Raw genomic sequence first — 72,089 nt, 5'->3', positions numbered from 1 at the left:
ATGCATAGTTATGTCGTTATTGACGGAATGTCTTTGTTGCCCCGAATTTACTCTCTTTGATGGTAGTATTGAATTGGGTGAATGCATTAGTGACAATATCGATTTCAGAACAGTTTGTCTGAACCCGGTTGTTCTTGAAACAAGCTGTATAAGTTTTCCGAGGGAGAGCTCCAGACGTACTAACTGACAGCCATGTTCACATTTAGTTGAATTATACAATATACTTTTAATTTTGTTCACTGTTGAAGGCCATACCGTGACTTATATAGCTGCTTAAGTCCACTTCATTTGGGTAAGTGTCTCCCAAGTAAACAAACCACAACTTCTTATTTAATCAAATGACTTATCTTTTTGCGAAAGTTTGGTATGCAAAAGTGCAAAGTTATAAATGGGTGTCTTGCAATATCGAAGTGATAATCTATTTGTCAGATCTCTTATATCTTTTGACGAAATCAAACCATCATGGTATATTCTGCATTTGTATAGACCGAAGTGTACTAAATGATATTTATATTATACATGTTAAATGAATGAACAAATATTAAACCTATCTTTTTATTGTTTTCCGCCCATGTCTGCTCATCGCCAGAAATAAAGTTTGTCGCACGAAAAAATGGTATTAATTCCAGAGTCAAAATTTAAAGAACTTATTTTCCATGTTTTCTGGTATTGTACGAAAGAGAATTGACCTAACAAAAGAATTGCTATCTTGGGCTGTTAGTAACACATGTAGAGCAGTGGGTCGTTGTTGGACATATAAATCTTAGAAAGTGTATCATCTGTTAAATTTGCAGGTCACTGAAAGGGGAAGTCCCATACGGAAGTAGGTGTTGAGGAAGATTTTTTTTTATCCAGTGACACATATTACATGCGTATTCTTGAACGTTTGATACATCATTTACTCTCAAATTGCAAAAACGAAAACTTCCAATTGTATTTATAGTATTTGTATTTTTATCCATCTAATGAGTTAACTAAAGCCTTTTTCAACTGATTTGTATAGTTCGTTCTTCTTCTTCTTCTTTTGGTATAAAATAGTCTATCGAATTCGTTGATTACATACTGTTGGCATACGTGGACTAGTCTATTTATAAAACTTTTACCCCAATTTACACAAAATGTATGTTTCTTTCTTATGTTCAATGTATACATGTATATAATTTGAATTGCGCTATAGTTCCGTAACTTTCTATCCAGGCGTATAAACGAATCGTCGGCAAATGCGTACATTTTCTAAAATCAATATTTCTGGTATGTTCCAATCTGTCCTTTACTATTGACAACGAGTTTATATAACATTTTCCTAAATTAACCCTTGGAAAAAATATGTAAATAGATTTTTATTTCTTCAAATCTTTTTTTTAAGTATTATTTATATTTTTATATTAAAATAATATTCTTTACACCAGAAATGTTATTTATAAACAAGCGTATGAGTTAAGTAATGACTAGTATATTATATCACTTTCGGACACGCAAGACAGAGATGTATATTATAAACCTGATAGTTCAAAATGGAAAGTTATAAGTTATCGGCCGTGTACACCGATCAATACCTACAGAAGTGAAACGATGCATGAACTTGCAAGCCCGACAGGAAATCGCTTGAATACCTGGACGTGTCACCTCACACCCCTCACAATACCTTTGGGAGTAATACCTTAAGCCATGCTGGTGATCAGATGAGGGAAGATCCGAATTTATTTGAATAAAGTTTATTTCTTTAAAGAATTATGAACGAATTACATTTTCGAAAACAATTTTCACGGAACACTTATTTATGATCTGAACTTTGACTTTTTAATTAATTCCAATATTAACAGTTTAAAAATAACAGACTATGGTTTTTAAAAAAAAAATAAGAACATTTTCCGTATCAAGTTAGTTAGTCAGATAAAACAACCGTACGATTGACAAGATATCGACACGCAATTACGACTACATCGGTTACTGTAGTTTTGGTCCTTTGTGGTTTATAGACATATCGTGATTTTTGATCGTAGAAGATGACAAAATGGCGGAACGCAGAGAATTGATACTCAAAATTTAAAATCGATGGTGATCTCTTATCTAGCGGAATAAAACTTTAATATCTATAAATTTGAGAATTTTTATACAGAATGGACATAATATCAATTTTTGATTTTTTTGCGAAGTTTCCCTACCCACCTAACACACAGCTAATTTCTTTCTTAAATGAAAGAATAATGATTTAACTTTGATTTTTGCCCGGTCGTCACAAAATCGTACGGTGCAGTTTTTGTAAAATTGACGTTTATTTCAGAAATTAGTTGAAAATTGTAAAAATACGACATGTTTTTCAAGCAAAAGAAATTAGTCGTATCTCTTCTTTTAGACAGAATAATTAAGTGAATTAGATTCTTAAAATAATGAAAAACAATATTTACAACTATAACTCCGCATGCTTTTGAATTCCTTCTAAATATTTGACATTTTGGACGAACATTTTCATAATACTGACCTTTTCGGATCTACAATTAAATTTTTTATTAAATGCTTTTGAACTCGATCCGTTTTAGAACACACCAAATCACTCATCAGTTATCGTTTTTTCATTCAAGATCAAGACTTTATCTCAACATTTCTTAAAATCACGAATTTCTGTAATTTTATGATGTTGGGTAACATCACTATAGTTTCCGGAATCCCTTATCTATTTCGTTATCGTTTTTGTACTGAATATATTAGTCGATTTCCGTGTACTTAATAGTGCTATTAGAGTACGATAAATCATATTTAAACGGTTATATTTCTATCTTGAACTTCAGTGGAGCTTAAATAGATATAAAATCGTCCGAAAATAAGATCAAATCAAAGTAAAACATAGTTTTTGAGTTCTGTAGAATTCACCCATTTCTAAATAAGGAATCGTATCGGAAAATTGTAGAAAATCTTCCGAGTCCTGTCAAATTTCAACAGTCAAGTTCACAATGACACCCTTCCAATGCCAAAGAGCAAAAACTATCCCTTGATTGACAACAGATGCATAGTCTGTCATGTATTTACTACATAGAAACTATGTAGTTAAACACTTAAATGAAGATACAGTTGTATTGCCGCAGTGGGAAAACAAAAAGGTGAAGTTTACAGACTGGTCGATGAAGATGAAAAAAATTGAAAACATCCCATTTGAAAATACAAAATATCATAAGAGTTGCTATGAATATTTCAAAAGTAAGTACAACCTATCAGCTTCTGTTTTGTCTGTACAAAGACTTTGTACTACATGTACCAATTCTACCGACCAGTCTCTTCTCATATATATATCAACGTGGACAGTAGATCTACAACTCATTCTGATTTGTCTGTTTGTATATTTGGCAAATGTATAAAGCCTATAAGCAAGTTACGCAACTTCATAAGGTATCCTCTGAGTAGCAAACTCAAGCTGTATTGAGTGTTAATACATATATCTCCTACAATATATATTAAAAGAAGATGTTGTATGATTGCCAATGAGACAACTATCCACAAAAGACCAAAATGACACAAACATTAACAACTATAGGTCACCGTACGGCCTTCAACAATGAGTAAAGCCCATACAGCATAGTCAGCTATAAAAGGTCCCGATAAGACAATGTAAAACAATTCAAACGAGAAAACTAACGGCCTTATTTATGTAAAAAAAATGAACGAAAAACAAATATGTAACACATAAACAAACGACAACCACTGAAATACAGGCTCCTGACTTGGGACAGGCACATACATAAATAATGTGGCGGGGTTAACATGTTAACGGGATCCAAACCCTCCCCCTAACCTGGGACAGTGGTATAACAGTACAACATAAGAACGAACTATAAAAATCAGTTGAAAAAGGCTTAACTCATCAGATGGACAAAAATACAAGTGGACGTAATGATCTGATTTACAAAATAACTCATGATAATTTTACTATTAAATCTGTATACCATCGAGCTTGCATCGCTAAATATTAGCAACAAAATTTGAAGTGAGAAAGTAAAGAGCTATTTTATTCTGAACATAAAACAGCTTTTACTAACATTTCGACGATTAAAGATGACGTGCCTGTACACAAGGAAGCATTCTGGTTAACAACTTTAATTACTTAATTTATGCCGAGAATCGCCGCCGAGAAAACTAAATAACATATTATCAGCTTCAACAAATACTAAAAATATATGGTCAATTTATAGTTACAATGTACATGTATACAGCCTCAACAAGACCAATGTACATCCAATATTGTATACAGCAGCTCTATAATTTTGTCTTATTCTTTTTAGCTCTTTTTCATTTAGATTTATCATTACAAATGCACCGTATTTGTGGACACACCTTTGATAACTATTAACAAGTTTGACTGATCAACAGATAAGAAAAATTGAAAATGGGGCATACATTCTACATGGCATTATTTTTCTTCTGGGGGTCAAAATTTTATCCAAGACAATGTCAACCAAACTACAGAAACAATAAAAGTTCTCTGCATGACTTTGGTTGGTTAAAAGGCAATATCGGTCCGGTATGATGTTATCCAACTTTCTACAAGATTTGATCTGTTCACGCTGGGGGGGGGGGGGGGGGTTGAGATTGCAAAAACATGTTTAACCCCGCCGCAATTTTGCGCCTGTCCCAAGTTTTTGTTATAATTTCTTGAGTATATTTCAAAGCTTAGTATGACGTCCATTATCATTTCAAACTAGTACATTTTTGTTTAGGAGCCAGCTGAAGAACGCCTCCGGGTTTGGGAGTTTCTTGCTGCATTGATGACCCATTGGTGGTCGTCGGCCGTTGTCTGCTTTTTGAACGGGTTGGTGTCTCTTTGACAAATCCCTCATGTCCATTTCCAATTTTTAATTCAATCTGTATATACATGTAGTAGATCTTGCGTCCGCTTTGAGCAAAACCTCTGCTGTACTGGTATATGCCCATGCCAAGGAAGTTGTCTTTGTATGGATATTTTGACCGGTAAGAATGATGAGATTACAAGTTAAAATGAAGCTATAATATTCCGATATCGCAATATTCAGACACCTTAATGGTCCTACATCCCATTGGTCCGACGTTTCGATCATTTAGGTTATACGCTAACGGGATTTTAACATAAGAAAGCCAAATAAAAGGTTCAATATTAGGATAACCTTGTCCTCTGTTTGAAGCGGTGAAACAAGATATAAAAAAGTAATACGTAGTGCCAAAGTAGCCCGAAGGTCATCAATAGCGTAATTTAAAATAAGTACAAACTCCTTTGTCAAGTGTTGTTTGATTAATAAGATATCTCAAGATACACGGCGGCCGACTAAAGTAAAATCAAACACAGTTTAACGTACAATGAGTGGTCATATTTTCCTTGTGATGTTTTATATTAAAATTGTCAATTTGTTGATATAAATATACTAGTAGCACTTTACTCATTTTAGTAATGTTAGTTAGTACTCTTGTCATATCTGATTTAGTGATGTAAATGAAATTGCTGTATGATCCAGACTCAACATATTGCACTACAATAATAAAAAAAAATCCGCCCTATGGTTGTCTGATCTTGAAGCGGTTGGTAAGCTTTCAAACTAACAGGAGACCATACGCTTCCTCAATTTTAATGTACAGCTCATCATGGGACTTTCTAAACAATTAAAAATACGTCATATGTTATATTTCCCCCTTGCTTCAAATATTTTGTTTCGAATTATTTATATCAAAGTTGCAGATATATGTTTGTAGATACGTGCAATCAAATGATATGGAGGTATTATAAGATTTAGATAATGCAAGGGCGACTACAGATACATTTGTGTGACTTAATGGTTGATTTTCAAAGACTCCGAGAGAAAACGTTACGTAACATGCGTTACCGTTAAAATCAACCAAAATTAATTAATACTATGATAGAAATATATTTTCCCAACAGTAATACAGCATTCCTATAAAATTGTTTCATTTTTGTATTTGTTTTGACTCGATTTTTCTACTGGAAGTATCCGTGAATTGAAATTGCACCCATGACCTTTGACCTCGATTTAAAAACAAATGCACCATAATTTCTTTTGACGACCGGGATATTTAGAAAGTACACATTCTTAGCTTTCCAGTGATATATAATTTAGCCGTGTGTTAGGTAGGTGCATTAAAAATGTGAATTTGGCTCTCATATCACTCGCCTATACCTTCAGAAGATTAACTAACACAGTTCATTATAATGGAAACTCGCATTTCACTTTTATTGTCAGGACTGTCAATTCGCCGTTTCAAAATATGGTGCAATCTGGGAAACATTTTCAAAAGTGTGCACATAAACGTTGTGATTGGTTTAAAAAGTTATAAACAATGAACATTTAACCGATAATTTGGGGTACAAAAAATGAAATTACCCATAATCCATAATCCGTTAGATTCTGAAACGACCAAGTACCGTCTTCCACAGTTCATATGATATCAACTTTACGACAAGTTTCATATACAAAAGACTTTATCCTATCTCATAAGTTCTTGCTAGCTAACACATCTTTTTCTTCAATGCTTTCTTTGACATTATACTTAGATCTTTAATATCTTCATTTGCCTTATTTTTAAGATAAACTAGCTTTTCAGATAATATTCCCTATTTGTCCTTCTATTTTTTGCAAGTTATTTTGAGTTCAATGTTTGTATTCTATAAATCCTTTTTAGCTCACCTGGCCCGAAGAGCCTCTAGTTTAAGATAAATTAATGTTTTTCTTCATTTGATTGAAAAAGTTCGAAATCTTTTTTTAAAAGTTTCTCAATAGCTGAATTTTTTGTTCGTACATTGGTAGCAGGTGTATTTTTAAGGACACAGGGTTTACATGCACATGTTCTTTAGTTCACTGGTTATGTTAGTTTTCGAATCACTTTTTAATGTCAATAAGTTAGAAAGGGATTGTAAAAGTTTGATCAGCGACTCCTAAAATGAATAAGTTATTTTTAAAATTTATCTGCCCTGTTGTAAATACTTAATCTGCGTCAAATTTGAAATTTGATAGTTACACAGGTTTAAATTGCGCGCAGTTTTAATGCTGAAGATTTCTGATAAACACTTGATTTGAGCTGAGATGTGAGTTTACAAGTAACTTTTTTATTTCTCAAATTAACTATTACAAAAACGATAACTAAATTCGTAGTACCACAATTTCTCGTTTTTAAATCTAGACATAAGGCAATCTTGTATAAGAAATCATCATTGTCCACTCCCTTTGATTATGGGTAATTGTTTTCAGAAATAACAAATTGTGTTTGCACTGTTTTATTGTAAATCTCTAGATCTGTTTTGTCAGTTCAAACCACATTTTTGTTCCATTTCACCCTCTTTTATATAATAACTACTGTTGGATGTGATGAAATAAGTTAGCATGGGGTTTGTATAATTTTTAATCAATCTCTTCGAGTGGAATTAATTTTCCTGTATTAGCTTTTTGTTATATTTTTGTAAATATTCTTTTGTTCTAAACTTATATCAAATACCATCACTGTCTGGTATACACATGTTTAAATATTTTTGTTATACTTATTTTATATTTGTACCAATACGATAAAGTTTAACGAAGAAGAGGCTTAAAACACAGAACAGTTATCTCCATTAAAGTACCAAATATTAAGATGAATTCTATTTTAATAAATATTTTGACTCATAATACTCCAAATGAAAAAAATGTCTCGGAAACTGTTACAGTGTCTTTGGAAACTTAAGGTGGCTCGGGCCTATTCGAAGTTTCTATCAGAAGTGCCGTATTTTTGTTTATTTTATTCTTTAAAGAAAATGAATCAAATTGGTCGAAAAAAATAGGTAGTCACGGACCATTTAAGATCAAAATTTTACTTTTAAACAGGTATGTAAATGGGACCATTTTTCAATGAAATGATAGGGAAAATACAGGTGTTGACATATTTTTATCGGAATATCAAAAAACGTTCTATGACAATTTGTCCAAAACTGTTATATGAAAAGCTGGAATATAGCTTCAAAGAATGAGCCAATAAAAAACATAGTTCACCGATAAGGAAAAAAATTATTTTGCCTTAAAACCCAATATTTTGGCGGGAAAATGGTGAAAATGGGTAAAATGGCATCTTGACCCTTTAACAAATACGGATAATAACGAAAATATTCTATAAGTCACATAACTACAATGATTTAACATTTCTAATCAATCAAAATAATAAAAAAAAAAAAATACATCGAATTTACGACAAATACTTTTGTAATTCATGCGTGAAATTATGCGCAGTCGAATAGTCCCGAGCCACCTTAACAATATGACGTCAAAGGTATACTCCCGAAGTCAAATATAAACAGTTTATGTATTTTACTAAACATTTGCGGAAACTAGGTCTATACCTAGAATTACACTTAAGACTATTACAGGTTGCAAAACAAGGGGCCATCACAAAATACAAAAACAAACTAACACAACGGATACAAAATAGCAAATGGTGTCTTCTAAAATATATTCGCGTTTATGGATTTACCATCAGGACCGCATGATACATATATTTTTATGAAGCCCAGATGGTCGTGTGGTCTAGCGCGCCGGTTAAAGTGCAGGCGATTTGGTGTCACGATATCTCAGTAGCATGGGTTCGAATCCCGGCGAGAGAAGAACAACAAATTTGCGAAAGTAAATTTACAGATCTAATATTGTTGGTTTGATGTTTAGACGAGTTGTCTATACAGAACGTACACAGCCATTATCACAATCACTGCGGGTGATCCGATGGATAAATCTGTTGTAGAGTTGTCACTGGTTTAGACGTACTTATAAATATAATTATTTTTGTGACTGTATCTTACATTAATTTGTAGGATCCTTTACTTTAGACTATTTAGCTGATCTGTTAAAATAACATCTTCATGCCTTATACATCATGTACTGTAGTACGACGCTAGATTAAAACTGACGTGGAAAGGTAACTACCGGCCACCAAAAGCTCCGTTTTTATGAAGCCCAGGTGGTCATGTGGTCTAGCGCGCTGGTTACAGTGCAGGCAATTTGGTGTCATGATATCTCAGTAGCATGGGTTCAAATCCCGGCGAGGGAAGAACAAAAAATTTTCAAAAGCAAATTTACAGATCTAACATTTATTGATAAATCTGTTGTAGAGTTGTCACTGGTTCAGACGTACTTATAAATATATTTATTTCTGTGATTGTATCTTATATTAATTTGTAGGATCCTTTACTATAGATAATTTAGCTGATCTGTAAAAATAACACCTTCATGCCTTATATATCATGTACTGTAGTACGACGCTAGATTAAAACTGACGTGGAAAGGTAACACCCGGCCACCGAAAGCTTCATTTTCATGAAGCCTAGGTGGTCGTGTGGTCTAGCGCGCCGGTTAAAGTGCAGGCGATTTGGTGTCACGATATATCAGTAGCATGGGTTCAAATCCCGGCGAGGGAAGAACAAAACATTTGCGAAAGCAAATTTACAGATCTAACATTGTTGGTTTGGTGTTTAGACGAGTTGTATATACAGAATGTACACAGCCATGTATCACAATCACTGCTGGTGATCCGATGGATAAATCTGGTGTAGAGTTGTCACTGGTTCAGACGTACTTATAATAGATTTTCGTATAAACTTTGTGTAGAAATGAACAACGAGAGATCCCATGCTGTTCCGGTGTTGGAACACCCCTTATCTTGCCGATCAATGCTTTTGAATGCTTTTGAAAAGGAACATATGGTCGGACCCCCCTTTTTATCTTTGGTTGAAAATTTGGAAAATGGCTGGGACGACACCTGCGTCGTCAGTGCATTCTATATAACAGGGGTTAAAGCTCATGTTTCAAGCGTACCAATCCCACCCATGTTCATGGGGGATAATTATCGACACCTCGAAAAAATACCGTCCATACTTAATGATTCCCAAGATTTCTATTATAATAATTGCATAAAAGAAAAACAACTTGGAAATCGTTTGTCTTTTTTTGTTTGTTGCTGTTGAAAACATAGATAGCAAGGTTTAAACTATTTGAGTACACATATTCTTACATTTCAACTGAGACTGCCGAACAGTTTAAAATGTAGTGCTGACATAGAGAAGTTCGTTGATAACTGTTGTTTTGGTATTTTTTTCTCTCGAACAGTTGTAATTTTTTTCTATTGAAACCAAAAAACGTAGACAAAAGTGTTTGTCCTATTCATCAAAATTATGCCAAACGGCAAGTGAAATTCCCTGAAGAATAAAACGCACAAAAACACCTGTCTGCTGTATTGCCTCATTCCCTTTAAAACAAAATAAAAGATAAAATTGAGAATGGAAATGGGGAATGTGTCAAAGAGACAACAACCCGCCCAAAGAAAAAACAACAGCAGAGGGTCACCAACAGGTCTTCAATGTAGCGAGAAATTCCCGCACCCGGAGGCGTCCTTCAGCTGGCCCCTAAACAAATATATACTAGTCCAGTGATAATGAACGCCATACTAATTTCCAAATTGTACACAAGAAACTAAAATTAAAATAATACAAGACTAACAAAGGCCAGAGGCTCCTGACTTGGGACAGGCGCAAAAATGCGGCGGGGTTAAACATGTTTGTGAGATCTCAACCCTCCCCCTATACCTCTAACCAATGTAGTAAAGTAAACGCATAACAATACGCACATTAAAATTCAGTTCAAGAGAAATCCGAGTCTGATGTCAGAAGATGTAACCAAAGAAAATAAACAAAATGACAATAATACATAAATAACAACAGACTACTAGCAGTTAACTGACATGCCAGCTCCAGACTTCAACTAAACTGACTGAAAGATTATGATTTCATCATATGAACATCAGGCACAATCCTTCCCGTTAGGGGTTTAGTATCATACCATCATAACATATATGAGAAGAACATAACCCGTGTCATGCCAACAACTGTTTTTAGAATAAATGTGTTTAGTTCCGATGCAAAGACCTTATCAATGACTCAATATTAACGCCAAAATATGCAATCTTTAATGACTTGACAACAGTATCGTAATTATATCCCTTCTTAATAAGTCTATTCAAAGGTTTTGTAAGTTTCTGAGGTGAATACTGACACCTTTGTGCTTTATAAAGAATATTACCATAAAAAATTGGATGTGAAATACCTGAACGTATTAAAAGTCTGCATGTTGAGCTATATTTACGAATAATGTCTTTATACCGATGATAAAATTTAGTAAATGTTTTGACTAGTTTGTGATATCGAAAACCCTGGTGTAATAATTTTTCAGTAATACATAAATTTCTCTCGTTAAAATCTAAAACATTGTTACATACACGAGCGAATCGTACAAGTTGAGATATATAAACACCGTAAGATGGTGACAAGGGAACGTCACAATCTAAAAACGGATAATTAACGATAGGAAATGAAAAATCATCCCTTTTATCATAAATTTTAGTATTCAGCTTTCCATTAGTGATATAGATATCAAGATCGAGAAAAGGGCAGTGGTCATTGTTAGTATTAGCTTTATTTAAAGTAAGTTCAACAGGATAAATTTCATTAATATACATACTGAAGTCGTCATTATTGAGAGCCAAAATATCATCCAAATATCTAAAAGTATTATTAAATTTGTTTATCAGATGTTGTTTATGTCCTGACATAAACATGATAACATGCTCTATGGTTGATTGCACCTTTCCTAACATAAAGTACTGCTGATTTTTTTTCAGCAATTGTCCGAATCTAGCTACTGCAACGACGATGTTTTGTGTGTCTCATGTTAAATTTATTTTTAAAATAATGTTATTTCATTCTTTCATACTTCGTACAATTACAGCATTTCAACCTTGATAACACCATATACAATAATTAATGTTAACACATTGTTGCAAATATATTAGAAAAAAAATCGTTGTTCAACTACAGAAAAACATCACTATCGTTACATTGTTTTGGATCGACGGTTTATTTTTACACTTTGAGAAAGCCCATGATTTAAATGTTACCTGTAAGTGTAATTGTAATCCTAATCGTCGGTGAATGACAGTTTCCGCAAATGTCTACTACTCGTACGCTTCTGAATGGTAATAATGTCAAAGAGAAGATTTGTAGGCACACCATGTGACTTTTAGTTTTTTTGAAATACTTAGTTGCGGACTAGTTGAATGTGAACTGTAACCCTTCAAGATATTTGCCAACATCTAATGAAAATTATTGTTCTGGAAGAATTGCACAAGAATTCTTAATTCTCGATAATCTAATGTTTGCATTATTTTGATTTATTGAAATTAATTAAGATTGCATTTTGGGATTTGTTCATGTAAATGTCGAAGAATTTATTTGTAAGATCAAAATTTAATTCATAACATTGACATTGGGGTAGATTTCAAGTTACAATCTTGAATATTGACATATTTCAAAATAATCAATATAGAGTAATAATATCTGAGGACGTTATATATAATTTGAATAACAATTTTTGAATGTATAATGTTCGTTTTTATACATATCTCAAGGACTTTACGGATTTTACATTCATATTTTTATAGCTTTATGACAACAAAAATATCATGTGATTTAAATTAGACAAACCTGTTAATTAAATAATCTAAAGAAAACAGCATGGATGAATAAATACGGTGAGTCAATATATTAAACAGTAAGCACAAAAAGGTTCAGATGACATTCATAACAATACTTAAAAAAAGTCAAGTGAAAACAAAATCATTTGTGAAATACTATTTTACGGAACACTTAGTGTAAATACTTTATAGTACAAACAAAAGAAATGAAAGGTCATGTGTTGTGCTCATGTACCCACGTCGACGATTGACGGAAAGACATAGGTATATGTTTCGAATCACAAAAACTGTCCGCTTTCATCTTTAATTTCAAGAGGTACGTACGTACGTGTCACAATATTAATGTTTTAAATTTTAGTGTTAAGATATATTTTATGCTTATTATACGCTATTCAACGCTAACTCTAATTTAAAGAATCATTACATACAGGTTTACAGTTTATGTTAACATTGTACACATTGCGTTAACGACCGTACTTAAACAACCATTTTTTCCTGTTAACTTTGAGCACATGCATTTCATTGTTGGGGCAAGGTGAATTTTAAGGTTAAAAGATAAATATGCTGCATGACAATCAACGTGCATATATTTTCAATTGTACATGTGCAGAAGCTCGACAAAGTCTTTCAGAAGTTCCCCTGAGGTAATAATTGCATTGCATTGCATTTCACATTATCCAATGAAATAAGTAGATTTGGTGTAACCAGTCCTCGTATTTAAACACAGTAACATTGATTGTCAATAGAAAAAAAAATTCAACACAACTTCAGCTCCAATTAAAAATGGTTTGTAAGTCCTACCTCACTCTTTATGGTTGATGTAAGATAACTATAGTTTATTTTTTTCAATATTTAATCATTATGGGAAGATAGTTTAAATTGATTTTTATACGTTGTATATAGTCTTTTTCAAATATTGGAATGTATTATGCTGCATGACGATCGACGTGCATATATTTTCAATTCTACATGTGCAGAAGCTCGACAAAGTCCATATATATAAAATAAGAAGAGGGAGGTTTGGCATGCCACAAAACCATAACGATCGACGTGCATATATTTTCAATTCTACATGTGCAGAAAATGGACAAAGTTTATATATGTATAAAAAAGAAGAGGGAGGTTTGGCATGCCACAAAACCAGGTTCAACCCACCATACGTTCCTTTAAAAATGTCCTGTACCAAGTCAGGAATATGGCCATTGTTATATTATAGTTCGTTTCTGTGTGTGTTACATTTTAACGTTGCGTCGTTTGTTTTCTCTTATTTTTGAGTGTAAATTCACATTGCGATAAGACGTGTCACGGTACTTGTCTATCCCAAATTCATGTATTTGGTTTTGATGTTATATTTGTTATTCTCGTTGGATTTTGTCTGATGCTTGGTCCGTTTCTGTGTGTGTTACATTTTAGTGTTGTGTCGTTGTTCTCCTCTTATATTTAATGCGTTTCCCTCAGTTTTAGTTTGTTACCCCGATTTAGTTTTTTGTCCATGGATTTATGAGTTTGAACAGCGGTATACTACTGTTGCCTTTAGTTATGTAGGTTTCAATCATGGATTTACATGCAATATAAAATACTTTACAGGAATGACTTTTCATTGTAGATTAATTACGAAAGTGAACTCTAAAAAATCTGCATTAACAATGTGTACAATTCCCAAGGCAATTTCCATAGGAAAAAGCAAAAAAAAAAAAGAAAAAAAAAGAAGTACTGTTTGTTTAGTTATTATGAATAAAAGCAGGACAATAGAACTATAAAAACATTTAGATATGTTCTAAATTGTAAACGTTATATAATGGTTCATAAGAAAGAGTAATTAATAACATTAACGGTACCAATTTCCCTGCACCAGATGCGCATTTCGACAATACATGTCTCTTCAGTGATGCTCGTGGCCAAAATATTTGAAATCCAAAGCTTATATAAAAGGTGAAGAGCTATAATAAGATGGGGACTAAGAAGAAGGTAAAATTATATTCAAATATAATATATATATATAAAAAAACGACTACTGATGAAAACAATCAAAGGCAGTTTTTGAAAGGAAAAACAACACATTCATCAATAAAAAAAAAGAAAGCATCATATTTTGAAACAATAAGACTTTTATTTCAATGACACACTAGCTGTGAATATGTTCTTAATTGGTCGGACAATACTGGGTCATGTCTTTAAATATTCATTAAACATGACCAATAATTATCCAACCTTAATTTCAAACATATTCACAATTCGAGTAACAAAATAAGACTCTCTTCTTGAAATAATCAAACCTTAATGTGAGCTCACTCTCTTTTTGAAAGTGTTAAAATGGTTAGTTAAAAGACTGTAAATCATATCTAATAGTATTTCATCGTGTTGAATGAAATATCAATGAGAAAGGTCTGTGACAGGAAAAAAAACATTAAAAGATGGAGATTTCTTCTGCTTCAAATTCAATTTAAAACTTATTTATCTGAAATTCATCCATTTGAAAAGGACCCTATGTTTGTCTTATAAATGTTTTTTTTTAATTGTATAATTTTGATAATGACAAAATTTCATCAATAAATTTTAAAATTACAAGCCTACTTTTTTTTAGTGATGAATGTAATGTTATCAATTTTTTTTTTAAATCAACAGTCATTATTACTATAAAACTAAGCACATTCATTTAAAGTTTTTGCACAATATTAAATTATAAATCTTTAAATCACACTTTGCATCGTTTATTGTTTTTATGTTTTATAGATATACCCTTCTATAACGTTTATAATGTTGAAATCGCAACTTAAAATGCTTTTATAATTCGAAGAAAAGTACTAATTTTTTTCTTTTGGTAATTTCCTTTATAAATTGCCTCAGGGGATTGCACACTCCCTTGGTGCAGTTTGTAAGAGTTCACTTCCATAATAAATCTACAATGAAAAGTCGTTCATGTACATAGCATCTCATAGTGCATGCAAAGCCACCATATGTGTTAAAACTGGGGCGATACATTCACAAACTGAATAACAAAGACTTCAGTTTAGTGAGTTAATCGACCCAGTTTGCACACTTAAAACCCCTAGAAAGAAATGTGTGCAATCCTTATAATTCTTAGCCCAACTATTCGAAATGTTATTATCCTTCTGTGAATTGGCTATCATTTTATGTATGTCAAAACCACAATGATTATGTCATAAATTAGAAGTTAGCCGCCTTATTTCCTTGCTTAAATTCATACATATTCGATTAATGCAAAAGAATCTAAAATGAAATGAAATGAAATGAAAAAGTGCATTTTAATAGCATATTATCCGAATTTGAAGTGCACAAGTAACGCAATAACTGAAATACCATTTTTCTTTTATAAGATTAGAAATAAGTTCAAATAACAGTAACATGATTCTCAATTTTCTTGGACACCCAAGATCCAATGCATGGGTATCGTGCATTAAAGGGGCACTAGCTACGATATATATTAAAAAAAAGTATGATTTTTTTTTAGATCAATCATTAATCAAATTGGAATAATGAAATAATAATTTGCTTTTAGCAATCAATTTCCTTTAATTTTGTTGAAATAAGCGATTAAACATAATTTTTGACTGATTCACTTGCAAGTGAAAACGTCATCATCATTCTAACCGATATTCATGTGAACTTCAAGTTAACCTCTAGCTAGAGATTGACAACGCATGCATTGTACGTGTACTGGTTATTTAAAGAAAAAGAATGTCAACAATGAAAGTGAAACTACGGTAAATCATTTGATTACTAATTCGATGCACATAAAATCATTCTTTATATGGTTAAAAACAATGAGAAACATCTAGTTTTAATCTATAAAATAAAATCAAACAGACCTATAAAAATGCAATTGCACGTGTTGGTTTAATCTATTCGTATCTTTATTTTTGTTTACATCGCTTATATGTTCATCTGAGGTCAAATCGATAGTTAATTAGATGGCGTCTGGACTAAAATACACACGAAACGAACCTATATATTATCTACCCCATGCTCTGTAAACTGTTTATTTTAGACTAATGATAGTTTGGATAAATGTTTTACATTGTTATAAACCAAATATGAGAATTTGAGTCAAATCGGTTACAATGAATTTGACAGCTAGTGCCCCTTTAATAGTAGTTTCGGCAAATTGGTTTATCGAAGAGTAAAAACCAAGGGAAAAATGCTAACGGACCGATCCGATTAACTATTTCTAAATATGCAAATCATATTAGAATAACATTGATTGGTAACACTAGATCATCCCATTTTACTTTCTTTATATCAATTATGAAAATCTTAGGAGAAAATCATTTTCTTTTTATCGTATGTTTTTTTTTACAAAAAAGAAAATGAAAGTAGTTATATTTTAAGAAACAGACTTTTAAGGTATCTAGTTCTAGATGTACAAATAAATTCGACCCAGTTTATTATTTCCAAAAAGACCAATGCCGTATTCGGTTAGAGAGAATTTTGTATCTCTGGTATCACACACGGCCTGAACATTGCCAAAGGGGTAAAGAGTATACCACGAAATAAACTCGCAAAGTGTTACCGTGTTTATTTAATAGAGTTAGGAACTCTTGCCAATGATTTAATATCAAAGGGCTACTAGTTTTGTGTGTGGCACCCAGAACATCGAAAAAATCAATACATAATTGAAATGTTATACTTTTATTGTTCTGGCAGTCTATTTCGAAGATATATTTAAAAATCTACAATGCTTGCAGCGGTAAGAAAAAAGATTAAATTTAAGCAGACACATTACTTTTGGATTTTTTTTAGGAAGGACATGTAGTCATTAATCTAAGAGGTTTATTAGAAGAATAGAATAATGTGTTACGACCTTGAGATACAGTGGTTAGGGAAGATGGTCAGCGTTTTACAATTTTTATTGCCCAAAAGACAGAACAGATAAAAGTTTCATTTGGAACAATTATTTTTACAGTGTCAGTAATTCTGGTAAGGAAACAAATTGTTGTACTTTGAAAATTCTTCACTACAAAGTGGTATGATTGATTCCATACTTACTCCATTTAGTATTTTTTATTAAATATAATAGAGGTAACATATAGACCTAATGGGTAACTTTTTTGATTATTGGTTCAAAATTATGATATTTATAGTCAAAGGTCGTATATATCATACATTAATAGTTATCGAAGGTACATATAGATTATTACATTGATACAAGTGGATTATCGGATTTATCCAATCGAGATAGTTAAATTATCAATTTTAAATCCAAGCCTCGGCGAGAACTTTACAATTTATAATCTAACTATCGAGATTGGATAAATCCGATAATCCACGCGTTACAACTATGAAATAATCTGTTTCTCTAATGATTAAAAGATAAATTTCCTTCTTCTCTAAACCAAAATCCCCTTCGAGTGCCTTCCACTTTCCACGAAGTTTTCAATTTCATTTACACCTGTTAGAACATTTTGATAATTTCAGAGAGCTGAGAAAGGTTATGACCCTTTGACTCAGCCAATTATCTTCTGAGATCACCTGCAATCACACGTTGATTAAATTTATTTATACAATGGGTTCGGTAAGGGATATATTTCCATAGAGAAATTAACATATATGAAGAAAAAAAATATTATTTTTTGAAGATTTATAGAAGTCAAACGGACTATACCGCTAAACAAGGTGTCGTTTTTTGTATGTGATAAAAACCAGAGACTTAGATATTTACAATAATATATGAAAGGATAACATGTATCTAAAAATGATATAAAAATGTATAAATGAAACAATAACTTGTCTTTTATGTAAAAAAGAAAACAACGTTGCTTATATTACAGGTTCTTTATTTAGACGTCATGTGTGAAGAATACCAAAGAAACTATTACCTTGCTGGATCCTTACTTAAGCAAATTGGTACCAAATCAAAACAAGATTTACTAAACTTTCATCTCGCACGTCAAAAGGTATCATTTAGTCAATTTATCAACAACAATCAACACGAACTTTACCACCTTTTCTGTAGTGAAAAGTGTTGCCAGTGTACTAGTACTATATTGACAAAAACTCCAAAAGTTTTGAATTCTAAAGAAATGGAATTACTATTTAATAAAATGTCAAAGATGCATTGTCATAAACCAGCGAGTACAAAAGCATTCTGTTGTAGCCCTTCAAGAGTTATATCGTACGTAGATGATCTTGACATAACCCTTCTTCAATGTCTACTCACCAATTTTTGTCTGGACTTATTTTGGCGTATATGTTTATCTAACGAAAACAAAAATTTGGAGACATTTTTAAATGTCAATAAACATATTCTCTTTCATCTCTGGAAACGCAATGATAAATGTTGTAAAAGTAAGGATTTATCTGGCAGAATAAACGATAGACAATGGGCAATAATATTTGAAACGACACATTGTGGAAGTAACAACATAGATGCATGCCAATTCAGTGTGAAGAAAGGCATCATTGAAAAAAACTTAGATACTGGACTAGCACGTGTAATCTTTGGAAATATTTGCCCACTCTTTATGTCGATTCAAAAACTTGCTCAGTCACGAAATGACTTGGCACGCAGTACGAAAGGTGAATTATCAAATATGGAGTATTCAACCATATGGAGTAATAGCACAGAATGTATCATCGCAATTGCAAGATACCTTGGAAAAGAACTCGAAGTTAAAGCCGATATAGAGGTACTGAAGGAAAAAATACCCTCCTTTGATGTCTACAAGATATTGCATACACATATGCTGGATACATATAAATTGCAAGAGGTAAGTTTAAGGATAATATTGTGAAAAAAAACACCATCCGACTACTTAACACTATAGAATAGTACAAGGGTCAACAGACGGTATTTTTTGGCTAAAACAATTTAGGAATTACTAAATCATGTGATTTTGGTGTAGAGCTCATTGTGAAGTATTTGAAAAGTCTCAACAGTATATTGAAATATAGCGATTCTTCATGGATAATTGAATAAAAAAGAACAATTCTGTATACAAATTAATCTTTATTATCACACGTATTCACTGCGTATCATCGCCACCGGATATTGGGTACTAACGAAGCGGAGAGAAAAAGAAAAAAATGTAAACAAGTTAAGAATTCATTCAATTTAAAGCATTTCCACTCATTTGATGAAGGTACCGCTTAAGAAATGATTTTCTGATATATAATTCTTTAAATTATTAGGCCGATAAGTACAAAATTAATACAAGATTTTGTGTAACACTTCAAAACTTGCCACTTAGAACCGGAAAATTTCGAGGTCAATCGTCCTCTGTCGCCCCATTTTCAAGATAATTAACTGTTTTTCATTATTTTTCCAGACACGTTTTTAGATTATTATAGTGTGGCATCATGTTTACTGAAATTTGTTGTCAAAAAAACCTTTTATGTTAAACTGTTTTGTCCTTTTCAAGGTTTAAATTTGTTTAAAACTGTTATTTGACTGATAAATTTTAAAAAACTGTTAACTGTTTTCAACCCACTGTCTGTAATCTGTTTTGTTAATATTTGCAATATTGTTAACTGTTTATTTGAAATTGAGATTCCTGTTATCTTTTACTTAATACTTAATACACTGTTTTTGACACAATTTTCTCTGTTAACTGATCTTAACTCTTATTTACAGGAGTCACATTAAAATTTGCTGTCCATCTCTTTACGTTGCTTCCGCACGGGAGTGACATAAACAGCATATATGCAACTGTACACGTCTTTAAAAAATCTTTCAGTATAGTAAATCCTTGATAAAATTGAGAACGGAAATGAGGAAAATAGTCAATCTTAACCATTTTTCGTAAATCTTAGAAATCTTTTACAAAAATCTTCTCCTCTGAAACTACTGGGCCAAATTTATCCACACTTATCCACAATCATCTTTGGGGTATCTAGTTTGAAATTTGTGTCCGATGACCCGGCCATCCAACCAAGATGGCCGCCATGGCTAAAAATAAAACATAGGGGTAAAATGAAGTTTTTGGCTTATAACTAAAAAAACAGAGCGTTTAGAGCAAATTTGACGGTGTTAAATTGTTTATCAGGTCAACATCTATCTGCCCTGAAATTTTCAGATACATCGGACAACCCTTTGTTGGGTTCCTGCCCCTGAATTGGTAATTTTAAGGAAATTTTACTGTTTCTGGTTATTATCTTGAAAATTATTATAGATAGAAATAAACTGTAAACAGCAATAATGTTCAGCAAAGTAAGATTAACAAATAAGTCAACAAGATCAAAATGGTCAGTTGACCCATATAGGAGTTATTGCCCTTTATAGTCAATTTTTAACCATTTTTCGTAAATCTTAGTAATCTTTTACAAAAATCTTCTCCTCTGAAACTACTGGGCTAAATTAATCCAAACTTATCCACAATCATCTTTGGGGTATCTAGTTTCAAAAATGTGTCCGATGACCCGGCCATCCAACCAAGATGGCCGCCACGGCTAAAAATAGAACATAGGGGTAAAATGCAGTTTTTGGCTTATAACTAAAAAAACAAAGCGTTTAGAGCAAATTTGACGGTGTTAAATTGTTTATCAGGTCAAGATCTATCTGCCCCGAAATTTTTAGATGAATCGGATAACCCGTTGTTGGGTTGCTGCCCCTGAATTGGTAATTTTAAGGAAATTTTGCTGTTTTTGGTTATTGTCTTGAATATTATTAAAGATAGAGATAAACTGTTAGCAGCAATAATGTTCAGCAAAGTAAGATTTACAAATAAGTCAACATGACCGAAATGGTCAATTGACCCCCATAGGAGTAATTTTCCTTTATAGTCAATTTTCAACAATTTTTATAAAATTTGTAAATTTTTACTAACATTTTCCACTGAAACTACTGGGCCAAGTTCATTATAGATAGAGATAATTGTAAGCAGCAAGGATGTTCAGTAAAGTAAGATGTACAAACACATCACCATCACCAAAATACAATTTTGTCATGAATCCATCTGCTTCCTTTGTTTAATAGTCACATAGACCAAGGTGAGCGACACAGGCTCTTTAGAGCCTCTAGTTTTTGTGTAACCATCGCAACAATCAGCATTCATTTGATACCAAATATTGCAAAATAGGGGGTTGAACATGTCACAAAGATCTCAAAAATTTTATCTAAAGGAAAATTTTAATTAATAAGAGTGATAACTTTCCTGAAACCATAGACATACATCTATCAAGAGTTAAAAAAAAATCATATGCATTTCTGCTGTTTTTTCATAAATTGAATTGAAAAGATCGAGCAAGAAATCTTTGTTGAAAAACAATACAAAATTTCGAAATCTATGGCGGTACGGATAGGAACATATGGACGGTCAAACTGAAAAATGGCTTATAACACATGCTAAAAAATGTTCATATAAACCCACTAGGAAGGCTATATTATTATTCAACTATCTAAAAATCAATTCAATTGTACAAAAACGTTCATATTTAGAAAATTCTCCATGGTTATAATGCGAAACTAAACTTGTAACTGTGTATTGGTATACCTGAAGCTATCTCCTAAGTGAGCAATCATTTAACTACAAAAAGGGGGTAGAAGATCAATGTTTGTTTCTTGAAACATATAAATGAGCCAAAATTTAAAAAAAATTAAATAAATACAAGACTATATAGCAAAGGTTACGGACTCAAGTTGGGTCATGCAGGTGCAACAAATGCGGCAGTGTTAAACATGTTTAGGGATATCTAATGCCCCTCTTTATACGTCTAACCAATGTAGTTATTTCTGGCTTCTATTTGTAATGTATCCAAAACGTTAAAAGGTAAGGCCACTTCTTATCCAGCTAAAACCCTGGTCAGTCCTATGATGAAAATAATTCAGATGTATATGGAATGTTTGATAAGTTATATTGACCCAGAGTACCTGGACGGAATTGTGAAAAAGAAAGTACCTTTTCAATTTGCAAGTCGTAAAATTACTGAACAGTGTGGCCTGGTAGAAGAGGCCAAAAAATGAGGACTTGATTCTCAAATTGATGTCAAATTTGCTAGTCTAAGACTTCAGAAATGTAAAGATGAACCAAGGTTATTTTATATCAGCTCAGATTTCTTAACTGGGACTTGAAGATGAAAGAGTGCTTCAACTTGTGACATTTTACATGTTACTTTCTGATTTATACACTGGTTTTGATGATTTAAAATAAAAATCAGTAAACCTTCGTAATTCCTTTTAATAAAATCATGTAAGCAATGAGTCGTATGAATACACTGACTGAGATGTTACCATAATTTATAAGAGCCCCCGCCATAAAAAAAAATAATGTTCGCGCCCTATAGTTTTCACTCATTCTATCTGTTTGTTACACTTTCCTACGTCATGACGATAACCCAAGTTTGCTACGACTGATTGACATAAAACATTTACTCAAGAATATACATAACAAGAAGAAGCCTCCCTTTTGCTGTTTGAAGCATTTTCGATTATTTATGACATAAATGTAGTCCTTTTTCTTGGAGTCAATCACTCCGTCTGCTTTTCTATCCGTTCAATTGTCTGTCCGAATTCTCGATCCTGGTGGTTGTCGTTGCTTCATCTCTATCTAATTGTTGTTTTCATAAACTGTTTTGTTATGAATTAGGCCGTTAGTTTTCTTGTTTTGATCTTCCACATTTTTGGGTCGGTGCTTTTTATAGCCGACTATAAGGTACGAGTTTTCGTTGTTGAATGCCGTACGATAGCATATAATTGCTTACATAAACTTAATTTGATCCTAATGGATAGTTATCAAAATAACAACTTTTGTCTGTACGGCGTCTTGCAATATTTTATAATTTTAAGAGGAAATTAATCACTGTTGAAATTTATATTATAATTTTAAGAGGAAATTAATCACTGTTTAAATAATAACAGTGATTAATTTCTTCTTAAAATAATAATATATTGCAAGACGCCGTACAGACAAACGTTGTTATTTTGCAATTCGTCGTACAACGTCCTGCAATTCACCGTTCAACTAACAAACAATGTTTTTGTCCATATTCTTTTAAGAAAAAAACATGTTTTCCTGTCCAGTACTATTATATAGACAAAATTTCGAAATAACATTTTATTGCATTTATGTAATTACAATCACTGGAAGTTAATCAATTAAATTTTCTGTAGAAACTCCAAATTTATTTGAGTAACAATGTTTAAACAAAAAATTATTCTATGCCACCCTACAACCATTTATCTTTAATTTTTAAGAAAATAATAAAAGCAACCCTCTGAGTTTTTCAATTGCGACCAATGATGCGTGTTTGGCAGAGAAGTGGCAAGTGTATTGTTTGACCCGGTCTGGGGTCGAACCTACGACCACTCGCACTTGACGGGTGCAATCTTAAGCAAGACCACCAAATCAATTATAAGGTTAATTCACTGTTTGCAAAAGTATGAATTTTCGAAATAATAAGAATTCTTTTATCCCATACAAAGATTAGCTTATCCTTATTTGGCACAACTTTTCGGGATATTGGGTCCTCAATGCTCTTCAACTTTGTACTTGTTTGACTTTTTAATTATTTTGATCTGAGCGTTACTGATGGGTCTTATGTAAACGAAACGCACGTCTGGCGTAATAAATTATAAGTCTAGTACCTTTGAGAACTATTATTGGGTTTTGTAAGGGGAAGTTAGGGAGTACGCGAATTCGCGTACACTTTTAAGAAGAGGGGCGAAAGATACCAGAGGGACAGTCAAACTCATAAATCGAAAATAAACTGACAACACCTGGCTAAACATGAAAGAAGACAAACAATAAAACACAACATAGAAAACTAAAGAATAAGCAACACATGTGCAAATCCCATACCGCATAATCCCAAATATAAAAGGAATTCAAAAGAGAAAAACTAACGGTATAGTTATTATTCTTCTAAACGAGTGCAAACATATCAACGATTTTTTACTTATATATATATATTTGTAACGACACAATATTTTCATATTATTAATCTATATCATAATTTTTTTTTATTAGTAATCATTAAAGAAATGAATTAGTAACAGGGGATAAGACTGTTATTTTGCAAACGATAATGTATAAAATTGAGAATGGAAATGGGGAATGTGTCAAAGAGACAACAACCCGACCAAATAAAAAACAACAGCAGAGGGTCACCAACAGGTCTTCAATGTAGCGAGAAATTCCCGCACCCGGAGACGTCCTTCAGCTGGCCCCTAAACAAATATATACTAGTCCAGTGATAATGAACGCCATACTAATTTCCAAATTGTACACAAGAAACTAAAATTAAAATAATACAAGACTAACAAAGGCCAGAGGCTCCTGACTTGGGACAGGCGCAAAAATGCGGCGGGGTTAAACATGTTTGTGAGATCTCAACCCTCCCCCTATACCTCTAACCAATGTAGTAAAGTAAACGCATAACAATACGCACATTAAAATTCAGTTCAAGAGAAATCCGAGTCTGATGTCAGAAGATGTAACCAAAGAAAATAAACAAAATGACAATAATACATAAATAACAACAGACTACTAGCAGTTAACTGACATGCCAGCTCCAGGCTTCAATTAAACTGACTGAAAGATTGTGATTTCATCATATGAACATCAGGCACAATCCTTCCCGTTACGGGTTTAGTATCATACCATCATAACATATATGAGAAGAACATAACCCGTGTCATGCCAACAACTGTTTTTAAAATAATGTGTTTAGTTCCGATGCAAAGACCTTATCAGTGACTCAATATTAACGAAAAATATGCAATCTTTAATGACTTGACAACAGTATCGTAATTATATCCCTTCTTAATAAGTCTATTCAAAGGTTTTGTAAGTTTCTGAGGTGAATACTGACACCTTTGTGCTTTATAAAGAATATTACCATAAGAAATTGGATGTGAAATACCTGAACGTATTAGAAGTCTGCATGTTGAGCTATATTTACGAATGATGGCTATATTTACGAATGATGTATATAGGTTTGAGGTCAAAACGAAAGTTATGTAAGGTTAGTTTGCATTGTTGACTGAATATGTCATTTTGTAAAGAACATTTTCATAACTTGAGAAACCTTTTAGTTTTCAAAATGTTTCTTTTGCATAGAAAGTTTGATATGGAAGAGTCATTGTTTCAGAAATGTTACTCTTTGATTTATAACAGCTTCATTACAGATATATACATTTCATGTCATAACTTAGAAACTAGATTGTATTGTACAAATGTGTATGCTAGTTTTTCTATAGTGAATTTTTTTTATATTTCAGCCTTCTATAGATGTAAGTGATTTGATAGATGATAGCTACAGAAAATTTGGTCATATAAGCAACCAAGAGATTGACAAACTCAGACTCAAATATAGACTGCAAGTTGTTCAGGTATGATATTCCTCATATTTATCCTGCTTCGTTCGGAGACATGCGGCCAACATCAGTAAGACAGCAACTAAACAACAGAAGCTGATAAAATGAATCCATCTAAATGACATTATATTGACTACAGGGATGGACAAGCACCTTCTCTGAATAGATATTTCTAAATTTGTGAATAACAGAAATAAATAAATAAAGGCACTTACTCGGGAATTCTCAATTAGAATAAGAAACAAAGAAGGTAAATAATCTGTTTAAGATTTCTGGCTAAGGCGATGTTTCCAAATGAAGATCCCAAATCAAAAGGGCAAATTTCATTGAAAAATTTGGCAAAACAAAGTACCTATTGCAGATATTTTTTTCTTAATTAATTAGTATGATTTTAATGAATCACATAAATGTATTGAAGGAACTTTGTAGTAAATTCAAACATTCAGTTTTATGTTCAGTTATTTTATTGTTACTAAAATGGGTATGTTCTGATATTTTTAAATATTCTATGATTTGACAATGACATATATTATAGCACATCCCTGTTTAATCATTTATTTATGTAATATTAGAATATAGAAGACAGTACAATGAGGAACATCATTAGAAGTGTGGCATCAGATACATTATTCAAAGGACAGGAACTCAAAGATTTATATGTCTTATTTAAGGTAATTTTAAAAGATTTATTTGAAATTAGACATTTGAAATATTAAAAAAGAGACAAACAATCCAGAAAACTTGAGAATTTTCATAGATCCAAGAATTCTGATTACATAAATTTTTGGGATACAAACATATGTTAGTCAACAGTGAATTGTGAATTAAATTTTTACAAATTATACAACACACCTATGAATGAACAAATTATATGTATTGTACTTAACTAAGGACATCATCTAACTGTTTGCTAAATAATCATAACAGCATAGTTGTTTGTTAATAAACAATATTAATCCAATAAACACTGATTTCAGAACATATTTGTGGTGAGGAAAAAAAATCAATGGTATGTTAAATTAATGAACACCCATTTCATAGTACACATACCGGTTGTTTATAAATTCAACATTTTTTTTGTTCATTTTGTAGGAAGAGTATTTGACCTCATGTTACTGGAGAACACATCAACAACCAGTGGATACTGCTGATAAATATGACCCTAGTCGACCTTATTATGAACTCTACAAGATTGATTTTGACCAATTTAAAACCTTATTTTCATCTTTGTCTCCCTGGGCAACAGGACAACATGCTGAAAAGCTGGCATTGTATATGTTTAGGGTATGTTACATCCATAAGAGTTATGTGCATTTGTTTTTTTTAACCTTTTCTTATTGGTCTGATCTGATTGGTTTTATTAGATTGCTGTCAATTCATAAATCATATAAACGTGACTGAAAAATCAAGATTACCTTTTGAAAAATACAAATATTCATGGTAATATCATGGTAATGATTAATGCCACATAAAACTTGTATGAAATTTGCCAAAATCATTTAACATCTATAACGTTACTGCTAAAGGAAGAAACCAATTTCATTGAGCTGTAACTCTGAAACCATACAAAGTTGTAAATATTTGTGATATGAGGTATAAATGTAGTGTTTTCTACTTTCTTAATTTGTCCTTGAAACAATCTTTTTTTATAGAAAACACCAATTTCTGAAAATATATCAAAATTTAGAGACCGTTATCTATCTGTGTCTTATAAGCTTTTGGCCATGCTCAGTCGACATACTGCTTGCAAAAATTTATAAACTCTTTGTTTCAACACTTGCCAAATTGTGCTTTAGCGACATCTTTTTGTACCTATTAAATTTCAAGGTTGAGTTACTTAGAAAGAGATTCCTTTTTTTTCACATGAATCTATGATGATAATAATTTCAGAATTATATTTCCTTATACTATTGTATACAGGATTTTATTTTATGAAACAATATAGTCACTATGACCTAAATTTAAAACTTATCCTTTTTTTTTTTTTTTTTTTTTTTTTTTTTTTTTTTTAAATGTTATAATATTTTATTTGAATTTTACATTTGTTAGAGATACAAGAAGTACCGGTACCTTATCCCGGCCTCGTTAACATTAGTATATAGCATTTTATTGATAAGTTAGTACTTGTTAGTGCACAATATGTATATATAGTAATAATGACATGTATGTAACTGAATAGAAATATGATAACATGTTGTATAATAAATTCTAATTTATGAAATTAATTTAATTTTTGCTGTAACCAGATTATGGAATTTTTCGTATTTGCCTTCTTTATTTATCAATATTTCATGATATTGAAGAAATTCTTTTTTGAAAATTTCAAACATATTAATTTGTTTTGTTTTTTGTTGTTCGGATATATAGTATCCTTTGTATACAGTAAAAAGAATAATTGTAATTAAGTCATTAATACTGTAGTAACTTGTATCGTTTATTTTGTATCCGTACAAAAGTGATTTAATTGATATGATGTGATGTCCTATTTTAAGTTTATCAAGTAAAAGTTTTATTTGATTCCAAAATGATTTCAGAAATTTGCATGTTAAAAAGTAGTGCTCATAATCTTCGATGACATCACAAATATTACATAGCGGAGTTTTAGTTATTTTCCAAGAGAAAAGTAATTGTTTGGTTGGTAAAATGTAATGCAGAAATTTCCATCTTAACATTTTGAATTTATCATCTTGTATATAGTAAAAGATATAATTTAGCATTTGTTGTCTTTTGTTTGTGTTGTTTTCCAAGATAAATATGTTGTCCCATTTTTGAAATCCTATTGGTTTTTCATAATATCTATTTAAGAGGGAGATGTAAATGTCTTTGGAGGAAATGTTTTTAAGTGATACCATTTTCCCTTTTTTATCTTTGAATTTATATTCGGAGTCAATGGTGACTTTTGTTTTTAATGATTCTTCTTTAGTTAGCTCTTGTAACCACTGTTTTGGTATTGCTTTCATTAATTTAGAATATTCTGAAAACCAGTTAGCATGACAGGAAAGTTTATCTAAGATCATGTTTTGATTAAATTTTCCTTTATTATCAATAATGTCATTTAAAAAAAGAATTTTGCTGTTTATCCAGTTTTTGAAGATGAGACAATTACCGTTTAATTTGATATTTTTATTGCCCCATATAAGCTGCTGTCTTATTTGTTTATATGATAGATGATCCAATTCCTTTTCAGATTTTGTATTTATCCATGATTTGATTATTCTTAAGTAAAATTGTGGAATTAGTTCTTTCAGTTTATAGACCAAATTAATATTGGTAAAATTCATTTTAAATATAAGGAATTCTTGTCCAAATTTATCAAAATAAAATCTTGGTAATACTTTCCAATTAGGTGATAGATCTTCGTTGTCGATGAGTTTTTTTACCCAACTAATATTTATCGCTTCTAGATATTTATCTATGTTTATCATTTTAAGCCCGCCAGTATGGTAATTTTTACTTATTATATCTCTTTTAACCTTTTCAGATTTATTATTCCATGTAAAACTGTATATTAATTTTTTAAATTTTGCTAGGTATTCGTTATCAATTTCGGTTACAGATGCAACATAAGTAATATTCGGTAAGATTAATGATTTATCAAGAGTTATCTTACCTAACATAGTTAAATTTCTTTTATTCCAATCTTTAATTATTTTTTCAGATTTTTCGTATTGTCGTTGCAAGTTTAATTTTTTACACTCATTTTTATTAAGTCCAAAGTATATTCCCAAAACTTTTATAGGTTTTTGTGTAAAATTAATGTTTTCAACTTTATCTTTGCAGGACTTTAAATTGCCGAGCCATATTCCTTCTGTTTTATTTCGGTTAAGCTTTAGGCCTGAAAGTGATCCAAAAATTTCTATAATATTCAGAGTTAATGACACTTCTTGTTTTGAATTTAAAAATAAAGTGGTGTCGTCTGCAAGCTGGCTTAATTTTAATGTATGGGTTTTATTGTCTAATTTAATTTGAAAACCTTTAAAATTTTTATTTTGTCTTAATCTACTAGCTAAAATTTCAACAGCAATTACGAAAATTATAGAACTCGCGGGACACCCTTGACGGATTCCGCGCTCAATGTTGAAGGGTCTTGAAATCCAACCATTATTTAATATGCAACCCTTTATATCTGTGTATAACGTATTTATCCACCTCAAAAGAGATTCCTGGAAGCCAAATTTCTTTAAAGAACAATACATGAATTCCCATTCTAGCGAGTCAAATGCCTTTGTGAAGTCTAAAAATAGGATAGCTCCATCTACATTGAATTTTTCCGAATAATCTATAATATCTTGGATTTGTCTAATATTAAATCCTATATATCTGTTTTTTACATAACCGTTTTGGTCACTATGAATGATTTTATGCAATATTGGTTTCAGTCTTTGTGCAAGAGAGTATGCTATAATTTTGGTATCTACATTTAGTAAGGTAATTGGTCTATAATTATCTAAATTTAATGGGTCGTTTTTCTTGTATATAAGGGTAATCAATCCAAGTTTCTGAGAATTTGTTAATTCTTTTTTTTCATAGCAATTATTAAAAACATCTACAGCAAAGTTTTGTAAGTTTGACCAGAAAGCTCTATAAAATTCAATTGAGAGACCATCGATACCTGGTGTTTTATTAAGTTTCATTTTAAAAACAGATTGTGTACATTCCTCTATTGTCAGGTTGCCGTCAATTTCATTGCCTTCTTTTGTACTTAATTTGTAATTTATTTTAGTTTTTTCAATATAATTTTCAATTTCTGTTAGATCAGGGTTAGTTGACTTATATAAATTGACATAATAATTTCTCCCCGTATCTAATATTTTGCCTTGATCTTCTGTTATTTCTCCTTTACTGTCCCTTATAGCAGTAATGTTTTTCCTTGTTTGTCTTGATTTTTCTAATCCCAAGAAATATTTTGTATTTTTTTCGCCCTCTTCTATCCATTTAACTCGTGATCTTATTTGTGCCCCTTTTATTTTATCTGAATAAAGAGTTTGTAGCGTTTCTTCTGTTTTATTTATTGAATCTATTATATTTGGCAAATTATTTTTTCCATCCAGGTTGTTATCATGAATTTCATTCAAAAGTTTAAGTTCTTGTTCTAGTTTTGTAATTTCATCTCTTTTATGTTTAGCTTTTAATTTACAATGTTCTATAGTTTTCTCTCTTACTTCTATTTTAAAAAGATCCCACACGATTGCTAGACTTTTTTTATTTCTTAATTTTTTATATTTATCTATCAAAGTATTTATTTTTATTTTGTATGATTCGTCGTTAAGAATATTGTTGTTTAATTTGAAGTATCCCTTTCCTTTGTTCCCTTGACAATGATTAATTTTAAGTGAAATCGCTAAGTGATCTGTATATTGAATTGTTGCAGGTCGTATATCAGTGCTGAGTACTCTTGGTCTCACATCTTCACTTACTAGAAAATAACCAATTCTACTAGCTACTTCATTATTTTTCCTTTTCCATGTATATTGCGTTTTATTTGGATTTATAGCTCTCCATATATCTATAACTTTTAGTTTTTTTATCAGAGTTTTTAGCCCATTTGTCTTATTTTTTATTTTTTGTTGATCTTTTTTATTACTTTTTCTATCTTTTATATTAAGCGTTTCATTCATATCACCGCCTATGATAATTATACCAAGACTATATTTTTCAATGACACTTAAAGCTTTTTTAAAGAATATATTTCTATCTTTACATGTGTTTGGGGCATAAAGGTTTACAAAGGTAAATATATTTTTATCGATTTCTATGTTGATTAAAACAATTCTTCCGTCTTGATCTACATATTTATCTATGATTTCATACTTAATTTTTTGGTTGATATAAATCGAAACACCTCTTGATTGCGTGCTTCCAAAACTATGATATAAATCGCCCGTAAATTCTTTATCTATTGAATTGTTCGAAAAATGTGTTTCTTGTAAAAATGTTATGTTGCATTTTTGTTGTTTTATCCATTCTTTTAGTCTAATTCTTTTTTCATATTTTCCTAACCCCTGACAATTTAAAGAACATATATGCAATGGATTAGTTGACATCTTGATTTTGTTTTTAAAAAAAACGAAAACATATTTGTGTATGAGCCCCTCTTGCTTTTTATTTCTTTGCCAAGGCTTACTGGATTGGTGTAACTGTAAACATGATTTTTACTGGAAATGTATTTTTAATGCTTTGCAATGACAATTAGTTATATTTTGCAGTTAATTGATGAAAATAAGGACAACATGATAAACTTTAAGGAATTTGTTTACATCCTGGGTGTAGTATGTAAAGCTGATATAACACACAAACTAAAGCTGTTGTATACATGTCACCAACCACCAGCCTTACTACCAACAGATAAACTGGATGAGGAGTCAGATGAGGGCCCCGTCTCTCCTGTTTCAGGTACGTAAATATAACTTTAAATCAACCTTACTACTGCTGACAGACACACTGAGTAAGGAGTCTCATGACGCTCATATACTAGATATGTAAATATAACAGACAATCAGAACTATTCATTATGTTCATATTGATAAATTTGTCAGTTCTTTAATGTTATAAACACCAGAAGAATTTAGTGGTGATGACAGATTTTTTTATTGTCTGATTAATTTATTACTGTTGTTTTAGATTCAAATGTCCTCTAAATGTCTTTTGCTAATTTGTTTTATTGGTTTGCTATCTCGTTTAAGAGGATTCTCCAGACTTCTATCCTGTTTTTTCCTTTAATGAGGGCTGGTAGGAGGGGGTGTCTAAGGCTCACGCTACCAGGCGACTTGGGCGAAGAAGTCGCCTTCCCGACCGTCACTTCGCTTTCCTCGACCCCCAAAAGCGAAAACAAGTCGCCCTGTTCTTGACGATACTCGCTTTCAGTCGCTTCCGTCATCTGACATTTTCAATTTTTACCAAGTTGATGAAACATCAATTTTTATTGATAATTTAAGGAAATCAGACATAAACGATTCATTATCTTTAGAAAAGAGGTTGAATCATTGTCTTCGCTGTGTGTAGCAGGTTATTTGATAAAAATACAACTTTTTATCACTTCATGCATTTCGCAAGTTTCGGTGCTTGTTCAATACTCGAAAATGTACATCAACCTAAATTTCGGCGGCAAAATAAGTTTTTTACTTCATTTAAACGTGATAAAAGTTGCTTCCAGTAAAAGTTCAATCCATTTATTGCATTATAAATGTCATGTTCCTTTCGAAATAACTTGTCAAACATCGTTTATTTTTGTAAATTTTCTTGCATTCGTCCGCCATTGACCGATTTCTAAACTACTTTTACAATAATTACTACGGACGCACGGATGGAACAGCTGACAGAAGAATATTGATCTCAAAGGGAAAAATTACGCATTCCACACGCATTAAGAGACTTTTGGTGACATCTTATTGATTGGTGTATATATGTTTCCCTTTTTTTTATGGATTGTTTCAAACTATTGATTAAAGTTGCTTAACTCTGAGACTATTATACTAATATCAATATATTATGGCCCAGCTTTATAACTTTTATATATATTTTTTTATGAGAAACACTGAATTTCATACACAAGATAATTTTTAATTAAATTGCAATTGATATATTATAATTTCTTTACATTTTTTAAAATAATTTTTTTTTTTTAGTGCTAGATATTTAGTTGGTAGTTTCTCACAAGAACCTAAGTAAAACTTAAACAACTTTTAATTTCAAATGTTACTTAAATTGTAATTTTTTTTAACTCAGATATGAATTAAACAATATAAAAAGAACATTATTTACATATGGCCCTTTATACTATTGTAAAATCCAAACATTGTAGTGCACCGCGCGAATGAGCACTTCTCTTTCAATTCTCACCACTTCTCCCTATCAGTTTCCAAAAGAGAAGTCACTTCTCCCTATAATTCTGAAGTAGTGTCATCTGGATGCTTGACAAAAAAAGTTTTCTTTCCTGTATAATTAAAAATAAATCATTAACTCATGAGTCCCAACAGATTCCTGCAAAAATAAAGGGTCAATCCTGAATATCTTCAAAAACAAAGGCCTAATTCAGACATTCCGAAAAAGGTTCCATACACTTACCACATACTAAACACCAGATTTACTTAAAGTTTGAAAACAGACACTATTGGTTGACCAACTCATACTTGTTCTTCCTTTAATGTAACTAACTTTATATTAGAATTGTTTTAATTTTCAGTGGCATCAACAGATGAGGCAGAAGAAGCTACAGATTTCTTTACAGATGACAAATCATTGACAGATTCCCCTGGTAGCTAGATATACATTTATTTTTACAATTATTTTAAAGACGGAAAATTTATTCATGGAATATGCTATCATATTATGAGCTGATCTATTTAAAGTGTTTTTTTATTACACTTAGTTGAAAGTGGAAAACATATACAGTTAAAATAGGATTTATGTAATTACAATAAATTATTAGAATTAATATTGGTAAATAAAAAGTCAGTCAGTACTTCGGACATGTTGAAAATGATTGGATATAAAGACATTCCAAACAGAAATAGCTTGAATACAATTTGATTCAGTTGTTGTGTCTGCAACTCAAATGCTTGATTCAGAACCATTGTGCCCTGAACAACATTTGTGATAAAATATATAATATTCATGATAAAATATAAATTTTGATTGTAGAAATAGAATTATCTGGTGATTTTATTGAGGAGGATGTGCCTGATGATGAACCAGAAGAACCAGACACAGATGAGCCTGGTACAGGAGACAAGGGAGAACAGAAATCCTCAGAAGAACAGGCTAGTGGCAATCCACAGGCAACTGGTACAACTAGGGAGGCAGAAAAGACTGGAGCTGAATCAGACGGGGCCAGTGTGGAAGTCCCTGAAGCTGGTGGATATTATAAAGGTAGTACCATTGTTTTTCATGCTGCAGTGTACTACTGTGGATTCATTTATTTTAGTGGTTAACAATGTTCATAGATGTAGGAAAAACTGTTTTTTCCTAGATGTTTGATTTCAATGCTTTACTTAAATCTGCATACAAACCGATAGAAAATTTGTACTTGATCATGGCAATTTGTGGTCAACCTGTACCTACTAAATGTTCTAAAATTGATATTGCACTTATAATACTAAATCAACAATATTATAAATGTTTCAATTGTTCAGCAGACAAGGACAGCCAGGACATCTTTTCTCTTCAATGACTATTTTGTTTTTATCTTGATGATTGACTTAGGAAGATAAATAGATGAAAGTAGAAATGGATGTAAGAATTGGTAGTCAAGGAAGGTAGTTTTATGGTCAAATGTTAAGATACATTTCAACATTGGATTAAATATAGTATTGAATGATGATTCACAGCACTAAGTGGATACCAAACATGCAACCAAAAGATAAGAATTGAAGGATAGACAACACCATGACAAAAAAAAAATGAAAATTGATTACTAGTTAACAAGAAATTTCATATTTTGGTTAAAAAATTTGACTGCTATTAGCTTATTTATACATTTGAATTCGATGACCATAATTATAATACTAAGTATGTTTGCAGCTACAGATATTCAGTTCAGCTACCAAAAGATGGCTGAAAAGAAACGAGAGTTAAATAGATCAGATAGCAAAGCTGATTTGAAAAATGTACCAAGGTTGACTCAGGTAAAAAGAAAAAAAAAAAAAAAAAAAAAAAAGAAAATTAACTTCTGTTGGGATGATAAGCTTGAGATTAATAAAAAGATTTCCTTGGAATGATAATTCTGATATATTGCTTAATGTACAAACCACCTACTTTACATTAATTTGTAAATAAATTATCTTTGATAAGGCTTAAGCAATATTTGTTTTCATTTTTGACATGAAAATGATGTCACGAAATTGTATAAATGCTTTAAACAGATTTGTACCTCGTGGTATGAACAAACACCTTTTGTTAAATTGAATATATTACAGGTGTCTTAAATTGGCAATATGAAATAATGGAGTGGAGTTAGTAAATGACTCAAGTATGAGGTCAACTCCTTATGCAAAGAAGTAGAAGCTGAATTAGTAAAAGGTTAACAGATTAATATACTGTTAAATTCAGAAATTGTTGAGAAGTTTTTATAAATGCAAGTGGTATGTTCGGGTGAGATTTGCAATGATAAGAACTCCCAATTCAAAAAACTGATACATATATCTATTCAGCTTTTTCTGTCATCCCAATAATTTATATCACCTTTTTGTCCTTTCTTCAATAATGTAATAATAAATGCACATGATAATTTCTGAAGTTACAGTATATTCTATCAGTCAAAAAATATGCTCCATACTATATTAACTTAGGTCATTTTCAGGTTCAGTTCATTCAGTTATGGAAAACTTTGTATGACATGTTTCATGATCATCCTCATGAGCAACAGTTATACCATTCCATAGCAACAGTGGGAACTCTTCTTTTGGAGATTGGGGAGGTAGGAGAACGCTTCTATTTGAAGTCTGTATCAGAAAGTTCCCAAGGAGAAGGCACAGTATCTGTGAGTGAAGTGGACACAGTTGCAGCATACGTAAAGAATGTAACTATTGATTCTTGTCCTAGTAAAAACTCTGGAAGCTCAGAAACAAAGGAAAATGCAGAAAAATCAAATTGTAATGATGACTCTTCATCAGCAATGTCTGGAGAAAATTTAAATGTAACACAGCAGGACAGTGGCATTTCTGAGCAATCAGGAGACAATTTACAGAGTAGTACCTCAGACTCATCTTCACAGCCTCATTCTAAACCAGATTCTGATTGGTCTATATCATTTGAACAGTTTATAGCTTCTATGTTAACTGAACCGCCATTGGTTGAATACTTTGAAAAAATTATAGACATAACAGAGGATATCGCAAAAATGAGAAACAGGCGTCTGTTGACAAGACAACAGAGCACATGGGAAACACAAAAACAGAATAGTAAAAAATAAAGCTAACAAAAAATAACAGTTATCTCACAAAATTTCACAATTGTCATTTATTTCCAACCAAGAAGATTTTTAATACACTGAATGGGAGTAGGCTCACATAGTTATAAATATTGGCCCTACAAATTTAGAATTTTCAGCTCAAAACTTATAATACACATCTAATAAAAATGTGTGAAAAAAATCAAATTATAATAATAATTCTCACATATTGCCAGTGACAATTCTATAGTTTTCATATCATTGGTGGCAGTCTTAATTTTTACTGATTAAGGCCTAAATTCAGGTAGTAATTATGAGTTTAATTTTTGTACCCATTTGATTTTTGTCCATGAAAGTGAGTAGTAAATTAAGAAAAGATCTATTCCTAGAAGAAAGGGAAACTGCAAATCTGCGTTAATCCTTGAATAGATGGTTGCTTTCAGCACTGCTTTCAAATGCAGATTATATAAATAAATTAATGTTTAGTTCATTTAAAGTTGCACAATTTTCAAATGTAAGTAATTGCTTTAATTTTGGATTACTCCCTTGGTTTCTTCTTCCTCTGTTTTCAGTTTGAAATTTGACAAAATATAGATGTTAAGACCAGCTTTTGACCATCTTTGTCCCTTCTTCTTTTGTACACTCATAAACATTCAGGGTTATCTCATTTAGTAAATGCTTCATGGTATATTGTATATGTATGTATTATATTATTTTGGGCATTCTCTTTATAATTTAACCTATATATTGTAGTATTTTTTGTGAATAGATTTCATCATTTCTGTTAAACACAATAACCACTGAAAACAGTTTTTGGTTTCTCTCTTTCTGGATTTACTGTATATTTATATAGTTCTTATGCAAGATTTGAAGGGTTAAGATACATGTTTAACATTATATAACAACTGTTGTTCCTCAATTAAAAAACATGTTTTTTTGTCACATTACCGCTAAAATCTCATTTAAAAGCTTTTGATAAAATTCATAATACCATGTTTATATCCTCATATAAGATGTTGACAGCTAGATCTATGTTTCATCATTGTATACTCTGCTAAAATATTATATCTTTAGGAGCTTTCCTTTTATCTTGGGTGCTTTGTATCTAAATGTGCAGTATTGATGCATATTGAATTATTTTGGGTTAATCATAGCCCCCAATATTATTGAATATTTCACATCTATTTGTTATGAATTCGTTTTGGGTAAATAGTCGACTGATATTCTGATCATGCTTTACTCTAACCAAACTGATATATTAGAAGACTATTGACCTGCTCTATCTGTTTCTTCTTTCTGTACTTAAAATATTCATCGTCATTGATACTCATATTGTGATATCAACACTTTCAGTTTTCAGACCAGAGCTATATCATAAATATTTAGAAGGAATCCACCTCATGTTGTGTACACATTGGGATAATTTGTTGATTTGTTCAATTAGAATATTATGTATGGAACAGATACATTGAATAAATAATGCAAAAGAACTTAATTTTACTTCTAATTGTTTAAAAGGGTTGTCAGTAAAACAAGTGCCATAGAAATACAGGAATTATCTTCCCATTGCAGTTGCCTATATAAAAGCGAAATTTATCAATGATTGTATTCCTGTTTTTGATAGTTAAATATTCCAAAACAGTTAAATTATATGAAAATACTATCTTATAGAAATCATATCTTTTTTAAGAACTAGCAAGATCCATCTAAATTGTTATGTTGGTTTGGAAACCATTAAAATACTTGAAAAGTCAATTTCAGAAGAAAGATGGCAAACTGCAGTTTATATCTCACAAATTTGTTTCTCAGTAGAGAATTTTGATATTGACTTGCAATAATACTTTAATGGTCATTTTATTTATCTAACATAATGATGGGCATTGTAATCAGATCTGTACCAGTCAAGAAATATAAGATAAAAATTCATTCATGTTCTTTTCTTTTATCCATTATCATTTCAAAAAAATATTGAAATAATAGTAGCATTGTTTGATGTGCATGTTGTAATAATGTTCACTGGAAAAAAATGTCATCCTTATTTTGGAATTTCGGATACAAGCATTTATGATTATATCTCATACATTGAAACTTGTGTTGTAAGTGGTTTTGTCATTTAAAGATTTAAAGGTTTAGCTAACAATAGTCTATAGAAAAAGAGACTGGTGTTTAGATTAAAATTAAAAAGTATGCTCAATTGTTTTTTACAAGTATGCATGTCTTAATATACTGGGAAATCAAATGTATTTGTATGCTAGTCAGATTGAGTGAACTTTGAAATGAGATTTATTTATTGTTCATGTTTTATATTAGTAAAATTTGTTAGGACATTTGGGATATGGTAATTTGTTTGTTAAATGTTTTATATGTAATACTTTTATTTATCATATTGTTAGGAATTGGTATTTTTAGTCTTTGAAAAAACCCACTCACAGTCGATGCAAGACAGATTTGCCTAATGATATGTATGTAATACACATGTACAGTATGATTAATGTTTAAATTTGTAAAACTATCACAGGGAAAATAAATCAGTATGATTCAGAATATAAGCTATTAATTGCATTGTACCCAATAAAAATAAAACGGTTTTGATGCACTGCCTTTGATATTAGCGGGCAATTTGTTTCCAAGTTTGTCCATCTGTCTCATATAAAGGTAAAAGCTTTGGTTTAAAATGTTTAAGAAAATTTGAAATTCTGGTCAAGTCACACAACCTTAAAAATGAGTTTACATATATGGAATCACGTGGGGAAAAATGCCTGTGTATGAAGATCAATGCCAAGTTAGGATTTTGACCAAGAATTCCAGGTTCACTAAACATGGAAAACGTTTTAGGATAAGTTTTTGTGTAAGTTAATGGGATATAAGGTTTTTGACCAAGTGTTTATGATTCACTTAATATTGAAACATATTAGGTTAAGTGCTGGTTCAGGGTAGTTTATTATTAAGTTATAGTCACATCAACTTGAAACATGCAAAAAGTGTAGTACACATGTTAAGTATTTTTATGATGCAAAATCAAAAAAAATATATGCCAAAGTAATGTTTTTAACCAGATTGTATTGTTAATTGAACATAAAAATTTGATAGTGAGAGAAGGGCATGGTTCCAGTTGACACATATTCTTGTGTACCCTCTGCTTTAATGAAACAACAGAAACTGTAGTATCTGTTATTGACACATAAGCTAGCTTCTGAAAAGCTGCTGTTTAAAATGCTTAAATTTTATACTCATTGAATGTGCAAAAAGCTTGGTCAAAGTATATATCTGATTCTTATTAATACAACACAGCAAGTGCTAGTTGTATTAATATTGCATAATTTTTATTTTATATTGCTATAGATGAATAGATAATTATAATTGTATGATAATGATTTCAGTCGCATTTGATTAATGTGTTTTGTTGATGAGCTCTTTATGAAATTTAAGAACTGTGATAATTTTTATAATAAACAGGACCCTAATTGTAATCATAATCAAATTATGAAGTAACATATTTTTTGTAGTTGTTTGTCTCATAAGTATGTCTTTACAGTGTTCAAGTCCCCAAGGTACCATTATCTTCTTGTAAAGTTGGAGACACTAACATTTAAAAAGATAATTGTGCTAGTTTGTAGTTGGTAGTAGAGGTTAAAAAATTATTGAGGATTATTTGAAGATTAATTTATACTCACTGATTACATGTGCAATAGTGCTGACATATATTTTGACTGTTAGATATTTCATGGTCTTTGGCTTTGAAGTAAAATTCTCATTTGTTTACTGCCATTTCTTATAAAGTAATGTCATTTACAGAATTTCAAAATTGCTTTACAGTTCACTTTTTTTGCCTTGATTTAAATTCCAGATTATAGAAATCTAGTAGATATGTTATCGAAAATAATTATAAAAGCATATTTGATTGTTTTTTTAGAATGTAGGTCTTCATTTATCTGCAGTTCACAGATGTAATTTGAAAAGAAATGTCTTGTTGAGTGCAGTTGAAAGAGAAAAGTAGTTTAAACTCCTGATTTCTGATGCAATGAATAAATTTTAACTGACTGAAACATTGTTTTTTTATTTGTGTATGTTTAATAGAAATGTTACAATATTTGAATTGTAGATTAGATTATTTATTTCTTATATATGGCTCTTGGCATTACAGTTGCTTGTCTGTTAATATCAAATTCTTTAAAAAAAAACTAGTTTTGTATCAATTAGTTATGAGTTCTATCTATTTATAATGAAAGTAACCAATGCATATTTGGCTTGGCTACATTAAAGTTGATTGTATAATTATAAAAAATCAACATGTGTTGATGCTTCTACAGTTTTTTGCTAACTCGAATTATTTTCCATAAAACTAGTTAATTTACTTAAGAATGAAAATGTGTGCTAAAAATAGTTTTAGAGAGTTTAAACATTATCAAACTTGGCAGATGTCTAGAAGAAATCAAGGTACATGACATTTGTTTACTTTAGTTTGTTGCTTATTAAGATATTTTCCAGCTTTATGAAAGCAATACTAGTATTCTTTTAACTAGCTATATTAACAAGTTGATAGTTCATTTGAAGAACATTCTTAACATTTTCATTACATCAAATACTAGAAATTACATAATAAAATCGTATTTAATGTTATTGAAAAGAAATACTGTTAAGTTAGCAAAAATTAGAATAAAGTCACAGAATAGGAATTGTTACTTGGATGCAAAAAAATTTAATAATGTATCTGTTGACATTTTGATTTTAACAGTATTAAAGTATACATCTTATGCTTTTAAAGGTCAGAGAATATTCTTTGTTGAATCATGGAATAAGATTTATTTTTTATACGACCGCAAAAATTTAAATTTTTTGGTCGTATATTGCTATCACGTTGGCGTCGTGGTCTGCGTCGTCGTCGTCCGAATACTTTTAGTTTTCGCACTCTAACTTTAGTAAAAGTGAATAGAAATCAATGAAATTTCAACACAAGGTTTATGACCAGAAAAGGAAGATTGGGATTGATTTTGGGAGTTTTGCTCCCAACATTTTAGGAATTAGGGGCCAAAAAGGGCCCAAATAAGCATTTTCTTGGTTTTCGCACTATAACTTTAGTTTAAGTGAATAGAAATCTATGAAATTTTGACACAAGGTTTATGACCACAAAAGGAAGGTTAGGATTGATTTTGGGAGTTTTGGTTCCAACAGTTTAGGAATTAAGGGCCAAAAAAGGGCCCAAATAAGCATTATTCTTGGTTTTCGCACAATAACTTTAGTATAAGTAAATAGAAATCAATGAAATTTTAACACAAGGTTTATAACCACAAAAGGAAGGTTGGGATTGATTTTTGGAGTTGAGGTCACAACAGTTTATGAATTAGGGGCCAAAAAGGGGCCCAAATAAGCATTATTTTTGGTTTTTGCACCATAACTTTAGTATAAGTAAATAGAAATCTATGAAATTTAAACACAAGGTTTATGACCACAAAAGGAAGGTTGGGTTTGATTTTGGGAGTTTTGGTCCTAACAGTTTAGGAATAAGGGGCTCAAAGGGTCCAAATTTGAACTTTCAGTGATTTCATCAAAAATTGAATAATTGGGGTTCTTTGATATGCCGAATCTAACTATGTATGTAGATTCTTAATTTTTGGTCCCGTTTTCAAATTGGTCTACATTAAGGTCCAAAGGGTCCAAAATTAAACTAAGTTTGATTTTAACAAAAATTGAATCCTTGGGGTTCTTTGATATGCTGAATTTAAAAATGTACTTAGATTTTTAATCATTGGCCTAGTTTTCAAGTTGGTCCAAATGGGGGTCCAAAATTAAACTTTGTTTGATTTCATCAAAGATTGAATAAATGGCTTCTTTGATATGCCAAATCTAACTGTGTATGTAGATACTTAATTTTTGGTCCAGTTTTCAAATTGGTCTACATTAAGGTCCAAAGGGTCCAAAATTAAACTAAGTTTGATTTTAACAAAAATTAAATTCTTGGGCTTATTTGATATGCTTTATCTAAATATGTACTTTGATTTTTGATTATGGGCCCAGTTTTCAAGTTGGTCCAAATCAGGATTCCATATCAAGAATGGTGCAATAGCAAGAAATTTTCAATTGCACAGTATTGCACAATAGCAAGAAATATCTAATTGCACAATATTGTGCAATAGCAATTAATTTTCAATTGGAGTTAACTTTCTTTGTATAGAATAGTAGTTGATAATATATGTTGGAAATTTGCCAGACATGACTATGATGTCATTTTCTATTTTTATTTGCCAATAACTTTATGTAAATAACTTCATTGGAAATTAGCCAATATAATATGTTGCTGATGAAGCTTTTTTTCCTTATCTTATCTAAAATGTTTTTAGATAATGTATGTTGGACATTTGCCAGACATGACTATGATGTCATTTTCTATTTTTATTTGCCAATAACTTTATGTAAATAACTTCATTGGAAATTTGCCAATATAAAATGTTGATGATGGTTTGTTTTATTGTTTTATACAATAAACAATGTATATTCACTTTTACTACCAACCAATCTTTACCATTCAGAGATAACAAGCACTTTATTTTACATTTTAATATTTTATGATGTATTTAAAAGAGTAGTTATTGTTGCAAACTCCATTAGAAATTTGAATTGATATCAGTTTTGGAAAAAGGGAAACGGGGATGTGAAAAAAAGGGGGGGGGGTTAAATTTTTCTCATTTCAGATTTCATAAATAAAAAGAAAATTTCTTCAAATATTTTTTTGAGAGGATTAATATTCAACAGCATAGTGAATTGCTCAAAGGCAAAAAATAACTTTTAAGTTCATTAGACCACATTCATTCTGTGTCAGAAACCTATGCTGTGTCAACTATTTAATTTTAGATTTAAAAAGTTTGAAGAAGAAATCTTTAATTGATTTGTAAAATCTTGACATTTGTTTTGTGTAAAAAAAACCCATGTAATGTCAAAAATTTGATCACAATCCAAATTCAGAGCTGTATCACGCTTGAATGTTTTGTCCATACTTGCCCCAACTGTTCAGGGTTCGACCTCTGCGGTCGTATAAAGCTGCGCCCTGCGGAGCACCTGATTTCCATTTGTAATTATTATATGAAAATGTTATTTTGATTTATAACAATTATTTGAATAATATTTGTCATGTCCATGGTAGTAATGACATACTGAAGTTAAACAAATTGAAAGATTATCTAATTCACATATGCACAGAAAAGTACTATTTGAAACCTTTATTTATACTGCTGTTTATGTTTATACCTGCATTTATTTGTTTTCTTTATTATTACGAATTTTCAAGTATGTCAACTTTCCTAATAAATAAAAATTATACAACCATGTTTTGTCCCAAGATTTCTTGCCAAATTTGTTAATTCCTATAGTAAAATAAGGACTCCTTATTAAGGATATGTTGTATAATTGCAAATGAGATTACTTTTCACCAGTCCAAAAGATGTGAATGTTAGCAACTTTATGTCACTGTATTGTCTGAAACAATGAGCAAAACCATATTTTGTCCAGATCAATTTCTTATTTTTCCCATGCAAAACAGTATTAAAAAATCAAAATCATGGCAACAGAAGAAACACAACCGTATAAAAATAATTCACAAACAAACTAACAACTGAGCAACACAAACCCAACAAATCTGGTGTGATGTAACATGTTCCTGAAAAGAAAGAAAAATTCGGTTCTACACAAGGCACCCACTGTTCACTCAGGACTGAAGACATGTCTTTTTTGTATCATTGCAATTTTTGTAAGACCACAACTAAATTACAACTAAATTTCTACAGCAGATGAAGTTGAGTAATTTATTTGAGTTTGTCCCAATTGATTTTTTTTTGCATTTTAATAGACACACTTTTTCGTTATCTTTTTTTTGCGTTTGTGCACAATTCCAAGAATTCTGAAGCAATAAACATACAAGACTTAAATAGAATACTCCCTCCACTATCACTTAATATGAGGAATCAATAAAACTACACAATAGAATTGACACAATACATGAATAATATATAGAAACGATGTTTTTTTTGTATATACTAGTACGATAAGTTGGTGAAACTAAAACATTTTAAACATAAATATTATTCCTCCAATCTACACCACGGATTAGCAGCTGTGTACCATTTTTGTACAACCGTAATGCGTAAGTACAGGGAAACAGCTGACAAACAATGCCATAGGATATCTAAGAATCAAAACTTAATAATAAAAAGGTAATATTGTCAGTGGAAAAAATAATGGAACCCTATTGGTTGCACGTTTTAAATACAGCTGTTTCACAACCCACACCTATGGGGAGATGATTTTCATAGAGATTTTATTTTGTTTACCCACTGGTAACCCCAAATGATCAGTAGTTTCAGAATTTTAGTATAAGTTGAAACTCTTAGAAGTTGGGTGCATATAAATGTTTAAAATATGCCGCACAGCCCTATATTGTGACGTTTGAAGAAAATGGTTGTGCATATGAGCTTTCCATTGTAAGATATATTTTTTACGAAGGAATATGTCTGTTTTGTGTTGCATAAACATTGTCAAAATGATGGAATTCTAAGTGACTGACATCCAAGTTGAAGGTTAAGCTAACTACAACATCATATATTCTTCACCCTTTTCTACACAAGGACATGATTTTTCGGTTTTCATAAAGTCTCGAGCATCATTTTCTGACAGGTTTTTAAATAAATATGACATTTGAATTAGATAAAGATGTGGACAATTATCATGAGAATAACAAACAAACAATGCCATGTCAAAAAAACAACAAAAAACAAAAAACGAAAGACAACTATCAGTAAACAAGCGTAGTACAAACAAATCTAAAGACTGATTAACTAGAACCCAAATTAACACAGAAGGTAGTCTTAGATAATCTGAAAGCGTAAGCTGATTCTGATCTATGTGTGACACCCGTCGTATTATTCATGAAAGCAATACATTCCCAAAGGTTTAGAAAAGTAAACTACGGGTTTTTGCATGTTAAGAAATAAAAAAAAACACCTTATAATTGTATAATGTAATTTCTCCCAAAAATAGGTATCAGTTAACAGTGACTTTTTAAGTAAATATTAGATAAGATATATCAATTGTCATTACATACAAAAATAAAGGCAAACAAGAAAATTAGCTGCATTACTTTTACAGCATTATTTTAAACATAATAAAGGCAATCACATTTAAAGATTTAACTTTTTACTTTTAAAAGTTGATATGCTGCTGTTGAATTAGAGAGAGAATGGAATTATAATAGTTATCAAAGGTACCAGGATTATAATTTAGTACGCCAGACGCGCGTTTCGTCTACATAAGACTCATCAGTGACGCTCATGTAAAAATATTTATAAAGCCAAACAAGTGCAAAGTTGGAGGATCCAAAATTCCAAAAAGTTCAACTTACATTTATTTGATTAATTTCGTATTCAATATGAATCACATTACGAAAATCGATTAATTATGTCCACTAATGTGATACCTCATTTGTTGAAAGTTTTATTTCATTAGTCTAACTCTTCAAATCAAAAGTGTGATCTATGATGGCATTAGTCATATTTGGCACAACATTCGGAATTTTCTATCTTAACTGCTCTTCAACTGTTTTGATTCGTGCGTCACTACTGTGTGTTATGGAGTACCAAAATGTTTAGCATGTTAAAGAGTTAATGTCATTAATGATCTTTAACACTTTGTGTTTGGTTTTCCAAAGCATTATCATAAAGTAAGTTACTTCCTGGATTATTCATCTTTAACACTTATTCACATTGATAGGTACATGTCTATGCACAATGATAATATAATATCAAGCTCAACATTCAGCAGTATTAATTCTATTGCCACTGATTAAAAAGTATAACAAAAATACCTTACTTCAAAGCAAATTCAAAACGGGGAAATCAAAAAAACAAAATTGACAAATCAAACGTTATCAATTAACGGAACAGGTGAAAAACAACTGCCATATTCCTGACTTGGTAGAGTCATTTTCGGACGACAATGTTGTTTTCAATCTGGTTTATATCTAGCTAAACCTCCCACTGGTATGAAAGCTATTTGTAGTTTCGTTATTGTATTGATTTTATGATTTTCTATTTACATTGTGTCATAGATCAAATTCATTCGTTCAGCGTATGATCACTTGTGTTAATATGTCTTTTGATTGAGTTTAGCCATTTCAATTAATATGTGTAGTGTGTCTTTCTATGTTGTGATGTAACACTATTGCTTCGGGTAAGGATGACGGTTGGTACCTATTAATACGTTTATACCCACTGCATTTGTTTGCAACTTCCAAAGTCAGGAACCTGATGTTGAGTAGTTGTCGTTTGTTGATATGGTTCATAAGTTTTTCTCGTTTCTTGTTTTTTTTTATATCGATTATACTATTGGGTTTCCCGTTTGAATGATTTTACATAAGTCATCTTGGGGGCTCTTTATAGCTTGCTGTTCGGTGTGAGCCCAGGCTCTGTGTTGAAGACCGTACTTTGACCTATAATAGTTTAAATAGTTTTTGTCGAGACTGCGACTTTTGTCGCATAAAGCTCGACATAGGGATAGTGATCAGGCGGCGTTGGCGGCTACGGCGGCGGCGCTAGCTAACTTACTAAAAGCTTTAAATTTTAGAAGGTGGAAGATCAGGATGCTTCATACTTTGTATATGGATGCCTCATGTTACGAAGTTTCCGTCAGTCACATGTCCAGTGACCTTGACCTCATTTTCAGGGTTCAGTGACTACTTGAAAAAAAAGTTCAGATTTTTTGTAATGTTAAATTCTCTCTTATTACAAGAAATAGGATAACTGTATTTGGAATGTACGTACCTTGCAAGGTCCTCGTGCCCGTCAAACAGTTTTCACTTGACCTCAACTTCATTTCATGGATCAGTGAACAAGGTTAAGTTTTGGTGGTCAAGTCCATATCTCAGATACTATAAGCAATAGGTCTAGTATATTCGGTGTATGGAAGGACTGTGAGGTGTACATATCCAACAGCTGGCAGGTGTCATCTGACCTTGACCCCATTTTCATGGTTCAGTGGTTATAGTTAAGTTTTTGTGTTTTGGTCTGTTTTTCTTATACTGTATGCCATAGGTCTACTATATTTGGTGTATGGACTGATTGTAAGGCGTACATGTCTAGCTGGCAGGTGTCATCTGACCTTGACTTCATTTTCACGGTTCAGTGGTCAAAGTTAGGTTTTTTAATCTTTTTTTCTAATACTATATGCAATAGATCAACTATATTTGGTCGCAAGGTTCATCTGACCTTGACCTCATTTTCATGGTTCATTGGTCAATGTTTAGTTATCTTGGTTAATGTTAAGTTTATGTGACAGTTGTAATAAAGTTTTATAATTAGGACTATCAACATAATATCAATGATTAGTAAAGAAGGCGAGACATTTCAGTGTGTGCCATCTTGTCATTTCATTGGTGGCAGTCTTTATTTTTTTTACTGATTATGGCCTAAGTTCAGGCAGTTATTATGAAATAGAATTTTTACCCATTTCATTTTGGTCCATGAACGTAAGTAATAAATTTAGGAAAGAGCTGTTCTTTTTAATTAATAGAAACTGCAAGTTCATGTTTAAAAAGTGGCATCTATCTGCAGTTCTTAGATGTGATTTAAAAATATATATCTGTTTTTGTGCAGTTGAAAGAGAGATATAGGTAAAACTCCAGATTTCTGATGCATTGATAATTTTTTACTGACTGAAACATTGTTTTTTATTTATGTATGTATTATGTAAATGTTACAGACTTAGACCTGTAGATTATCTATGTTTTATATTCTGCTCTTTGAATACTGTTCATGCTTGTACATAATATCAAATTCTCTAATAACTTAGTTAGATACAAATAAGTTACGAATACCATACCATCTATTGCAGAAATAATTTCTGATGATTACGCAAGTAAACAAAAAATATTTAATATCTTTGTAAGGAATTCTTTTCGGGTAATACGAGTAAATAAACTTAAAAATAAAACGATTATAATGTTGCTATAGCGGTTTTTACATTCTTTACCTGAAGCATTAATCGCCATTTTATGCTATCTCCTAGTGCAGTTTTCAAACCAAAGCCCGCATAAATTAAAATCTTAAAAAACTACTTCAAAGATATTCTTTCAGAGAATGAGAAAAAAAAACCGATTTCAATAGCAAATGTTTACTTTATTGATTACTTATGTGGTCTAGACAATGTCAATGTTAACTACTGTTAACATAACTAGTATAAAACCTGCCAAGCCATAGTTTCTTATTCCTACATTATAATATTTCTTAGAATGTAAAAAAATGGATGACTTTGGAAATAAGCTGCAAGGCTTTTATGGGTGATCCAAATTAAATATCAACACTTAGTGTAAGATTTTGTACTTTTAGAATGTTCACAGAAAATATAAGTCTTTTGTATTGACAAGTGGCATATGACTACAGTGTTATTTCTAAAGCACAATTCCAAACCATAATGTTTTATCATTGACATAGATAATTCAAACATACAGAATGGTTACCAGGACATGATAAAGATTACAAGCGTTGACTTACTTTATTTAATGTGCGTCGTACCGTTATGTCCAGCTACAGTTAACACATATTACGAGAATATCACCAAATGTGCTTTTTATTATGCTCACCAACTAAATATCAAAATCCAAGGTAGTACCCAACATCATGAGAGAATGCTGTTTGAAAGGGATCACACAAATATCCATCATCATCTCCATTTTGCGAAATTACCTTTGATCTTGCTGACTGATAATATTCTTTCTCAGCGGAATCAAATGATATGAAAAATTATCGCTAGAAACTAAGGACGTAGCTTTGTCAACGAAATTGACATGGAGTTGACTCAACGTCCTCATAGGTAAAATAGCGATAAACAGATTATCATTGGTCATTTCAACTCGATTGCTTTTTTCACTTTCGTCGTACCGGCCAAAGCGAGAGAATCAATCTCGTTGATATGATCAACGATATTCTATAATCAACGAAGATATGAGGTCGTAGTAACGCATATTAAACTATAGGAAAGTCAATCCAAATAAGAATGATATCATCGCCAAACTGACTACGAGAAACGCATGTCATTTTAAAGATCCCACAATAAAGAAACACCAGCCCAGCTGTATAGATATTTTCCTTGATGGGACATGGATATATATCTCGGCAGGGGGAACAGTCCCTGTTCGCAGTCGACTGCAATGTAGACAAAACAAAGGGTCGTCAAGTTGGATACTTATTCCTTATTGCTAATTGCTAATTCGTTACATATTGCTTACTTTAATATTCCTTATGCGTTACCTATTCATTACTTATTGATAATTCCTAATTGTGACATATTCGTTACTTATTTCTTATTACTTATTCGTTACCTATTCGTAAAGTGACAACATTACATGACGGGAAAACAGTACAAATAAATGCATAAGCACCAAAGACAGAGAAATACACAAATAGATAATATAATACTAGTAGTACATTTCGACATGTTAAACATAGAATAAAAAAGTGAATAAGAAAAGAATAAGAAACAGTGTTTCAGTCTAGCACAAAAAATGAACACAAACGCGCTATAATTTGTTAAGGTGCAATGTATGAAAATCAAGTGAAGAACAAATAAATAGCGAATAAGTAACAGGGTATCAGTACGGCATCAGGAATTAAACAAGAATTAAAAATGAAACGAAAAAATCATTTCAAGGTAGCATCTTATTCAAAGCGAATAAGTAACAGGTATCCATCGAGCGCGGCTGCGGGTACATTCTCGCTAATAGATTAATTTAACCTCCTTGAACTTTTATCTTACTTCATAGTTAAAAGAATAGAAAAGAAAGTATTTGAAGGGGGCAACATATTAACGAACTAATAAGGAGCGAACAAGGAATAAGTAACGAATAGGGAACGAATAAGGAATAAGTAAAGAATAAGTAAAGATGAAAGAAAAAAGTAATAAGTATAAAACTTGACGAAACTACACGCAATCCAATCACCCTTTTAGCAGTAGATATCATCTATGTAGACGGCACCTAATACACATCACAAATAAAGGCAACAGTAGTATACCGCTGTTCAAACTCATAAATCCATGGACAAAAAACAAAATCGGGGTAACAAACTAAAACCGAGGGAAACGCATAAATACAAGAGGAGAACAACGACACAACACTACAATGTAACTAACACACACAGAAACGGACCAAGCATCAGACAAAACCCCACGAGCATAACAAATATAACATCAAAACCAAATACATGAATTTGGGATAGACAAGTACCGTGACACGTCTTATCGCAATGTCAATCTACACTCAAAAATAAGTGAAAACAAACGACGCAACGTTAAATTGTAACACACACAGAAACGAACTATAATATAACAATGGCCATATTCCTGATTTGGTACAGGACATTTTTAAAGGAAAAAATGGTGGGTTGAACCTGGTTTAAACACTGTTTGTTCAACTTTACACACCACACACATTGGTCAATAATTACATTAGATGTGTGTTTATACTTTATTATGATTGGCTAACAGTACATCACGTGTTATTCCTTAAGCAATTGAATTACTCTATAAAACTTTTCATTCATGATAACACGTGGTCCCACAATAAAGTGCACAGGTGAATTAAATAAAAAAAAATCATAAAATTCGTGTTGTCATGATCATAGCTAAAACATGTAATTATCAGTATTGAATGCTTCTTTTTGTAACTTCATAGGGTTGTAGAAGCGTTGACCGTGCGCACATTTTTAGAATGAAGCGCTTCCGCGCTTCATACAAAATGTACTTCGGTCAACGCTTTTACACCCCAATGAAGTTACAAAAAGAAGCATTCAATTCTTAAATGAAGTCATGTACCCAATTGTCTTTAGCATACTACTTAATAAAAGTCAATAGATGTCCGACCGCTAATTCAACTTTCTGAAGACTGCTTGTCAATTTTGCAGTCTACCACATATTCACGTTTTCTAATAGAAGAGCAATAACAAACTAGAATTGCCATTGCAAGCAATAGCGGATGTCACCCTTCCCCCCATTGCCACTAAGCGGCAGCCATTTAAAAATTGTTTAACAGTGAATGCACATATATGCATGGCAATACATTTTTCTGTAAATTTTCAGTACATTCAAAGCATTTTTAAAAACATGACATTTTTGCTGTTTCCATGGCAACGGCAGCCATTTTGAAAGTTTCAAAGTCAAAAGTCTCATCTTTACTTGTGAGGTAACAATAATATCAAGTTTCATTAAGTTTGGATCATTTCAAAAATATTTGACATTTTTCCAGTTTCCATGGCAACGGTAGCCATTTTGGAAATTCAACTTCAAAAGTCTCATGCAGACTTGACAGTCTACAATCATATGAAGTTTCATCAATTTTGAAGCATTTTGAAATTTTTGAAATTTTTGACATTTATGATGGTTCCTAAGGCAACAGAGACCATTCCCAAAATTTAATGGCATATACCACATTGGTACATGAGAGGGACCATACCATCAAAGTTTCGATCAATTTGACCTACCATTTTAAGAAAGTAAATGCCACTTTAAGGTTTTTGGACCATTTTGACCTGTTTCCATGGCAACGGCAGACATTTTCGAAATTCCAACGCCAAATTCCACCTCTACCAATGTTGCTCATCGTTACTGTGAAGTTTTATAAATTTTGGAGCATTTCCATATTTTGGAAATTTTTGGTGTAGTATCCATGGCAACATAGCAGTTCCAATGATTGCAAAAATCATCCCAAAGCAGTATATAGTGGGCACCTACATTGTATTAAAATCTAAAGATTTTAAGGTTAAGCATTCTCAAACAATTCACCTAACTCCAAAATTATATTTTTTCACCATTTTTCCGTTTCCATGGTGATGGCAGCCATTTTTTAGTTCCAAAGTTGCACTGCAACAGGAAAGTCAGGGTTCCTTGTTATAGTGCACCATCATTCAGATTGGTCCCTTTGGCTCTGAGAAAACTGCCGGACAAAATTAGGTGAAAGAAAAATAATAATAATAGAGGAAAAGCAATATGTCACCCGACATTGTCGATCGGGTGACATAAAAATGTCCAATGCAATATATTTGTAATAGAAATGCAATACGTTTTTTTTCATTTAAATAACCACCCACCAGTATAATAATATTACACAATACATTCAAAGAAACATCGACACTCATTTATGACAGGTTCATACAAGCAACATATGACAGATATTTTAGACGATGCGCGTACATAATAAACCAACTATACCGGGTAATTATAAACAAGTAGACACGATGTTTTCAATATCAAATGCGCGCTGATCAGTCAGTTTGCCAATAATAGTTATCAAAGGTACCAGGATTCTAATTTAGTACGCCAGACGCGCGTTTCGTCTACATAAGACTCATCAGTGACGCTCAAATCAAAAATATTTATAAACCCAAACTAGTACAAAGTTGAAGAGCATTAAGGATCCAAAATTCCAAAAAGTTGTGCCAAATACGGCTAAGGTAATCTATTCCTGGGATAAGAAAATCCTTAGTTTTTCAAAAAGTTCAAAGTTTTTTATACGGGAAATTTATAAAAATGACCACATTATTGATATTCATGTCAACACCGAAGTGTTAACTACTGGGCTGGTGATACCCTCGGGGACGAAACGTCCACCAGCAGTGGCATCGACCCAGTGGTGTAAATAGTTATCAAAGGTACCAGGATTCTAATTTAGTACGCCAGACGCGCGTTTCGTCTACATAAGACTCATCAGTGACGCTCAAATCAAAAATATTTATAAACCCAAACTAGTAAAACATATAAATGAATTCAAAAATAGAAACATAATTATTTCAAACAAAGAAAGATGCATCATTACAGTAAGGTCTATATCACTGACCTGCTGATAGAGCACCATTAGCTGGGGATATTGTACCGTTTTGGTAATTTTGCACAGTATCTTAAGTTTTCAGAGAAAAACTAAAATATTGGAATGCCAAAAAAGAACTAAACATAGACGAGATGTGCTATTTTGCAATCGTTTTTGAATTAAAAATAAATCCACATATGTATTTTCACAAACAAATCTAATATACACTCTTTTATTTTCACTCTTAACCTAAATTAAATTGTTTTTGTCAGGATTTATTTGAATCAATATCGACAAATAATTATGTCTATCCCGCCATATGAATGAACGAAGTTTCAAATAATACGCAAAACCAGGTATACTTTTCGAACTTTTAGAGTAGTGGTTGCAAATAAAACCTTCTTTATTCTTGTTTTATTTTCTGATGATCTCTTAAAAGCGATTCGTTTTGGCACGACACAGAATAGGACCCACATTGAAATAAATAATTATAGTGAAATCGCTTGTGTCTGCAAAACCTTTGCCTATCCTGTACTGAATTCAAATTCTTTGCATGTATACAATTTATTCTGTGTTTTATCTGTCAAATTGCTTCATTCTCTTAAACTTCACTCGTCAATCCTACCCTCCTTTCTGCCTCCATAGCCTTGAATTCGCAAAAATATATCATAAGAGCTTTTTACACTGACACTTCGTGTTAAAATGTACACGTATATCACATGTTTAGTTCTATACTGTTTTTAGAATTATGATATGAACATATTTCGAAGTAAATACATTACATGTACACATGTATTTATTATAAAATCTATCAAATGTGGTTTAGAATTAAATGTTTGTATGACTTAAACAATGATGTGTTAGCTAAACATCATCCAAAACACAATCCTAAACACTTTCTTCAATCTACATGTGTTTCGAAATTACACATGTTTACACTTGCACATATAAAAAAAATCGATGTATTTAGCATTGTGTTTAGGATTTAAACACCACATTTACAGTTTACATGTAGTAATGTGACAGAAATGGATTATTTTGTACGTGTTCATATAAAACTTTAATATATGTTTTGCCGATGCAACAGATCTGAACGAAATCGTGGGTCGGTCTATTCAATATGACGGGATTTCATTTTTCACACATAGCAGATGATGATAGCTGTTATCTAATACAAATATGTTTGCAAAACAATTAAGAATTTTGAAAGATTCATATTTGAGTTAAGAAAAGCCTTGATAACTGCTACCTCATAAGCAAAGTTACAATATAAAAATATCGCAACTAAATAAAAAAAATCGAATCAACAATTAAATAATATTGCTACTAGGCGAGTGTAATATTTGAAAAAGACGTCTAGTTAAAGGGAAAATTCGCGATTTTTTTCTTATGGTTTAAATATGTTCATAATGACATAATATATATATTCACAAAGTTTTATCGCTAAATGTGCAGTAATAAAGGAGAAATTCAATAATTAATGAAAAAATATTAACTACTTCCTGTAGGTCGTGACGTTTTCTCCTGGTTTTTGCATGCCGGGATTTAAAATACAATCATTAAAAGTCTTGGTTTTTAATCATATTTTAACGTAATCGTAAGCGCGCCGATAACTTATGCTTTATCTAATAACCAGCCGATAATAAGAAGATAAAACGCACAGACGTGCAATTGTACACATTCATGAGATAAATTTTCTATGTTAAACGTATATATTCGAATTATTTTTTTAGACAACACAAAAAGTTATAAAATTATTTTTAATTAATGCATTTTCGGACTGTGAACAAATTAAAGTACAATAATCTGTAAAGACAATATGTTGGTGTACTCTCATTGATCTTTTACTATCTCTGCTATGACTAGGTTTATACGATGTGTGTATTCACGGTTCTGTGGCAATACTCGTAGATGGCTTGTTTAAAGGTAAATTGTTATTTGCACTTCGGTATTTAACCACGCCTCTAGGGCACACCTTGCCAGGTGTGACTGACTATTCGGATCAGTGGATTTTAAAACAAGGGAGCATTTAATACACACATTAAAAATACAGGTGACAAATAAAAATAGATCGCCGTGGAATTATTTAATTATATTTGGTGCTATTATTTATTTGAATTCAAATAAATTTATTTACTAAGAAATAAACAGTTTCTGGTTAAAGACGGGAAACTTAATTCATGTGTCAGAATAAAATGATATACACCTCTTGTCCTTGATTTAAGTCTCATAAAAAAGGGGAACTTAGAAATTAGAAATAGCTTTACCAGATCATTTTGATTGTCTTTATTAGGCAAAAAAATGTACGAGAACACTTACATTTAGACTTTTGAAACCCATGTATTAATTAATATCTGAAACTATCTGAAGATAACTCTACCGAAGCGGAATATAATTGTACGAATAAAGAAAAAAAATGTTTTTAAATCTTTGCACATTTATGATTAATTATTGTTATCCATTGTTCATTTAATTATACTTAATTAGTACCTTAAATATGTCTACCGCTCGACATTAAATCTTGGTGTGGTAGGAAGGGATTATTACATATAGATTATATTATTTGGATGAGGATTTGAGCTAGCCTATAAAAACACATTAATTAGTTAACATACATTCGAGACCAAAGGATATTAACTTTGCTAATTCAATTAACTTTTACTCACATATATTTCTCTCATAATTTGTGCGTGCTTGTTTCTATAGGACAGTGTATATATTGTCCCAAAATTAATCATAAAATCGTAACTAAAAATGTCTTGTTCGGAGGTTGATAGTAAAAAAAAAGAGGTTGATAGTACTAACAGTGGTTCCAGTCCGGTCAAGAGAGGCAGATTTTGACGAGTATGGTCAATTTGGGTACGCACTAGAGCCAGAGTATACCGAAGAAGAGCTCCATAAAATGGAATCTGCAGAAAGTTCCCGAAATCAAGATATCCTTAGCGCTAGCAACCCTCGCCAGTTTAACACAGCCGGATTGGTGTTCGTGTACTAAATGCATAGTTATGTCGTTCTTGACGGAATGTCTTTGTTGCCCCGAATTTACTCTCTTTGATGGTAGTATTGAATTGGGTGAATGCATTAGTGACAATATCGATTTCAGAACAGTTTGTCTGAACCCGGTTGTTCTTGAAACAAGCTGTATAAGTTTTCCGAGGGAGAGCTCCAGACGTACTAACTGACAGCCATGTTCACATTTAGTTGAATTATACAATATACTTTTAATTTTGTTCACTGTTGAAGGCCATACCGTGAGTTATATAGCTGCTTAAGTCCACTTCATTTGGGTAAGTGTCTCCCAAGTAAACAAACCACAACTTCTTATTTAATCAAATGACTTATCTTTTTGCGAAAGTTTGGTATGCAAAAGTGCAAAGTTATAAATGGGTGTCTTGCAATATCGAAGTGATAATCTATTTGTCAGATCTCTTATATCTTTTGACGAAATCAAACCATCATGGTATATTCTGCATTTGTATAGACCGAAGTGTACTAAATGATATTTATATTATACATGTTAAATGAATGAACAAATATTAAACCTATCTTTTTATTGTTTTCCGCCCATGTCTGCTCATCGCCAGAAATAAAGTTTGTCGCACGAAAAAATGGTATTAATTCCAGAGTCAAAATTTAAAGAACTTATTTTCCATGTTTTCTGGTATTGTACGAAAGAGAATTGACCTAACAAAAGAATTGCTATCTTGGGCTGTTAGTAACACATGTAGAGCAGTGGGTCGTTGTTGGACATATAAATCTTAGAAAGTGTATCATCTGTTAAATTTGCAGGTCACTGAAAGGGGAAGTCCCATACGGAAGTAGGTGTTGAGGATGATTTTTTTTTATCCAGTGACACATATTACATGCGTATTCTTGAACGTTTGATACATCATTTACTCTCACATTGCAAAAACGAAAACTTCCAATTGTATTTATAGTATTTGTATTTTTATCCATCTGATGAGTTAACTAAAGCCTTTTTCAACTGATTTGTATAGTTCGTTCTTCTTCTTCTTCTTTTGGTATACAATAGTCTATCGAATTCGTTGATTACATACTGTTGGCATACGTGGACTAGTCTATTTATAAAACTTTTACCCCAATTTACACAAAATGTATGTTTCTTTCTTATGTTCAATGTATACATGTATATAATTTGAATTGCGCTATAGTTCCGCGTAACTTTCTATCCAGGCGTATAAACGAATCGTCGGCAAATGCGTACATTTTCTAAAATCAATATTTCTGATATGTTCCAATCTGTCCTTTACTATTGACAACGAGTTTATATAACGTTTTCCTAAATTAACCCTTGGAAAAAATATGTAAATAGATTTTTATTTCTTCAAATCTTTTTTTTAAGTATTATTTATATTTTTATATTAAAATAATATTCTTTACACCAGAAATGTTATTTATAAACAAGCGTATGAGTTAAGTAATGACTAGTATATTATATCACTTTCGGACACGCAAGACAGAGATGTATATTATAAACCTGATAGTTCAAAATGGAAAGTTATAAGTTATCGGCCGTGTACACCGATCAATACCTACAGAAGTGAAACGATGCACGAACTTGCAAGCCCGACAGGAAATCGCTTGAATACCTGGACGTGTCACCTCACACCCCTCACAATACCTTTGGGAGTAATACCTTAAGCCATGCTGGTGATCAGATGAGGGAAGATCCGAATTTATTTGAATAAAGTTTATTTCTTTAAAGAATTATGAACGAATTACATTTTCGAAAACAATTTTCACGGAACACTTATTTATGATCTGAACTTTGACTTTTTAATTAATTCCAATATTAACAGTTTAAAAATAACAGACTATGGTTATTTAAAAAAAAAATAAGAACATTTTCCGTATCAAGTTAGTTAGTCAGATAAAACAACCGTACGATTGACAAGATATCGACACGCAATTACGACTACATCGGTTACTGTAGTTTTGGTCCTTTGTGGTTTATAGACATATCGTGATTTTTGATCGTAGAAGATGACAAAATGGCGGAACGCAGAGAATTGATACTCAAAATTTAAAATCGATGGTGATCTCTTATCTAGCGGAATAAAACTTTAATATCTATAAATTTGAGAATTTTTATACAGAATGGACATAATATCAATTTTTGATTTTTTTGCGAAGTTTCCCTACCCACCTAACACACGGCTAATTTCTTTTTTAAATGAAAGAATAATGATTTAACTTTGATTTTTGCCCGGTCGTCACAAAATCGTACGGTGCAGTTTTTGTAAAATTGACGTTTATTTCAGAAATTAGTTGAAAATTGTAAAAATACGACATGTTTTTCAAGCAAAAGAAATTAGTCGTATCTCTTCTTTTAGACAGAATAATTAAGTGAATTAGATTCTTAAAATAATGAAAAACAATATTTACAACTATAACTCCGCATGCTTTTGCATTCCTTCTAAATATTTGACATCTTGGACGAACATTTTCATAATACTGACCTTTTCGGATCTACAATTAAATTTTTTATTAAATGCTTTTGAACTCGATCCGTTTTAGAACACACCAAATCACTCATCAGTTATCGTTTTTTCATTCAAGATCAAGACTTTATCTCAACATTTCTTAAAATCACGAATTTCTGTAATTTTATGATGTTGGGTAACATCACTATAGTTTCCGGAATCCCTTATCTATTTCGTTATCGTTTTTGTACTGAATATATTAGTCGATTTCCGTGTACTTAATAGTGCTATTAGAGTACGATAAATCATATTTAAACGGTTATATTTCTATCTTGAACTTCAGTGGAGCTTAAATAGATATAAAATCGTCCGAAAATAAGATCAAATCAAAGTAAAACATAGTTTTTGAGTTCTGTAGAATTCACCCATTTCTAAATAAGGAATCGTATCGGAAAATTGTAGAAAATCTGCCGAGTCCTGTCAAATTTCAACAGTCAAGTTCACAATGAAACCCTTCCTGTGCCAAAGAGCAAAAACTATCCCTTGATTGACAACAGATGCATAGTCTGTCATGTATTTACTACATAGAAACTATGTAGTTAAACACTTAAATGAAGATACAGTTGTATTGCCGCAGTGGGAAAACGAAAAGGTGAAGTTTACAGACTGGTCGATGAAGATGAAAAAAATTGAAAACATCCCATTTGATAATACAAAATATCATAAGAGTTGCTATGAATATTTCAAAAGTAAGTACAACCTATCAGCTTCTGTTTTGTCTGTACAAAGACTTTGTACTACATGTACCAATTCTACCGACCAGTCTCTTCTCATATATATATCAACGTGGACAGTAGATCTACAACTCATTCTGATTTGTCTGTTTGTATATTTGGCAAATGTATAAAGCCTATAAGCAAGTTACGCAACTTCATAAGGTATCCTCTGAGTAGCAAACTCAAGCTGTATTGAGTGTTAATACATATATCTCCTACAATATATATTAAAAGAAGATGTTGTATGATTGCCAATGAGACAACTATCCACAAAAGACCAAAATGACACAAACATTAACAACTATAGGTCACCGTACGGCCTTCAACAATGAGTAAAGCCCATACCGCATAGTCAGCTATAAAAGGTCCCGATAAGACAATGTAAAACAATTCAAACGAGAAAACTAACGGCCTTATTTATGTAAAAAAAATGAACGAAAAACAAATATGTAACACATAAACAAACGACAACCACTGAAATACAGGCTCCTGACTTGGGACAGGCACATACATAAATAATGTGGCGGGGTTAACATGTTAACGGGATCCAAACCCTCCCCCTAACCTGGGACAGTGGTATAACAGTACAACATAAGAAAGAACTATAAAAATCAGTTGAAAAAGGCTTAACTCATCAGATGGACAAAAATACAAGTGGACGTAATGATCTGATTTACAAAATAACTCATGATAATTTTACTATTAAATCTGTATACCATCGAGCTTGCATCGCTAAATATTAGCTACAAAATTTGAAATGAGAAAGTAAAGAGCTATTTTATTCTGAACATAAAACAGCTTTTACTAACATTTCGACGATTAAAGATGACGTGCCTGTACACAAGGAAGCATTCTGGTTAACAACTTTAATTACTTAATTTATGCCGAGAATCGCCGCCGAGAAAACTAAATAACATATTATCAGCTTCAACAAATACTAAAAATATATGGTCAATTTATAGTTACAATGTACACATGTATACAGCCTCAACAAGACCAAGGTACATCCAATATTGTATACAGCAGCTCTATAATTTTGTCTTATTCTTTTTAGCTCTTTTTCATTTAGATTTATCATTACAAATGCACCGTATTTGTGGACACACCTTTGATAACTATTAACAAGTTTGACTGATCAACAGATAAAAAAAATTGAAAATGGGGCATACATTCTACATGGCATTATTTTTCTTCTGGGGGTCAAAATTTTATCCAAGACAATGTCAACCAAACTACAGAAACAATAAAAGTTCTCTGTATGACTTTGGTTGGTTAAAAGGCAATATCGGTCCGGTATGATGTTATCCAACTTTCTACAAGATTTGATCTGTTCACGCAAGGGGGGGGGGGTTGAGATTGCAAAAACATGTTTAACCCCGCCGCAATTTTGCGCCTGTCCCAAGTTTTTGTTATAATTTCTTGAGTATATTTCAAAGCTTAGTATGACGTCCATAATCATTTCAAACTAGTACATTTTTGTTTAGGAGCCAGCTGAAGAACGCCTCCGGGTTTGGGAGTTTCTTGCTGCATTGATGACCCATTGGTGGTCGTCGGCCGTTGTCTGCTTTTTGAACGGGTTGGTGTCTCTTTGACAAATCCCTCATGTCCATTTCCAATTTTTAATTCAATCTGTATATACATGTAGTAGATCTTGCGTCCGCTTTGAGCAAAACCTCTGCTGTACTGGTATATGCCCATGCCAAGGAAGTTGTCTTTGTATGGATATTTTGACCGGTAAGAATGATGAGATTACAAGTTAAAATGAAGCTATAATATTCCGATATCGCAATATTCCGACACCTAAATGGTCCTACATCCCATTGGTCCGACGTTTCGATCATTTAGGTTATACGCTAACGGGATTTTAACATAAGAAAGCCAAATAAAAGGTTCAATATAAGGATAACCTTGTCCTCTGTTTGAAGCGGTGAAACAAGATATAAAAAAGTAATATGTAGTGCCAAAGTAGCCCGAAGGTCATCAATAGCGTAATTTAAAATAAGTACAAACTCCTTTGTCAAGTGTTGTTTGATTAATAAGATATCTCAAGATACACGGCGGCCGACTAAAGTAAAATCAAACACAGTTTAACGTACAATGAGTGGTCATATTTTCCTTGTGATGTTTTATATTAAAATTGTCAATTTGTTGATATAAATATACTAGTAGCACTTTACTCATTTTAGTAATGTTAGTTAGTACTCTTGTCATATCTGATTTAGTGATGTAAATGAAATTGCGGTATGATCCAGACTCAACATATTGCACTACAATAATAAAAAAAAATCCGCCCTATGGTTGTCTGATCTTGAAGCGGTTGGTAAGCTTTCAAACTAACAGGAGACCATACGCTTCCTCAATTTTAATGTACAGCTCATCATGGGACTTTCTAAACAATTAAAAATACGTCATATGTTATATTTCCCCCTTGCTTCAAATATTTTGTTTCGAATTATTTATATCAAAGTTGCAGATATATGTTCGTAGATACGTGCAATCAAATGATATGGAGGTATTATAAGATTTAGATAATGCAAGGGCGACTACAGATACATTTGTGTGACTTAATGGTTGATTTTCAAAGACTCCGAGAGAAAACGTTACGTAACATGCGTTACCGTTAAAATCAACCAAAATTAATTAATACTATGATAGAAATATATTTTCCCAACAGTAATACAGCATTCCTATAAAATTGTTTCATTTTTGTATTTGTTTTGACTCGATTTTTCTACTGGAAGTATCCGTGAATTGAAATTGCACCCATGACCTTTGACCTCGATTTAAAAAAAAATGCACCATAATTTCTTTTGACGACCGGGATATTTAGAAAGTACACATTCTTAGCTTTCCAGTGATATATAATTTAGCCGTGTGTTAGGTAGGTGCATTAAAAATGTGAATTTGGCTCTCATATCACTCGCCTATACCTTCAGAAGATTAACTAACACAGTTCATTATAATGGAAACTCGCATTTCACTTTTATTGTCAGGACTGTCAATTCGCTGTTTCAAAATGTGGTGCAATCTGGGAAACATTTTCAAAAGTGTGCACATAAACGTTGTGATTGGTTTAAAAAGTTATAAACAATGAACATTTAACCGATAATTTTGGGTACAAAAAATGAAATTACCCATAATCCATAATCCGTTAGATTCTGAAACGACCAAGTACCGTCTTCCACAGTTCATATGATATCAACTTTACGACAAGTTTCATATACAAAAGACTTTATCCTATCTCATAAGTTCTTGCTAGCTAACACATCTTTTTCTTCAATGCTTTCTTTGACATTATACTTAGATCTTTAATATCTTCATTTGCCTTATTTTTAAGATAAACTAGCTTTTCAGATAATATTCCCTATTTGTCCTTCTATTTTTTGCAAGTTATTTTGAGTTCAATGTTTCTATTCTATAAATCCTTTTTAGCTCACCTGGCCCGAAGAGCCTCTAGTTTAAGATAAATTAATGTTTTTCTTCATTTGATTGAAAAAGTTCGAAATCTTTTTTTAAAAGTTTCTCAATAGCTGAATTTTTTGTTCGTACATTGGTAGCAGGTGTATTTTTAAGGACACAGGGTTTACATGCACATGTTCTTTAGTTCACTGGTTATGTTAGTTTTCGAATCACTTTTTAATGTCAATAAGTTAGAAAGGGATTGTAAAAGTTTGATCAGCGACTCCTTAATGACATCAATTCTATATCGAATGACAATAAGGGTTTGTTCTGAAATAATCTCAGATTCATGATCTATTTCGGATTCAAATTCTTTGGGAGTATTATACTGTTTTGAATAGCAGCAGTGCTTATGATATGAGTTGTTTTATGGAAGCTTCATCTAGTGTTTGTATGTTTGAATTATTTTTTTGTCATTATTATACATTTTGTTTATTCTGACAGAGATTGACACTGTGCTTCAGAAGTAACGCTATGCATAAAATTACGAGGATAACGAAGTCCAAGGAATATTCAAAACGGAAAGCCCTTTATCAAATGTCAAAATTAAAAGCTTATAAACATCAAACGAATGGAAAACAACTGTCATATTCCTGACTTAGTACAGGTATTTAATTATGTAGAATATGGTGATTTACACTTGAATTGATAGCTAGGTAAACCCCTTACTAGTATGACAGTCATTCCGAATCAAATTCTTCAGATTTCTGATAAACACTTGATTTGAGCTGAGATGTGAGTTTACAAGTAACTTTTTTATTTCTCAAATTGACTATTACAAAAACGATAACTAAATTCGTAGTACCATAATTTCTCGTTTTTAAATCTAGACATAAGGCAATCTTGTATAAGAAATCATCATTGTCCACTCCCTTTGATTATGGGTAATTGTTTTCAGTTCAAACCACATTTTTGTTCCATTTCACCCTCTTTTATATAATAACTACTGTTGGATGTGATGAAATAAGTTAGCATGGGGTTTGTATAATTTTTAATCAATCTCTTCGAGTGGAATTAATTTTCCTGTATTAGCTTTTTGTTATAAAGTGTCATTAATTGGGTAAATATTCTTTTGTTCTAAACTTATATCAAATACCATCACTGTCTGGTATACACATGTTTAAATATTTTTGTTATACTTATTTTATATTTGTACCAATACGATAAAGTTTAACGAAGAAGAGGCTTAAAACACAGAACAGTTATCTCCATTAAAGTACCAAATATTAAGATGAATTCTATTTTAATAAATATTTTGACTCATAATACTCCAAATGAAAAAAATGTCTCGGAAACTGTTACAGTGTCTTTGGAAACTTAAGGTGGCTCGGGCCTATTCGAAGTTTCTATCAGAAGTGCCGTATTTTTGTTTATTTTATTCTTTAAAGAAAATGAATCAAATTGGTCGAAAAAAAATAGGTAGTCACGGACCATTCAAGATCAAAATTTTACTTTTAAACAGGTATGTAAATGGGACCATTTTTCAATGAAATGATAGGGAAAATACAGGTGTTGACATAATTTTATCGGAATATCAAAAAACGTTCTATGACAATTTGTCCAAAACTGTTATATGAAAAGCTGGAATATAGCTTCAAAGAATGAGCCAATAAAAAACATAGTTCACCGATAAGGAAAAAAATTATTTTGCCTTAAAACCCAATATTTTGGCGGGAAAATGGTGAAAATGGGTAAAATGGCATTTTGACCCTTTAACAAATACGGATAATAACGAAAATATTCTATAAGTCACATAACTACAATGATTTAACATTTCTAATCAATCAAAATAATAAAAAAAATAATACATCGAATTTACGACAAATACTTTTGTAATTCATGCGTGAAATTATGCGCTGTCGAATAGTCCCGAGCCACCTTAACAATATGACGTCAAAGGTATACTCCCGAAGTCAAATATAAACAGTTTATGTATTTTACTAAACATTTGCGGAAACTAGGTCTATACCTAGAATTACACTTAAGACTTACTATTACAGGTTGCAAAACAAGGGGCCATCACAAAATACAAAAACAAACTAACACAACGGATACAAAATAGCAAATGGTGTCTTCTAAAATATATTCGCGTTTATGGATTTACCATCAGGACCGCATGATACATATATTTTTATGAAGCCCAGATGGTCGTGTGGTCTAGCGCGCCGGTTAAAGTGCAGGCGATTTGGTGTCACGATATCTCAGTAGCATGGGTTCGAATCCCGGCGAGAGAAGAACAACAAATTTGCGAAAGCAAATTTACAGATCTAATATTGTTGGTTTGATGTTTAGACGAGTTGTCTATACAGAACGTACACAGCCATTATCACAATCACTGCGGGTGATCCGATGGATAAATCTGTTGTAGAGTTGTCACTGGTTTAGACGTACTTATAAATATAATTATTTTTGTGACTGTATCTTACATTAATTTGTAGGATCCTTTACTTTAGACTATTTAGCTGATCTGTTAAAATAACATCTTCATGCCTTATACATCATGTACTGTAGTACGACGCTAGATTAAAACTGACGTGGAAAGGTAACTACCGGCCACCAAAAGCTCCGTTTTTATGAAGCCCAGGTGGTCATGTGGTCTAGCGCGCTGGTTACAGTGCAGGCAATTTGGTGTCATGATATCTCAGTAGCATGGGTTCAAATCCCGGCGAGGGAAGAACAAAACATTTTCAAAAGCAAATTTACAGATCTAACATTTATTGATAAATCTGTTGTAGAGTTGTCACTGGTTCAGACGTACTTATAAATATATTTATTTCTGTGATTGTATCTTATATTAATTTGTAGGATCCTTTACTATAGATAATTTAGCTGATCTGTAAAAATAACACCTTCATGCCTTATATATCATGTACTGTAGTACGACGCTAGATTAAAACTGACGTGGAAAGGTAACACCCGGCCACCGAAAGCTTCATTTTCATGAAACCTAGGTGGTCGTGTGGTCTAGCGCGCCGGTTAAAGTGCAGGCGATTTGGTGTCACGATATATCAGTAGCATGGGTTCAAATCCCGGCGAGGGAAGAACAAAACATTTGCGAAAGCAAATTTACAGATCTAACATTGTTGGTTTGGTGTTTAGACGAGTTGTATATACAGAATGTACACAGCCATGTATCACAATCACTGCTGGTGATCCGATGGATAAATCTGGTGTAGAGTTGTCACTGGTTCAGACGTACTTATAATAGATTTTCGTATAAACTTTGTGTAGAAATGAACAACGAGAGATCCCATGCTGTTCCGGTGTTGGAACACCCCTTATCTTGCCGATCAATGCTTTTGAATGCTTTTGAAAAGGAACATATGGTCGGACCCCCCTTTTTATCTTTGGTTGAAAATTTGGAAAATGGCTGGGACGACACCTGCGTCGTCAGTGCATTCTATATAACAGGGGTTAAAGCTCATGTTTCAAGCGTACCAATCCCACCCATGTTCATGGGGGATAATTATCGACACCTCGAAAAAATACCGTCCATACTTAATGATTCCCAAAATTTCTATTATAATAATTGCATAAAAGAAAAACAACTTGGAAATCGTTTGTCTTTTTTTGTTTGTTGCTGTTGAAAACATAGATAGCAAGGTTTTAACTATTTGAGTACACATATTCTTACATTTCAACTGAGACTGCCGAACAGTTTAAAATGTAGTTCTGACATAGAGAAGTTCGTTGATAACTTTGTTTTGGTATTTTTTTCTCTCGAACAGTTGTAATTTTTTTCTATTGAAACCAAAAAAACGTAGACAAAAGTGTTTGTCCTATTCATCAAAATTATGCCAAACGGCAAGTGAAATTCCCTGAAGAATAAAACGCACAAAAACACCTGTCTGCTGTATTGCCTCATTCCCTTTAAAACAAAATAAAAGATAAAATTGAGAATGGAAATGGGGAATGTGTCAAAGAGACAACAACCCGCCCAAATAAAAAACAACAGCAGAGGGTCACCAACAGGTCTTCAATGTAGCGAGAAATTCCCGCACCCGGAGGCGTCCTTCAGCTGGCCCCTAAACAAATATATACTAGTCCAGTGATAATGAACGCCATACTAATTTCCAAATTGTACACAAGAAACTAAAATTAAAATAATACAAGACTAACAAAGGCCAGAGGCTCCTGACTTGGGACAGGCGCAAAAATGCGGCGGGGTTAAACATGTTTGTGAGATCTCAACCCTCCCCCTATACCTCTAACCAATGTAGTAAAGTAAACGCATAACAATACGCACATTAAAATTCAGTTCAAGAGAAATCCGAGTCTGATGTCAGAAGATGTAACCAAAGAAAATAAACAAAATGACAATAATACATAAATAACAACAGACTACTAGCAGTTAACTGACATGCCAGCTCCAGACTTCAACTAAACTGACTGAAAGATTATGGTTTCATCATATGAACATCAGGCACAATCCTTCCCGTTAGGGGTTTAGTATCATACCATCATAACATATATGAGAAGAACATAACCCGTGTCATGCCAACAACTGTTTTTAGAATAAATGTGTTTAGTTCCGATGCAAAGACCTTATCAATGACTCAATATTAACGCCAAAATATGCAATCTTTAATGACTTGACAACAGTATCGTAATTATATCCCTTCTTAATAAGTCTATTCAAAGGTTTTGTAAGTTTCTGAGGTGAATACTGACACCTTTGTGCTTTATAAAGAATATTACCATAAAAAATTGGATGTGAAATACCTGAACGTATTAAAAGTCTGCATGTTGAGCTATATTTACGAATAATGTCTTTATACCGATGATAAAATTTAGTAAATGTTTTGACTAGTTTGTGATATCGAAAACCCTGGTGTAATAATTTTTCAGTAATACATAAATTTCTCTCGTTAAAATCTAAAACATTGTTACATACACGAGCGAATCGTACAAGTTGAGATATATAAACACTGTAAGATGGTGACAAGGGAACGTCACCATCTAAAAACGGATAATTAACGATAGGAAATGAAAAATCATCCCTTTTATCATAAATTTTAGTATTCAGCTTTCCATTAGTGATATAGATATCAAGATCGAGAAAAGGGCAGTGGTCATTGTTAGTATTAGCTTTATTTAAAGTAAGTTCAACAGGATAAATTTCATTAATATACATACTGAAGTCGTCATTATTGAGAGCCAAAATATCATCCAAATATCTAAAAGTATTATTAAATTTGTTTATCAGATGTTGTTTATGTCCTGACATAAACATGCTAACATGCTCTATGGTTGATTGCACCTTTCCTAACATAAAGTACTGCTGATTTTTTTTCAGCAATTGTCCGAAATTAGCTACTGCAACGACGATGTTTTGTGTGTCTCATGTTAAATTTATTTTTAAAATAATGTTATTTCATTCTTTCATACTTCGTACAATTACAGCATTTCAACCTTGATAACACCATATACAATAATTAATGTTAACACATTGTTGCAAATATATTAGAAAAAAATCGTTGTTCAACTACAGAAAAACATCACTATCGTTACATTGTTTTGGATCGACGGTTTATTTTTACACTTTGAGAAAGCCCATGATTTAAATGTTACCTGTAAGTGTAATTGTAATCCTAATCGTAGGTGAATGACAGTTTCCGCAAATGTCTACTACTCGTACGCTTCTGAATGGTAATAATGTCAAAGAGAAGATTTGTAGGCACACCATGTGACTTTTAGTTTTTTTGAAATACTTAGTTGCGGACTAGTTGAATGTGAAGATATTTGCCAACACCTAATGAAAATTATTGTTCTGGAAGAATTGCACAAGAATTCTTAATTCTCGATAATCTAATGTTTGCATTATTTTGATTTATTGAAATTAATTAAGATTGCATTTTGGGATTTGTTCATGTAAATGTCGAAGAATTTATTTGTAAGATCAAAATTTAATTCATAACATTGACATTGGGGTAGATTTCAAGTTACAATCTTGAATATTGACATATTTCAAAATAATCAATATAGAGTAATAATATCTGAGGACGTTATATATAATTTGATTAACAATTTTTGAATGTATAATGTTCGTTTTTATACATATCTCAAGGACTTTACGGATTTTACATTCATATTTTTATAGCTTTATGACAACAAAAATATCATGTGATTTAAATTAGACAAACCTGTTAATTAAATAATCTAAAGAAAACAGCATGGATGAATAAATACGGTGAGTCAATATATTAAACAGTAAGCACAAAAAGGTTCAGATGACATTCATAACAATACTTAAAAAAAGTCAAGTGAAAACTCACTGAATCTTTGATAAAAATTTTGTGCATACGACAAAAGAATCGCTTAACTGAGCAAAATCATTTGTGAAATACTATTTTACGGAACACTTAGTGTAAATACTTTATAGTACAAACAAAAGAAATGAAAGGTCATGTGTTGTGCTCATGTACCCACGTCGACGATTGACGGAAAGACATAGGTATATGTTTCGAATCACAAAAACTGTCCGCTTTCATCTTTAATTTCAAGAGGTACGTACGTACGTGTCACAATATTAATGTTTTAAATTTTAGTGTTAAGATATATTTTATGCTTATTATACGCTATTCAACGCTAACTCTAATTTAAAGAATCATTACATACAGGTTTACAGTATATGTTAACATTGTACACATTGCGTTAACGACCGTATTTAAACAACCATTGTTTCCTGTTAACTGTGGGCAAGGTGAATTTTAAGGTTAAAAGATAAATATGCTGCATGACGATCAACGTGCATATATTTTCAATTGTACATGTGCAGAAGCTCGACAAAGTCTTTCAGAAGTTCCCCTGAAGTAATAATTGCATTGCATTGCATTTCACATTATCCAATGAAATAAGTAGATTTGGTGTAACCAGTCCTCGTATTTAAACACAGTAACATTGATTGTCAATAGAAAAAAATATTCAACACAACTTAAGCTCCAATTAAAAATAGTAAGTCCTACCTCACTCTTTATGGTTGATGTAAGATAACTCTAGTTTTTTTTTCCAATATTTAATCATTATGGGAAGATAGTTTAAATTGATTTATATACGTTGTATATAGTCTTTTTCAAATATTGGAATGTATTATGCTGCATGACGGTCGACGTGCATATATTTTCAATTCTACATATGCAGAAGCTCGACAAAGTATATATATATATAAAATAAGAAGAGGGAGGTTTGGCATGCCACAAAACCATGACGATCGACGTGCATATATTTTCAATTCTACATGTGCAGAAAATGGACAAAGTCTATATATATATATAAAAAAGAAGAGGGAGGTTTGGCATGCCACAAAACCAGGTTTAACCCACCATTTTTTCCTTTAAAAATGTCCTGTACCAAGTCAGGAATATGGCCATTGTTATATTATAGTTCGTTTCTGTGTGTGTTACATTTTAACGTTGCGTCGTTTGTTTTCTCTTATTTTTGAGTGTAAATTCACATTGCGATAAGACGTGTCACGGTACTTGTCTATCCCAAATTCATGTATTTGGTTTTGATGTTATATTTGTTATTCTCGTGGGATTTTGTCTGATGCTTGGTCCGTTTCTGTGTGTGTTACATTTCAGTGTTGTGTCGTTGTTCTCCTCTTATATTTAATGCGTTTCCCTCAGTTTTAGTTTGTTACCCCGATTTTGTTTTTTGTCCATGGATTTATGAGTTTGAACAGCGGTATACTACTGTTGCCTTTATTTATGTAGGTTTCAATCATGGATTTACATGCAATATAAAAAATTTTACAGGAATGACTTTTCATTGTAGATTAATTACGAAAGTGAACTCTAAAAAATCTGCATTAACAATGTGTGCAATTCCAAAGGCAATTTAATTTCCATAGGAAAAAGCATAAAAGAAAAAAAAGAAAAAAAAAAGAAGTACTGTTGTTTGTTTAGTTATTATGAATAAAAGCAGGACAATAGAACTATAAAAACATTCAGATATGTTCTAAATTGTAAACGTTATATAATGGTTCATAAGAAAGGGTAATTAATAACATTAACGGTACCAATTTCCCTGCACCAGATGTGCATTTCGACAATACATGTCTCTTCAGTGATGCTCGTGGCCAAAATATTTGAAATCCAAGGCTTATATAAAAGGTGAAGAGCTATAATAAGATGTGGACTAAGAAGAAGGTAAAATTATATTCAAATATAATATATATATATATATATATATATATATATATATATATATATATATATATATATATAAAAAAATGACTGCTGATAAAAACAATCAAAGGCAGTTTTTGAAAGGAAAATCAACACATTCATCAATAAAAAAAAAGAAAGCATCAGATTTTGAAACATTAAGACTTTTATTTCAATGACACACTAGCTGTGAATATGTTCTAAATTGGTCGGACAATACTGGGTCATGTCTTTAAATATTCATTAAACATGACCAATAATTATCCAACCTTAATTTCAAACATATTCACAATTCGAGTAACAAAATAAGACTCTCTTCTTGAAATAATCAAACCTTAATGTGAGCTCACTCTCTTTTTGAAAGTGTTAAAATGGTTAGTAAAAAGACTGTAAATCATATCTAATAGTATTTCATCGTGTGGAATGAAATATCAATGAGAAAGGTCTGTGACAGGAAAAAAACATTAAAAGATGGAGATTTCTTCTGCTTCAAATTCAATTTAAAACTTATTTATCTGAAATTCATCCATTTGAAAAGGACCCAGTGTTTGTCTTATAAATGTTTTTTTTTTAATTGTATAATTTTGATAATGACAAAATTGCATCAATAAATTTTAAGCCTACTTTTTTTTAGTGATGAATGTAATGTTATCAATTTATTTTTTAAATCAACAGTCATTATTACTATAAAACTAAGCACCTTCATTTAAAGTTTTTGCACAATATTAAATTAT

General features: G+C 31.6%; 1 protein-coding gene across 1 annotated transcript; it reads left to right on the top strand.

Annotated features, from left to right (window-relative positions):
• The first annotated feature begins 25,395 nt into the window (after positions 1–25,395).
• On the top strand, positions 25,396–43,996 carry LOC143084156 (TBC1 domain family member 9-like). The gene is made up of 9 exons (XM_076260563.1): positions 25,396–25,434; positions 25,691–25,801; positions 26,359–26,457; positions 26,879–27,070; positions 31,993–32,179; positions 33,969–34,040; positions 34,427–34,654; positions 35,306–35,409; positions 36,084–43,996. Exons 1-9 carry the CDS (start codon positions 25,396–25,398, stop codon positions 36,693–36,695), a joined length of 1,644 nt encoding a protein of 547 aa, XP_076116678.1. The 3' UTR covers positions 36,696–43,996.
• Positions 43,997–72,089: the final 28,093 nt, after the last annotated feature.

The sequence above is a fragment of the Mytilus galloprovincialis genome, chromosome 7 (assembly GCF_965363235.1).
Source record: "Mytilus galloprovincialis chromosome 7, xbMytGall1.hap1.1, whole genome shotgun sequence".
NCBI classification, from domain to species: domain Eukaryota; kingdom Metazoa; phylum Mollusca; class Bivalvia; order Mytilida; family Mytilidae; genus Mytilus; species Mytilus galloprovincialis.
This window is presented reverse-complemented; position numbering and strand designations above follow the sequence as displayed.

Coding starts and splice junctions, on each gene's coding strand:
- LOC143084156 (XM_076260563.1), top strand. CDS start 25,396: ATGTATATAGGTTTGAGGTCAAAACGAAAGTTATGTAAG. Junction 25,435..25,690: donor CAAAACGAAAGTTATGTAAG/GTTAGTTTGCAT, acceptor TTTATATTTCAG/CCTTCTATAGATGTAAGTGA. Junction 32,180..33,968: donor CCCCGTCTCTCCTGTTTCAG/GTACGTAAATAT, acceptor TTTAATTTTCAG/TGGCATCAACAGATGAGGCA.